Source organism: Punica granatum, chromosome 3 (assembly GCF_007655135.1).
Source record: "Punica granatum isolate Tunisia-2019 chromosome 3, ASM765513v2, whole genome shotgun sequence".
In the NCBI taxonomy this organism is placed as follows: Eukaryota; Viridiplantae; Streptophyta; class Magnoliopsida; order Myrtales; family Lythraceae; genus Punica; species Punica granatum.
Window position 1 is genome coordinate 29,662,410 of NC_045129.1, and position 60,948 is coordinate 29,723,357.

Here is a 60,948-nt window from a genome sequence, read left to right on the forward strand (position 1 = left end):
ATTTATAAGATAGCATATTCCGCATCATCTTGCAGAAAAGCAAGGATTCTGATTTTGTTATTACCACCTTTCTAACATAGGAAAGAGTAAGAGTGGTACATGGGTTGGGATGCAAATCCTAGATTAAGGGCAATCCGCGTAAGCTTAAGCAGCGGAAATCAGTGATGTGCAATCTTAGAAGGCTAGTTGAGGTGCATGCTTCAACTGCACCCACTGGAGCATATGATCGACTTAGTTGTTTTAAGTATATTCAGTTCTGAGATACTAATGAAAATGCAAGGAAATTTTTTGGTTATGGGTGAGAAACAGTAATAGTTAAGAAGACTGAATTGATATTCTAGTTTCTGGTTGAAGAGCCCTTCCCTGTAGGTTGGTGTAATTGTCTACTGCTCCATAGATTTGTGGCCCCTCTACAGTAGTGGACTACCTGTTGGTGGATATGATATGGTTATAATCAGAAAGAGCAGAAGGTTCTCCATTTACTTACTCTTAAGATATCTTTGTTTGGATTGGAGATCTTTGTGCATGTTAACCTGTTCTTGGGAGTGGAGAGAGGAGAATTTTTCATTGGATGATGAAATTTAGAGCTAGTTCTCACTCTAGACAGGAAGGAATAGATCTGATGCAACTTTTTAGCTTTTGCCATTTTAGGGCAAGTGACCATTTATACAGTTTTAGTAGCCCTTAATAAAGCAGAATACGCAGACTGCTTAGCCCTTCTGGGTCAAAGATTGTATGATAATTCCATTCAAATAGTTAGTTACCTTTGCATCCTTTCTGCAGAATAATATGGCAGGAAGAAATCGTGTCAGTCGCCATCCCGAAAATTTCAGAGATTTTCGAGATGGGCTGCCTCCACCTCTTCTTACACGACGCCTTGGACCACTTCCTCCTCTTCATCCTGCAGCTTTGGAAGAAGAACTTGAAATTAAACATAGAGAGATGCAGAGGATCGTTGCTGAGAATCGTGCTATTATAGATGACAATACGCATCTGCAGCGAGAACTAAGGGCTGCTAAGGATGAGATCCATAGATTAGGGCAGGGTATACTGAAACTTCGGGCGGAAAAAGAGGCGCAGAAAAGGGAATTAATTGATAATAAACTGAAACTAGAAGCCCTGCTGCGCGCTGCTGAACCTGTGAGAAAGGAGGTTGTGCAGCTTAGAAATGAAGTTCAGAAACTGAACGCTATAAGGCAGGATTTGTCTGCCCAGGTACAGGGTCTCACTAAGGATGCCACTAGATTACAAGCTGAGAACCAGCAGCTAATTCCCATGAGGGCTGATTTCGATGTTCTCCGCAAAGAGCTTTATGAGGCCAGGTTCGAAGTTAGATTCTTTAGCTAATAGATTCTTCCGCTCTTGGTTCTAACTTATGTTTTACTGAAGTTCAGGCAGAGGTGCACTTATATAGTGATTAGAAATTGATAAATTCTTCTCTGCAACATTTTCTTCGTAAAATCAATAGGCGAGCTTTAGAATTCGAGAAGAAAGCCCATGAGGAACAAGCTGAACAAAAGGATGCAATGGAAAAGAATCTTGTTTCCATGGCTCGTGAGATTGAGAAGCTGCGGGCAGAGCAGCTCAACGCAGAGAGGAGAGTACAGGGACTCGGTAAAGTCATCTTGCTTGCTAGTGTTAGACAAATAAATTGCTTTTTCAATATCTGCAATAATTTTGAAATATCAAGCCATTTCTACGGGTCTTCTGTATAGGTATTGGTGGTTACGGGATGATGAATGGAAGCCCTGAAATGAGATATCAGGGCAGCAGATATGGAGATGGGTATGGCAGTGCTTGGGGACATTATGATAATAAGCGTCAAAGGCGCTGACATATGTTCTCAAACATGAATGTCAGAGAGTAAGTGAGAGATTCTCCAGATGGTTTAACTGCCAATTTAGCTGTCTTCTTGGGTGGAGAAATGATTGCGAAGCCTGAGTTCCATTTCAGCTCATCTTCTGAGCCTTGGCCTCTGTTGCAGCTGGGAATTGTAGCTCCATTCATCCTAGCAGTCATCATCCAACCATATAGTACATTTTTAAGGGGCGATCCTTTCAATTTTCCTTATAATCTCCCCTGTCCACCATAAAATTGTAATATCAAGCAGCCCCTTCTCGGACATGGTCTTCCTGTAGAATCTTTGCCTTTCCATGTTTATAATTGTCGAGCTGCGCTACTTTGGAGCCATTGTAGGTTTGTCTGTATAAAAAGATTGAGTTAAGCTTCTCATTTAATCGTCTTGCACAGATTTTCTATGTTTTACTTAAAGTAATGCAAAACACTGCACCTTGCCGTTGTTGTTTTGGGATCTGTCGGAAGACTATCAAAGAAACGGGGCTCCCTCGAGCGATGTGGTCAAAAAGAGGAGAGTGAACATTTTCAGCTACTCTTATGCTTTGTTTTGGTACGTTGTTTGGATACGAGGGAAATGGAGGAAAAGGGATGGGAGGAAAGGAAAACTATACGAGGGAATGGAGGAAATGGGACGGAGGAAGGAAAACTTGTACGGGATTTGAAGAAAAATTCCGTACTATATATCCTCTTATCTATCTTTCCTTTTCCGCAGTTATTTTCTATCCAGACGGAGAGTTGGTTGATGAATCTCATCTTAAGAAGGAAATTGCTATGGATTAGATAAATTTGGAAGCTTTTGAGTTTGTTTACTTAAACAGTTAGGAGGGGAAGAGGAGATCGTTATTTCATTGTAATAGGCCATTGGGCCTTTCTTGTAACCGAAAAAAAGGAGATCGTGAGCCCTTGGCTGGTAAGCGCCCTGTTAAGCGAGGTTGTCGGAGGCATCGAGGGCCTCCCAGATTTGCTTTCTTATGCTTTCAAATTCGTATGATATGGACTAATTTGGACTCCAATAATATCTGGCATTCATTCAATATCTATGAAGTATTAACCGTTGTAATTAATCTGTTATCTATTATATTCAACATTCTACACCAATTGATTTAATTGGCTATTTCCTAGGACACCGCCCTCTATGCTTTTGAACCCCACATTCTATTTTATATAATCATCTTAAAAGCATGGTAACCTGATCACTATTTAGAGGATCAGATCCAGCCCCTTTTTAGTGCAATCCGTGTGCTTGTCCTAGTCGCTGCTCTGAACAGACGAAAGTTCAAGCACCTTTCGTTTACACGATTATGACATACTTGGTCCTCCAATTGTCTAACATTAGGTGTTCGAAATCAAGTGTTTAGAAATAACGAGTGCAATCAACACTTTGGTGCAAGACAATAATACGAGGTTGTGGATAAATAATCTTAACCAGCATGCCAGCCCGGCCTAGGTGGCCTGTTTAAATTTGCCCGGGAAGGGCTTAGGTTTGCAGCCTCAGCATGAAGGAAAATAACCTAAAATAAGATCTCCCTGTTCGGAAATCTAATTTAGGTTGTTAAAGTTCTGAATTTACGGGTTTAAATACTATGAATGAAGAAAAATCCACGATTAGAAAGTTCCATCCTTTAAACATCCAATCAGTAGGTGGTGCACATCAAAAAAAAAAACAGAGAGAGAGAATATCCTTCTAGAGTAACCATCTCATCAAAATCCTGGCACAACACATAGAGGCACAGTTAACAACATTGGAAGGAAAAGACTACAATTTGACTCGGAAAAAGAAGAAGAAAAAAGGAAAAGGAAGAAAAACATGAGAACAGAACACAGATATGTCAGATACACACAATCATGAGACTTGTTTAAAGGATTGCAACTTTTGGAACATCGATAGGGTATCGGTCAATGCAATCACTCCAAGGACTATTGGTTATTGTTGTCTTGATCCTTCGATTGCACTTCCAGACCGCACTGTTACACTTAAACCCGCTCCCGAAAGCGATCTGCCACACCCTGTCTCCTTTCTTCATCCTCCCCTTGGCCTCGATGTAGCTCAGCTCATACCAGAGGGATGATGAGGACGTGTTCCCAAACCTGTGAAGAGTCATTCTCGATGCCTCCACGTGCTCGTCAGACAGGTCCAGCCTCTTCTGCAGTACGTCGATGACTGCCCTCCCACCTGCGTGAATACAGAAGTGCTCGAATGCCCTCTTGAAGTTGGGCATATAAGCGTTCCATTGCCTTTTAAGGAATTTCCTACCGATCATGTTGAGGACAAACATCACTTGCTCGGACACTGGAAGAACGAGAGGCCCGAGGGTGGTTATATTTCTCTCCAGGGCTGAACCCGCTATCTTCATGAGATCTTTCGATAACGAGATGCCCACCTTGCCTTCTCCGTCTTGCTCCTCGAAGACACACTTATATGCTTCATTGTCTGAGCCCCTGTGGGTGCGAACCACGTGGACCAACCTATACTTGGCTCGCCAGCGGTCAGACCACCGGTTCGACAATAAGATTGCAGCCCCGCCCATGCGAAACAGGCAATTAGGGAGGAGCTTGTCTTTGTCTTTCCCTTGGTAGTAATTCGGTGTGATTATCTCAGTGCTCACAACAACCGCATTCGAGTTGGAATGTACCTCAAGGAGGTCTTGGGCAAGACTGATGGATATCAACCCCGCACTGCACCCCATACCCGATAGGTTGAAGCTCTTAATGTTGCTTCTAAGCTTGTATTTGTTGACCACCATAGCCGACAAGGAGGGAGTCGGCGAGAAAAGGCTACAGTTGACAATGAGGATGTCGATGTCTTTAGCCTTTAAGCCTGTCTGCTTGAAGAGCGAGTCAAGGGCTGAGGAGATAACCATCTCAGCCTCGCGCCTGGCAGCTTCCAAGGTCGGAGTTGGAGGAATATAGTGAATGGCAGGGGGCAGGCAGGTCTCTTCTCCGAGGCCTGAACGACCAAGAAGCCTCATCTGGAACTCAACGCTATCGGGTGCTTCTCTCAGGATGAGTCTAGAGTGCTCCATGAAGGTAGAGAAGGGGACGCGGCACGTGAAGGGCGGCTTGAAGCATGCGTGGTCAACTAGGTATATCGTTCTCGGTCTTGACATGAGGTATATGGTGGCAATGAGAAATAACACGAGACATATGCTTAGGATTTGAATAGGATCAGTAATAAGGAGTGAGGTCCACAGGGCTAATATCTCGTCGGTGCTAAAACGTAGAGCCCCTACGTTAATACTCAAGATGAGCACAAGCATTACGAAGTGTCTCTCGACGTATTGGACAACAAGCTTCAGGTGCTTAATCATTTTTTTTCATGCAACTGCTGCACTTAGATTTGTGGTGAAGCTGCATATATATAGAGAGAGAACGATTCGTACATAGAAGGAAATGAGAGTCAAGGACATATAGAAGGGTACAGCCCAAAAACCACTAAAAATTAATTAACGTACTGCTTGAAATATTGAACCAGCACACCAGTCAGGACACTTGGTGTATCCTTCACCTTTTCTTCTTTTGGCTAATCTTGCGTTTGGTGTATCTAATTGATCAACATTAGCTTTTTCCACAAGGATCTTGTGTTTTCAAGTTGCGAAAAAAAAAATGTTCATCTTCGGAAATGTTTCCATTGTGTTCATTTGATGAGCCGAAAGCAGGGCCCGGGTTCAAGCTAAATCAAAGTTGAGTTACCATCAGACCACTAGATCGAGGTCTTGAATTAACTAAAGTTTTCCTAAAATTTAAGTATGAATGGTCACACTGATGAGGGAAACTGTTTATCCAATTATGACCTTTAATATATTGCATCATATACCCATGCCAGGGGAAATTTTTGATGAAAATATAATGAACCTTCTGTGGAAGCAAATAGACCATTTTTTTTTTAATTTGTTCAGTTCTCTGTTTTTTTGTTTGTTTTTTTTGGTATACGGCTTCAACTGTTCTGATATCTAAATGACACTTCCAAAGTATAAGAAAATGTTACTTTACTGTGATAATTGCTTATACTGAAGAAGAAACACTGGTTATTATTTTATATGCAGCCAATAAAATAAAATTAAGTTAAATCAAAGGTAGGTTGTGAGGCCTACCAGATCAAAGAATCTTACGAAGTTACGAGGAAAGAAGCTCGCATACCTGAACCAAGGTTACTCACTCAAGTAAACTTTCTTTCTTTTTGGAAAAATTACACCACATAGCGTGGTGTTTTTATTTTCTTTTTTTTTTTGGATGAACTCCAGCAGTCTCTTCATTGATGAACAACTTCAGATTACAAGACCAAAATTCCCAATATCAATACAGTAGAACAGTTCATCCAAAACAAAACCATCACAAACCATACACATAGGCTCATCCACAAAGCAACAGAAATTCCTGCAAATAGGAAAACAAGACAACCAACAGAACAACTAATATTTCATCAGAACAGTGTGTTGTCCTGCAGATTGTTTCTTCCCTTCCTGAGGAGATCTTTGCAGCCCAACATTACATAGCGTGGTTTTTATACATTTTTCACGCCCTAGTACAGTATTTACACTTTTAAACTTGACACATCGTAGCACGGAACTAAATTTCACTGAAAAATCTAACGTGCCATTAGGTGCCCGATAAAAATGGAGATGGAAAGCTGAACTAGCCTTCACGGTAGCCCAACCCTGCACCTGTGGCGACAATATTAAAGTTAAAAAATTAAAATAAAGGGGGAAAAAAATGCCACAAAGGCGTAGAGGAGGGGCGCACTAAGACGAGGTTATCACCGGAGAACTTTCGGGTCCCCTCTATATGGGTGCAATTTTCCCTTCTTTCTTTCTTTTTTTTTTTTTCCCTACTTGTGTACTCAAAATTCTCACAACTTAAGTTAAATAATAGAGAAGAAGTGAAAAAGAAAATAATAACCTTCAGCAAAAAAGAAATGGTAAAAGAAAAAAGAATGTAATTTCAGGGGTCGTTTGGCTGAAGAATTGTTAGATTACTTAAAATGATAAAAATGATGGGAATATTAGCCGATTCATGAAAATTCTTGGAAAGTATCTTGGATTACGAAAAATTATTGTGTTTGGCAAATATATTTAATTATTACGAATATAATTGTAATATATTACTATAGTTTTTTTTTTGTGTACACCATGATACTCAGAAATTCAATGGACTCCGACTAATCCATTTCGAACATGTTCAGCCACTAAAAAGTAAAATTCTATCTAATTATTGATTTTTTTTCATTCATAAAACTCAAACCATAGACCTTATTTTAAGGAACAAAAGTTGAAACGCTTAAATCAACTCGTGTTGATTAATATTGCAGTGTTAGCTATTAAATATTGTAGTGTCTTCTGGGAGGAGAAGAAAGAATTTGAAAAACCACATGGCTATTAGGGAAAGTGAAGCCCACACCCCCTGGGACAAGATTTCCATCGAGAACCCATTAATTCATTTTGATAGGAAATGAGAATCTATCAAAAGCAAACTAGCCCGTTTTCTTCATCTTATAAGATAGTGGATTGATTTAACCGATTTGACACTTGTTTCGCTTAAGTAAGATTTGGGATTCAAATTCTTGTGAATGCAGAAAATTCATACTGTGAGAGTTTTACCCCTTAATGGGTCGACTTAACTCGATTGGATTAGTTAAGACCCAATTGAACTTTTGGATACCAAGATTTACGCCCAAAAATATACACAGATTCTGTAGCTGATCTGAACAATTCTGAAACTTCATTCAGTCTCTCCTCGGACAATTAGGAACTAAGTAAGAAAGTAGTATAAATGAGTTATACATAAAACAATGCATGCATGCATGGTGGGCATGTATATATAAAGTTAAGCAGCTCATCCACTTCGGATATCCTCTCCATGACAGTTCAACAATTAACATAAGTACTATGCATGCTTCTGGTGGAAAATTAATTTAAATATCTTTCCTAAGATCAGAATAGTTTTTGGGCAACAATTTATTTGAATCTTTCCTAAGATCAGAATAGCTTTTGGGCAACATGTTCAATTATATATATTTCCTTTTCTGCCTTGTCTATTATCTATATATATCTTGTGGGAGGTACAGGTCAACTCCATGGACAAGATCTCTATGCTGCAGCTTATGCTCTTTTATCAGCTTCGTGCTTGAAAATATAGATTTTCCACAAATCCTGCTTGTCACGTAACACCTTTTCGAGATCGGTGCCCGAACTTTTTGGAGTTCAATTTGGCATATAACCATTTAGAGTAAGATGCGACGGTCTCATTCAGAGAATTGATACTCAACTTCATTTATTATGGACTTAGCCTCAATTGACTACTTGGATCAAACATTTATATTTTAAGAAAAATATCAATTCATGCACCATTTTTCTTCTTGTAAGATTATACATTTATTTTTTACCGAATAAGGCCATTACATTACATAAAAATTCATATAAGGCCCTTCAATTTTTTAAAGTATTTTCCTCAATTTGATGAACAAAAAAAATAAAAAAGAAACGAAAGAAAGTTGAAACTTTCGAACAAGGAAGCAAAATAGAGAGGAAAAAAAAAAGGGGGCAGCAGTGACGCATCGCAACCACCTTTGCCTCAGGCGATGTTATTGGAGGCTACCGAAAGCCTTATCTGCGATGGCGGTAATCGACGGAGGCCACCACCGCCCCTTTCCTTTCTCTTTTATTTATTTGAAAAGATAGGGGAATATAAAAAGGAAGAGCGGTGTGGCTCACATTTGCCCACCATCGCCCTAACCGAGGCCGCCAATCGCCTTAGAAGCCGCTGAAGATTTTGTCTCGGGCAGTGATGGTCGACAGTGGGCTACCCCTACTCTCTCTTCCATCGACTTCTTTCCTTTGGTTTGATTTTTCAATGTTTTAAATTCTTAAATTAAAAAAGAATATTTTAAAAATAAAATATGTCTTACAGGAATAATTTATGTAATGTGAGTTTTATTTAGTAAAAAACAAATGTATGGCCTGAAAAAGAAAAACGACAAAAGTTATGGCATGAATTGGTATTTTTCCAAAAATATAAGGGGTTGGTCAAAGTACTCAATTGGGTTGGCCAAAAGAAAAGGCATAGCCAACTGGGGATAAGTGCATATTTTTTCAACAAATAAGGTTCAATGTCATTTCTCCAAACCTCAATGGAAACCTAGAATGAGAATTTCATGAATGTGAAGCCGCAAGGTGACACCGTGAATAAAGAAGTCTTTCAACGTTTCCGACTCACCGTGTGTTCAAGTCCACATGGTACATATAGAAAAGCGTCACAACCAACACTTTGCCACGTAATAGCGAGTGTTGAGAGTTATTGTGTCTTACAACAGAAAACCAAAATAAAAATCTCGGATATATAAGATGGTTAGTCCACCAACCTATCAATTTGAACTTTTAAATTAGAAATGGAGCTAATATAAATCTAGTGAAAATTTATGATCATGTAACATGAGAAAACACTAAAATAAACGCAATAGAAACAATCACAGTTGCTATAAATGGAAAAATCTTATTTTTTAGCGGTCTTTCTCTGTTTGTATTTTTTCAGTGCGCCCTTTTTTTGCCACATTATTGCTCGCTCAAAGCCAAAAGTCAATTGACATAAAAAATTAAGTCCAAAATTACGATGTGATTCAAAATACCCCCAATAATTACAAAGGATTAAGATTACGTAATGCAAGGGAGTGACATGGAATGATTATCATTCTACTTTATCTCCTTATTTAGTGTCACTTTGGTATATTGAAAAGAGCATTTCACTTTCATAACATTTTTTCATCAACTAATCTTTATACAAGTGACGTACTTTTTCCTTGAACTAGGAATCTACCTGCGCTATGCGGCGGGTGGAAAAATTTCTCTTCCATTTTTTGGTTCATGAAAGTAGTTTGCGTAGTAACCAATATAGATTATAACACAAATTAATGATAAAAGTACTTATGTGTAAAAATTACGAACTCTCTATTAATAGTAGATGATTTAGATTTTTCCAAAGAACTATATTGATTTTTTTGTTTTCATACTGTATAAAAATAAAAATTTCTCCAAAGTAATCTTAATTAAAATTTTCAATGTATCTCATTGGAAAATCATTATCACTATATAATAGGACTTAAGTGACCCACTAATTTTAAATGGACAAAATTTACTCGAAGTTCGATTTCAAATTTCATTAAAACCATCTAGTGGTCATAGTCATACCCCAAGCAAAAATTAGTCTTACTCAATAGGCTAATATAATTTTTTTTCGTTGAAAATAATTAGGACATTTCTAATGCCACAGATAAAAAGAAATTACTTAAATTAATAACAAATTGAATAGACTTTTTACTAATATGATTTGATGTTAGGTAATTCAACACTTGTTTCACTTAAGCAAAATATTACATGTGAGTCTTGTGATTAGGAGAAATTCACAATCAGGTGAGATTTATCATTTCGTGTACTAACTCCGTTCCAATCGAGGTTTAATCGAATTCATTTAGTGGACTGACTCCACTCCAATCTAGATTTAATCAAATTCGTTGGACTTCCGAATATGAGGTGGTGCACATCAGAAAAAGTTTATATAATTAGACAAATTAAGAAACAAAATTAAAAGGAAAAATTAAATGTAATTAAAAAAAAAAGGAGAACGGTAGATCCCTGCAAATATAGAAAATCACCTTACTCTCCCCAATGAAAGGAAGGACAAGAAATTAGTGTTTAATAATACCATATATATAGAGTGAGATGTAATTATTAGTAAATAATTCTAATGTTTTAAATTACTCATTCATATTCAATAAAAAAATTTTTACATATTTCGTCTCAATATCATTATTTTTTCTAGACAATTCATTTCTTTTCATTCAATTCCATTCCTCCGTGACAAATATGACCTAAGTTCCGACTAACACAATCTAAAACTATGAACTTTTACAAGCTAGCAAGAATGACACCTAAGTCACAAGTCAATTTGTACACATAATGCCTTCCCGATAAGCAGATTTTCCTAAATCCACAAAAGATCTAAATGCATTATATAGTTTTATATCCAGGACACAAATATATCGTGTTCTTCAATCTATGATTATGTTTCAATCAAGAATTTATTAAATCTTGGGTAGGGGTTAAGCAGCTAGTAAAAATTAAGTAGCATCAGATTAATTGATTTAATAGTGTCTACATATAATGCGTAATACATATGAGGGTATTCATAACGAGAAATTCATGGGAGATCCTATCTTATTACATGGTATGAAAATAGAGGAATTGGTATTAATCAATTAAATAATTATAATAATTACATTCATTGAAGAAAAATTTCTTCATCACGTGAATGTGAGGTAAGATAATTTAATATTTTATCATAGCATGGCGGCTTGAAAAACGGGGATTTGACAAACACTAATGGTATTATTGTATCACTAGTAACAAGCAAATTCCCCCGGTTTATTTTCCTTAATTAACTAAATTAATTTATTAGTTTTTCGGTGAACTAGCTCCTGGTTTGGCGTGCAAAGTTGGTTATAATTAACTTTTCGTGCCTGACTAGGGAAAAGGAGAAACGAGGAGACCATCCATGGATTTTGCCAATTTCGTAATTATTTATCGGACGCTGATGGAAGGACAGAAGTTGTACACATATAAAATATGATCTGGAAAAGATATCGACGGAAGTCAATTGTTTGCTCAACCGCGTACTTAATTTCGGGAAAGAGACCGGCAAAATTCTCGGACTTACATCTCCGGTCTTTGAAATCCAAAGCTCAAATAAGCAAGTTTGTTTTGGTCGTGTACGTTCTGGGCTTATTACAATTTCTTGAGGGCGTAGTTTTGCCTCTTATATTACTCAATAAGAAAGAGAATAGTGGAGATTTAAGAATCCATTCCATTAAACAAACTCAAAACTCTTGTGTAATTGGAGACATGTCAAGCTATTATATTTTGGGTAAATTACACAATATATATATATATATATAAATTTTCACTTTTGTCTCAATTTTGATACGAATTTTCACTTTTGACATAAAAAAAATGCTAATGTTTAAATTCAGTCTCAAATTTGGCACACCGCGCGTCGGCTGTGACATATTTCATTTAATTGCTTATACAGAGCATAACGGCGTTAAGAGGACTCCATCCAGTCAACGAAAACATGACGCATGGACGATTATATTTTTAAAAATGAAAAGTAAACCCTATATTTTTTGTTTTCACAAAATTGCCTCCCCTTTCCTCATCCTCCTCAGCCCACACCGCAACTCTCTCTCTCTCTCTCTCTCTCCCTTCTCCCTCGTCAGCCTCCGTCCACCGCCACAACTCCACCACCGCCGTCTCTCTATCACCATCAACGTCGGTGTATCCACAGCTAAACTGAAATGGTGAATTGAAATCTTGATTTTGTTCAATTTTCGGTATTTTCGGTGATTCTAATTGGCAATTCAATAATGTGGTCAGATTATGTCAATTCAGTCCCTTGGGGATAGTTGTTAGTGTGAAATTGATGCGTTCCCTCTGAAAATCGGTGTAATTTAGGGTTTTTTTTTTTTGTTGAACTAACGTATAATATTTGAGTTGAGCATGGGGAAACAATGGAGAAGGGGACCTAGTCCAGCCGCAGAGGCAGAGAAACCGCTTACCATCTCATTTCTCAAATGGAGGGATTGGCTTAGATATGATTTTTGTTGTTCGTTTCTGGAAATTTTCCAACTTGAAAGTACTGAATCATCTTTGGGTAGGTGATAATTGCTTTATGCTCGTGTTGTAGAGCAGACCTGCCATTGTATGTTTTCTATTGGTATATACGGTTTCAGTACTGGAAGAGTTCTTCACATAATTTTCATTGATGGTGATGGAGAGACGGCGGTGGTGGAGTTGTGGACGTGGGGGGAGGTTGATGGGGAAGAAGGGAGAGGGAAGAGAGAGAGAGAGAGAGAGTTGCAGCATGGACTGAGGAGGATGAGATGAAGGGTGAGGTAATTTTGTAAAAATGAAAAATATTGGTTTATTTTTCAATTTTTAAAATATAATTGTCCATGTGTTGCGTTTTCATTGACTGTATGGGGTCCACTTAACATCATTATGCTCTACGTAAACAATTAAACGAAATCCATCACAGCTGATTTACTGCATGTCAAATTTGAGATTAAACATGACGTTGGGATTTTTTTATATCAAAAGTGAAAATTCGTATTAAAATTAAGATAAAAGTGAAAATTTATTATTATTATTATTTTTTTTTTATAAATTACCCTTATAACTTATTTTGATTAGCTCATTGAAAGGTGCATGTCCATTGCAAGGAGAGGAAGCCAAGTGTCCCGTTACCCAAAAAGCCATTTGTCCCCATTTTCTTCTTCTTCTTTTTTACCTTCATTTTAACTCTTCTCTTTTCCAATTTTTAAGATTTCTCCAGAATTTTTTTATTATTTTCATCTTGATCCTTTATTTTGATTTCTTCTCACGTCCTTAAAAAAATTTCGAATTTAGCATATATTAGCTATCTATGCAAGGGCAGGAAGCTAACTCTCTATTTTTTTTTTATCATTTTGATATTTATGTGCATATTCGTTACCGCAAAATGATTTTATCTGCAACTTTTTGCTTATATAAAATTAATGGAGAGTGATGATGAAATGGGTATTATTATAATGTTAAAATATTTATTTTTCTTAATTCTTTCTTCTTCTTTTCTTTTTTCCGTAACAATTATTATAATTAAATCTTTATCTATATAAGTAGTTTAAAATAACTAATAATAAATCTCAATTAATTAATTCTAAAAAATACATATAATATATTAAATGCATTAATTATGTTAAATTTATTGATAAACTCAAGTATATATATGTTTCAAACTAATAGCGCCAAACTAAATTTTGATTTTAGGGGATATATTTGGTACTTTATATGATAAAGTACGTGTTTAGCAAGAACATTTCGTAAAGTATTGTAATTCTCAAAGGAACAATACAAATATAAAAATATATACATAATATAAATTATATGCTATTGGAGGCTAAATTAAGAATTGTGAGATCGTAACAATACTACCATATGATAAGGTTAAAACAAATACAAACACATAGTTTATTTTATTTATTTAAAATTTTCTACCTCTTTATTTTATATTTTTAAACATAACACAACTAATATAATTATAACTTTTATAAAATTAAACCATTGATTCAAGCAATATAACGAGAGGGACTGGAAATTTTCATAGTCCGGAAATATAGTCAAGTGCATTTCCTTTTGTAAAAAAAAAAATTAGAAAGAATGTTGTAAAATAATCTAATGAAGAATACAAGTTGGAGGGAGATAATGAGGGAAGAGACACACAAAAAAAAAAAAGAGCAGAAAGAGTAACAATAAGAGAAAAACGGGAAAATAATTGTCGTTTTCCCTTTTCTCACAGATTGAGTTTTAAATATGATTTGAATGTACTTAAATGGTAAGTACACAAATTTTATTCTATTAAAATTTTAATAATGAGCTTCTTATATATATAAAAATTAGGGGTGTTTAGGTCCGGGTACCTTATTTTTTTTCACGATACCCGGACTTTACCCTATAAGGAATATGTTTCAAGATTTTAAAACCGAATCCTTCCTTATTGAGTCATGAAACCTGAACTTACTCGGAACCTGTATTATACCACAAGTTCCCGGTATCCTGTTAAAACCTGTAAATATTTTTGTCTCGCTAAATAAAACTGAAAATGTTTCATCCATAATTAGTAATCACGCAAAATAAAATATCAACATAGATTTAGATTAATTCACAATACATCTATAACAAACAGTAATATGTCTCATCAATTCATCCACAAAATTAAACATCTGTAATACGATCAGCCTCACCGAGAACACACCTATCGCCGTTGAACCAAAACTACCGACGATAAGGAATGCGAAACTTCCACCGAGAGAAAGAGAGAGCGACATAGAGTAGAAGAGGGTAAAGTAAAAGAAAGAAATATATCTAAATATAACATGGAAAAATTATTATCAAGTCTGGATATCGGTTCTGATTTTGGTTCTGAATACTCTATATATAGGAATCGAAACCGAAATCAATTTTCACCGATTCCTAATTTTAATATCCGGATTCTACCATATTTTCAATACGAGTTATTCAGACTCTATCCTAATGGATAAGTTCCGATCGATTTCGGATATATCCGATATCCTTGCACACCCTTAATGCCAGCCATATTTATTAGTCTCTATCACTGATCTATCATCACTCTATCAATATTCGCTTAAAATTGATGAGCATATCACATTATTTTGTATTGTAATAAATTTCTTGAATGAAATCAAAATTTCCATTATTTAGCAAAAAGAGCAAAAGTCTCATTTCATATTACTCGTTAAATAATTTTCTTGGACCCACGGCATTGTCGCAGGCATTTTCCTATTTTAAATGAAAGTGGTGAGCTCCTTCACTGGTATTAGCTTAACAAAAAAATATATATTTTATTTAATTTCAAGTCTGCTAGTATGACCTAATATTTTAAGATCCTTTTTGAGAGAGAAGATCATAATAAACGAGAAAATTGAATGACGAAAGTGAGCAAGCTCATCTATGTCATCTTGTGCAAAAACATGACTCACCCCATTTAAGCTTTTGGATTGGTGATGCTCTAAAATATACTTTACCAGACTGTTTTGGCATGATTGCAGGGGTACCCCTTTCCCCGATGAAAGGGTAATCATTCCAGGCTCGAAACCTGCGTAGAGGCGTATTGCATAGCTTTGAAAGGGTAGTTTTGTCATTAAGTTCATTATCGCCTTGATGAAGCTCAGAGTCTACCAATTCTTGCCGGGATCGGAAAGGAGTATCTCGACCGTCCAATCGATTTAGGGCTTCGAAGACAACAACTGAGCTGAAGGCCCAACAGGTGTCTGGATAAAAGAAAACGAAAGAATGAGTTAAATTCATTTATTATTACTTTAGATATAATTTTGTTAGTAAGTACATATTTAATTTTAAGCGACAATTACGAGTTAATTCTGGTCCGCTGGGGGCTAAGGATGCCCGGTCGATTAACTTTATAATCAAAGTGAGGGAAATCCTTCTGGAGGAAAAGAAGAAGACATTAGAGAAGGTAAAGTGAGTTGGTCCAGTTTTATTTGGTTTTCTACAATATGTAATCCTAGGGTTGTCGATAAGTCAGAAAAACGATGATTGTGCCTTGAGATGAAAAATGTATTTTGTGAAAATAAATCGAGATTGTGTAATGCAAATTGTCAAGATCCGTAGCCGGCGTCAATCTATCCCTTGAACCCACTAAGGTCGTGAAGACCCTAAAGGAGCCGAGTGACCGATCGATATTCCGAAAGTGGTCCAAGAAAAACTTTCACATTCCGATTCGAGCCGCCTCAAATCAGGCCCAGACTCGAATAAGGCCACGCGAGTCCTTGGATATTCATGCTATGCGGATCACATATGTCGATTTTTTTATTAAAACTTGTGGGTTTGGAAAATTACACGGTTATCAATTTGTGATTTATCGACTTGATTATAAATTATTAGTGAGTTCATGCGATTTATTTAAATATCATGTGAATTAATTAGCAGAGTGGATCGTCACAATTAATACGCGTGTGAGTTGATTAAATTAAGTGGATTGGCAAATGCTTTGATTTTGCTGGTTTCGAGCCATCGGGCTAGCCATTGATGGTGCTTTTGTGGGGAGAAACCACGTGAGCTTCGGAAAATCGCTTGAAACGAGCTTGTTACGGGCTGTCCAAGGGCACTTTAGCGGCAGCGAAGACGCGGCAGCGAAGACACGGCAGCGGCGTAGGTGTTTGCAGAGGAGCAATGACCTGCAAGAGGAACAAAGAAGCAGCTAGGAGAGAGGTAAGAGATGTAAGAATACATTATGTATAATTAAGGAAATAATTTTTTAATTAGATAGTCTTCATGTCACAATATATTCCATGATTTGAGTGAGATATTTTATATCTTATGGATTGCAGAGAATATCCTTTTGATGAGATGATATATAAGGAAATATTATTCTGAAATGTCTCTAATTTTACCTATTTAAAAGGGCATGTGTCTCTATCTAGATGTCTTATACAGAGAGATTAGGAGCTAGAAGTCACTATCAATCTTATTTGTAAATCTATCATGATACACGTGAAAAATTATCTATATTATCAAGGCAATGGCTGAAGTATAATTTATTTCGCTGTATAATTTATTATTATTATATTAAAAATTAATCTTACAAGAGATGCTTAGCAACATTGTAGCTCCGGGAAGCCGAGGATGGGGAGTCAGAACGTCTTCAGTAGCAGCTGACGTAGAGTTGATGGTTGCGTGAATGTGAGGAGGAGATGGGGTGTACTGCTGCGTTCTTTACTGTTGTGTCCTCTTTTTGGACCCAGAGAGAGAGAGAGAGAGAGAGGGAGAGAGATTGCATGAGAGAGAGAGGAGCAGAGGACGGAGGAGATAGGCGTAGCAGGTGATGAAGGTCAGAAGGAGCAGAGCAGAAGGAGAAAAAAGAAAGAAAGAAAGAGAGAGAGAAAAATAAAAAAAGGGAAAGAAAGAAGGAGGAGAAGGGAGAAGGGGCAGGAAGGTCGGCCAACTTCCCACGTGGGGCTGACCCCGCTGCCACTTGTTTTTTTTCATCATTTTCTTTTCTTTTTTTAAAATTATTTCTTCGTACAGGTGTATTTCGGGTTAAATTTAATTTCTCGGGGATAAATTGGCATTTTCCGAGTGAATGTTTCGAGATTGAGAAACTCAAAAAATGATCGACTCTATGAAAATTCCAATTTGCATTGATAAAGATCGAATTTCGATAAAAATCGATATTGAGCCCCCAACACCCGTTGATAATAATTACTCATTTTTTTATTAAATTCTCGTCTTTTCAATTGAATATTCGAAAAATATTCTAGAACCACTATTGCATTCAAAAAAATTTGAGGATCGTCATTATGTAAAAAAAAAAAATTTTCAATCTTGAGTATCATCCTGAATTTTTGAAATCAAAGTTAATGTACATAAATCCTGAAAATGTCCCGTTTGAGTTTCTTTCTTTCTTTCTCTCTTCTTTTTTTTTTCTAAAAAATCAAAATTGAAGTTAAATTAAAGAAATTTCCATGTTTCAAAAGCAGTGCACCTATCAAGGGAAATCTTGTTGATCCTCCTTGAAGGTCCTCGAGAGTTGATGGACCAAAACATGATGCTAACACATAGGAAGCAAAAATTCATTATTTTGCATCATTAATTTTATTCATGATAATTTTTCGACACTCTAAATCTCTCAATTTTCGCTACACCAATGGATATTATGATATATGTGTTCTTCTATAATAGCGTTGTTCAGATTTTACCTAACTAATCATCGCAACCCATAAAGAATTCCTTGCAAAACACATGGGATAAGTCCTCTAACCACACATGTCAATCATTGGGTTCATATTATAGAATCATTGACTCATACATATGATATCACATATAATCATACGGCTATGGTACATATTAGTATAATAACATTTAATTCTTTTCGCATTTTGTTGTATTGATTATGTCTATTTGATAAATGTATGATTTTTAACAAATAATTTATATATATATATATATCTATTTGTACATTATATATGTTAATTATTTAATTTTTGTCAGATAAAAATTTACCACAATATGCGGGTGCTAACTAGTTATATCTAATTTTACATTGATACCTGTCTTTTACAGTGTGATATATGATATTTTGTCTTATCCTTTTCTCAATGAGGTTTATAAGAAATATCGCACTACAAAAATGTATACATACGGGGTCATGCTTGGTCCACGCTGCATTTTGTAATACCATTAGTTATATGAATTATAATAGTTCTTTATCACCCGCGTTGCACGAGTTGTTTCATATATCGATTATCATATTATTTGAATTAATCACATTTAAAAAGATCGATTTCTTATCTAGAGTACTAACTTTCTCATTATTAAATGCAAATTGAAGCAATAATTTTCAATAAAATAGAAACTTATTTTTATGTAAAAGTCCAAATAATTTTTAATTACAACTAGAATAAAATTTACGATTCAATAATAATTTTACAATTAATCGTCTCATGAAATGCACGATTTTATTTTATTCGTATTCTATTTAATATTAAATGCAATAGGTTATATATTATTAATTTCATTATTGCAACAACCACGACCACCTGTTAGTGAGGTCATTGGGCCTTACATATAAATTTCAGATCTCCCCTTTACACAACCGATATGGGATTTCGGGCATGATAAAATCCTCCCCCCTTTAGCCTCAGCGTCGTTGCTGGGCTTTTGGCCTTGGGTTTGGAGCATAACTCCCATAGTCGGGCTCGTGGATAGCCCCCAAAAAAGCTACTCGCAGTCCTGCATGGTTGTGGGCTAGGATCGGCTTTAATACTATATGTAATAACCACAGACTTATTACTCAAAAGTACTAACTGCTAGTGAGATTATTGGACCTTACATATAAATCTCAGATCTCCCCCTGCATAACCGAGGTGGGATTCGAGGCTTAACAATTTTTCTAACATGATTATCAATTTTTTTATATATAAAATGCATGTAATAATCTAATAAAATTAAAAGTGTCTAATATAGTTTTTATTCATATAGTTCATTACCTGATATTATAAGTTTTTTGGTAAATTTTAGAACTTTCGTTGAATTTAGTAATTCATTTTTGCTTATTTTTATTTAAAAAAGGTTTTTTTTTTAGTATTTTTATTGTTTTCAGGTATATCATTTTTACTCAATATTTACAAGTTATATGATTTTTATAATTTTAAATAATATTATTTTTAATACTTTTTTCAATGAATTAATTGAGGGCATTTACTGCGCTTGCAGTTAATTTCACTAATATATAGATAGATTCTCTAATATGTAAAATTAATAATTTAATAAGTAATTCACCATTGTAATTTTCAAAAATGTGAAGCACATTGCATTTTTTGAAAAAAAAAAGACATTATACTATAGAAATATTATTATTTTTTAAATTGTTAATTATTAAGATAATAATAATGAAGAAAAATGTCTCGTGGCCGCGGAGCAGAGAGAGAGATGACAGGGGAAAGTTAGGAGCGGTGAGATTGGGAAAGTGGAGAGAGAAATACGAATTCAAATGGGCAGTCATTCAAGTGAAATGAAAATTATGGCCTTAATCTATTTATTATTATTAGTTCAATCCATTTTGCTAATGGTATTTTAAGAAAGCGAAAATGAGACGAAATGGGTCTTTAGGATTTACAATATTAGAGATAAATATCTTTACTTTAAATATTATTTTAATTAAAACATTAAACATTATATGTTTAATTTAATGTCACAAAATTTATATATTAAGAACACCATTATTGAAAATTACTTTTGGTTCTTTCACCAAGTGATTTTTCCAATGAATATACAATATTTCCGAATAAAAATCAAATTTATTCTTATAAATAAAGCAATTATCATATAAATTATTTATTTTAGTTTTTATATAAATATCTCAAAAATATATATTGAATTTTTCAGAAAGGAACCTCTTCCAATCAATATTTATATTACAATAATTTTTATAAAGAAAATTACATTCATTTTATATGTAAATTTCTATTGAAAAATTAACAGTATTTCCATGTTTTCAATAATTAATTATAAATGTAAATTAACTTAATTATCATACATATGAATTTCTTCGTTATTACATTATTGATGAAAATCCATATATATACACTATTCAATTGTTGCAATATTATTAAGAGAAGAAAACTACAAAAACATCCCTTTAAAATATTTCAGAGTATAAATTTCTATTAATTTTTTACAGAGATTTCAAGATTTTTTTAAAATATCATTTCAAAATGAACAAAATTAAACTTGATTAAAAATTTATAAAAGATAAATTAATGTGTACAATGATACATTAAAACATAATAAATGCTCCAATTTATTTTTACAATATGTTCTATCTCGTACATTGCACGGTTCGTTATCATATACCCATTATCATTTTTATGGGAAGTACTCACATTTTTAACAAAATATTTCTTATTAATAAAAATAAATGATTAATTTTAATTCAAAATAATAATTTTCAATAACATTAGACTAAGTAATCCAATAATAATATTGCAACTAATTGTCTTATTCAATATGAATTATATAACTATTAAATCATTAATATATTACAAAGATTTATCGTGGATAATCTATTTATGCATTTACTAAATTACTAATTTATTTTCGCTCTAAAAATATTGTTTTGTGGGCTTTTAATTTTCAAATGTTAGTTTTATGTTTTTGTTTTTTATAACATAAGTTCATGAAATTAGTGGTTTGTGATTAAATTTAAACTTTTCAATGACCATAATATAATTAAATTTGTGGCTTGCAATAATATTTTTTCTATAAAAATTATATATATATAATCAATTAATTGTTTCTCATTGTAATTCCCCAAATCGTTATCACAAAGTTATACAATTTATTTAGATCTTTGAAAAGAAAAAATTGCTTTTGAGTGATTTAGTTAGTTACTTATTTTATTATTAATTTGAACAATATTAACTAAGGTTTCTGTATTTATGAAAATTTGCATTGTCATTTATATAAACCAATTTTGAGCTGAATAATATATATATATACAAATTAGATTGTATTTAGAAACCGGTTTCTACATTCATTATCACTTTTTATTGATTTTCTAAGATATATTATTAGTTGTAGGGAGCTTACTCTTATATACATTAAATAGTGTATTTTATTGTGGATATATGGATACTATAATTAAAATATAAGTTTGTAATTATATAAGTAATTTAATTTTTTTATCTCGGACCTTTATTATTTAAAATATAGTGGTTAGACTGCTAGAGAGATATATAAACTTTTCCTTTTCCTTATTCAAATTTTATAATAACGTAAGAAATTTTTGCAAAAACTATTTATCGATAAAGCAAATTGATCACCTTATAAAATATAACCCTAGTAATTGGTTTTGGGAGTCAGTTTTACATATATACTGGACATTTCGCATGTGCATTGCATGGGATTATTTTTATTCAAGATAAAATTAACAAATTTTATTATAAAATATGTAATATGATTTATACTATTAATCATAATTAATTTGGTCTTTACAATAAGCTTTTTTTTTTATCATCATAGAATTTAATCTTAAATAATCTTTGAGTTATCTCTACGTGAAAGTAATCCTAAATTGATAAGTGGTTAAGGAGGAGCTCCAGTATCCATCCGATCACGTGTTTGAAACCCCTTGGAGCCACCAGAGCTCCGTTAGTGTGATTACCTACTTCGTGCGTCGCCGGGGGTTCACGAAACCCCGAGAATTAGTCGGGCGAAACTTGGACACCCCGGGTTAGCAAAAAAAAAAACACCAAATTGGTAAAGAACTTTGTAATATTTAAAATACTTTTACGAATAAGAGTAGCAAAATCAAGTCAGTAAAGTTATTTTAACTAAAATTAAAAACATTTCGATATTTTGAATTGAATTAAAAGGTGCCATCTAAACAAGCAACAAGATGCTATTCATATTTTTCAGGGATGACATAATACTATTTCAATCCATTTAAAAATGTTTTTTGAAGGTCTAGCAATTTATAGCATGATGCTTTCAACACAATATTTCATTTTAAATGTACAAAACTAATACAGAACTCCAGAAGGGCTAGCAAGACTTCCAAACTAATTTATGGTTAAAAAAATGACAACGTACAATCAAAGTGGGATTGATGATCACAAGAAGTGAATCCACGCGCATCATATTACCGTTCACGGAATAAAAGGAAGCAAAGAAGCCCCAGTGGTATATCACGAATAGATGACAATTACCTTCTTTGATTTTGGAATTGAATTGAGTTGAGTTTTGATTTTAATTAATTTGTAATGATTATATTATTAAATTAAGAGAAAAAGTATGAAAAAATAATTAATGGTCGAGAGAAAGTAATGAATTGTGAAAAAAGAAATAAATATTTGAGACAATTTAATATTAAAAATTAAATTGAATGGTTAAAAGATTGAAGAAAAAAAAGTAATAATTGTGTTATTGAATTGAAGATAAGTGAAATTAAGTAGAGTAAAGTTAAAAATGAATTATAAAATCAAAGAGGCTTGACAGCGCAAGACATGGCGTTGGTTGTTTTTTATTGCCCAAAATTCTCCAGTGGGGTCCGCATCTCTTTCGCCTTAATTGTCTTCCATCGCACAAGATTCTCCACTAGGGTTCGCACGGAGTGAACGTACTTGCTCCTCATGCACCAAGCTTATTCATTAGAACCGAGAGCAGCGAACTCATTGCCTATTAGGTGCATTAAATGGGGCATGTTCTTCTGATTTCTATGATGAATAATTGAATCGCATCTGGACCACCTCCTTGTTGCTTGTTCTCAAATCATCAAAACTGATTTCAACAATGAAATTGTCGTCAAGGCTTTTCACCTTATCACCTGATTAGATCTTCCATCAAATTCGGGATCGTCATCCTTGATGCAGTTATGGCCCCATGGATTAAAGGCTGGTTAACTGGACTGATTACAGTTTCTCCACCGCCTTTCAACTTGTTTTCCTCTTCGACGCTCTCTGAGAAATGAGGACTCGTACCAAGCGCCTCATTAACTACAATGATCCTTAGAATGATTGTTTGACTTCCTGCAAAGAAGAGATACCACATACATAAGGACATAGTGATGAAGAACTAATAAAATTTCTTTAATGAATAATAATTATGATAATTATTCGAGTGATTAGTACTAAATTTCTAATTTCATTCAATATGATTGGTGTTCCCTCACATAATGGGGCAAGGTAAAATCGCCCATTAACTTTTCCACACACAGTATGGAAAGGCTATGGACTGGTGGAGTAATATTTCATAATTTGACTAGTACTTTCCTTCTCGAAATATAACTATCAGTTTCCTAAGCTGGCTAAATAATTAATGACGATGACGACGACGACGATATTAATATTATTATTAATTTTATATGTTATTGCCACAGAGGTACTTAATCAATTGCCTAACGAGGCTACAACGAGGGGTGCTCTTAAGTACCATCCAAGATGCAAAGGAATTACAATTACTTACTTGATATTTGCATATGGTTTGTTGGTATTCGCTAAATGTTCAGCTAACTCAGTTTCCGCTCCCTGTGAGGTTCTAGAGAAGTTCTATCTCATGTCTGGGTTGAGGCTTAAGCCTGACAAGTTTGAACGTTTTAGCTCCGGAGTAGGTGAGAATACTTTAGCTGAGATACTGAAGATTTCTGGTTTTAAGCCGGGATTGGGCGTTCCCCTTCTTTCCAGCGTGCTATCTTGATTCTTGACTAACTAGACTACAAGAAGGATCCGGAGTTGGACTGTTCAAACTCTATCTTTTGCAGGGAGGCTCAACTGTTTATTTGTATCATGATGAATTACTAGTGTTTCCATTTCTTGCTGCTTAAAATAGTGGCTAAGATGCTACAACAAAAAATGTAGTTCATTCTTATGGAAGGGTGAGATCAGCAGTGCAAGGGGAGCAAAAATTAGGTGAGATGCCTTGCGTTATCCCAAAAACGAAGGCCGGCTTGGAGTAAAGGATATAGCTATATGGAACAAGGTGTGCATGTTGAAGAATCTCTGGTTGTTGTTAACGAGCTGGGTCTCTTTAAATGGCTTGGGTTCACTGGTATCTTTTTAAAAATAGGTCCCTGTGGACGATTCAAACCAGTTAATCGTTCCTTGTAACAGAGGAAGTTGCTCAGCCTAAGAGGTTTGGCTCAGTCATATATTACTTGCCGTGTGGGAGATGGTACATCAATTTCTTTCTGGCATGACATTGGTCTAATGAAAGAGGTTTATGTCAGAGGGGATATGAATGCTTCCCTACTTGGTCAGTTTATGCTACTCTTGCTAGCGTTTACAGGAATGGTGAATGGTATTGGCCTCGAAAGTACCGATAGTCAGGCTGCTACTCTGGGTTGGCAAAGGAAAGTTGAATTTTCTATAGCTGCTGCTAGGAGGGACCTAACATTGAGAAGGCCGAAATTGATGTGGCACAGATTGGTGAGGTTTGAGAGGGATATCCCCAAAGTGTCATTTGTTGTATGGTTGGCAATTAAGGATAGGTTAGCTACAAAAGCCAGATTAGCTAATTGGGGTTGTGCTTCCACTTCGACAAGCTGTGAGTTCTGTGAAGAATCAGTGGAAGCAAGAGACCATTTGTTCTTCTCTTGTCCGGTGTATCGCACAAACTTATCTTAATCATATATATATATATATATATATTTCATATTGTATTTAAGCATTTATAATGTTAATTATAATAAATTATTTATCTTATACTAATTTCAATACTCCAACATGATCATCGATTTTCTATATAAAATGCAAACGTCATTCTAACAAAACTGAAAGTGTCAAATACAGTTTTATTGATAGATTTTATTTCTTAATATTTATGCTTTTTTGGTAAAATTTCAAAATTTTCATTGACTTTAATCATTCATTTGTTCATATTTTTGATAAAAAGGTATTGCAATTTTTGTTAGTATTTCAATTTTTTCAAATTGTGGCAAAACAAAAATTGACCTCAAGTTATATAATTTTTATAATTTTAAAATGGAAATTTTTTTAAAATTTTATTAACTTTAATCATTTTTGCTTACTTTCGATTAAAAAAAAAGAGTATTGGACTTTTCGTTAGTATTTCATTACTTTATAATTTTAAAATAGTATTTATCTTTAATATTTTTTTCAAATGCATAATATTTCATTTACTTTAATGATTCATTGTTACTTACTTTTGATTAAAATAAAAGTACTGTATTTTTGTTAGTATTTCATTGTTTTCAAATTACATTATTTTTATAACTTTGAAATAGTTTTTATTTCTTTATAATTTTTCTAATGCATTAATTGAAATGCATCTATTACTTTTCAAGTAAATTTTACTATATATAAATAAAAATATAGATATAGATATAAATATTTCTACCAAAAGAAATTAATAAATATTTACATATTTTTGTTAATTAAAACATTTTTTTGTGGAAAATCGATTTTTCTGAAAAAAAAAATAAAGGGGACAATAGCATCATTTAACACAGTTTTGATATTATTTTCAATTCCTAACATGCTTTTTAAGCTTAGCATGTCATAGCACAAACCAATTTCTTTTGTCAAATACAATACATCGTTACAAAATGCAGAGGGAAAGTTGAGGTGGCCAGATCAATTGGCCATCCTTACACACATGGGTCGGAACTATCAATTTGGTCCTTAACGTTTCAAGCAGTCGATAATTTCATCCTCAACCTTTTATTGAGATCAATCACGCTTGCAATGTTACACGTCCGTCTATCAATCTTGTCCTTGTCGTCCGCCCACCGTTAAACAGTACTGACGGTGTCAATTAAAATAAAAAGAATAAAAAATAAAAAACCAAAAACGAGGGGAGCAAGGGGGGGGGCAGCCATTTAAAATTTTCACATAAGTAGATAATTACACGTGGCACCAAGATTGCTGCCAAATCATCATTATTTTAACAGTTTAATTGTCAAAAGGATTAAGTAACACATTTATTATAACATAAAGGATAAAGTTGAATAAAAAAATGAAAAGAATAAAATTGAACATCGCACCAAGTGTAGAAAATAAATGTGTACCCATCGGATTTTTAAAAAAAAAAAAAAAAAAGGAAGCTTCAACTCAAAACCCGAAGTTACTCGTGGTCGTCGATCAGCTCAATAATATCACGAATTAATGCCTTTATCAGGATGAGCCTGATATGGGTCTAGGATTGGGGGCCTATAATATACCAAATGGACCAAAAATGAGCCCATAATTTGAAAAGGCATGTCCGCAGAAGAAACTGTTATGGGGAGGCAAATATTCAAACTCAATGGCCATGAAAGAGGCAGAGTATAAAAAGAACCCTAGCTCTGTCCCACTGCTCACCATAGTACTGTTTGGTGGGTTCCTAAGGAAGGGATTTAGTGTAGTAACACAAGTTACCGACTCGAAAAACAAGCGGTCCTGAGCTCAACTGTCAGAGTTGGACTTCCTGTGTTTTTTTTTTTATTTCATTTTATCTTTTCTTATACTGATTCTTGAGTTTCTCATATAAATTTTTCTTGACATCCCTTAAAACTTAAAAGGAAGATAATCTCGTATCTCAACCAAAAGGAAAAGAACACTTACGCAAGACCAGCAGAAAGATTGGGCCATTTCAAGTTTGCTTCCTCATAATCATCACAGCTCATCCCAACCATCCTCTTCGATGTTCTCGAACCTCATCCTTTTAGGCGGTCTTTTCTCCTGAGAAGAGCCATATCCACTGCCATCCTCTTCCTCGGCATAGCAAATGACTCCATCAGAATTTGGTTCAGCCTGATGGCTCCCACTCTCGGAGATATCAGCTTCTTGTTGAATCATTTCTTCACAAGGAACTTGATTAAGCGTCCCAACTTCCATGTTGCCCAAGGTCCATGAAGCATTGTTCAGATCAATATGCTCTCTCAAGTGAATCCCTACCCTCTTCACCCTCACCCCGCCAGCTGATACTGTAACCACCTCAATCTCAATATCCCCACCGCTGCCTCCACCGCTGAATGTACGAGTTTCTTGATATGCCCATATGTAATCTTCAGATGGGGCTGGAATATCGAAATAGGCAGAACTACTCAAGGGCAGATGCGAGTTTTTGGTTCTTGCATTGATATAAAGTATTATAAACCGTGGATATGCGTTGATCTCCCTGTTAGCTTCATAGACAAGACATACAGTGACTGGACCCTTAAGCTGCTTCATAGATACAAAGTTTTTGTGGAAATTATTGAAATCGTCCATGGCCCTTCTCATCATCGTCGGATCACTATGGGCTCATTATGATACAATTGCCATGAGAGATCACGGATGGTTTAATTATTGGTGGGGATTATTTCCACACCTTTAATTTTACTAATACACGCCATTTACAAGTTTTTGGACAAGAATACCCTTGTCTCATAAGATGCAAATTTCCTTTCTTCTCTCTCCCTAATTTCTCTCCCGAATTATTGCCCCTTTATTGCAACCATACTCCTGAAACAGTAAAAGAAAAAGAAATGCAAATCAATATATAATAAATAATGGTTGGAACGCTATGCCAAGTTTCGCCATGTGACATTTAAGCATTCTACTATGCTTGATAAGTGACATTCGAGGTTCTTATATGCATGACACATCGCTCCGCCAAATTTTGCCATGTGTCAACTACATATCATCCATGACTTCTAATATTCTCGACAAATTGATATATTAATAAATTATAAAGACATATTAATAAGTTACAAATAAATTACTACATTATTATTTTATAAAAATAATAATTTATTAATATTTTTAAAAAATTATATATAATTGTGGAAAACTATTCTTTTGACACATGGATATAATATATTAAAAATTTGCAAATGAATTACAAATTAAACTCTTGACACATTGACATTTTAATGTGTAAGGATAAAAAATAATAAATTGCTACTTTATTTAAAAAATAATATATAATTTTTAAAATTTATAGATGAATTACAAATTAAACTTTTGACACATTGATATTTTAATGAGTAATGATAAACTACATAATGTTAAAATGATAAACTACATAATGTTAGCGACCAAGTAATCTAAAACTCTTCTATATAATTAATATATGTCTCCTATTAAATTGAATTTTATTGCATTGTAATGAAGACACATGAAAATTGGTAAATGACACCTATTCAATGCCTACTAAATTAGTCAATTAAATGGTTGTGAAACGTTTTTCTTTATTTACCAATTGATGTGTTTTAATGAACCAAAAAGACTTTATATTGCATGTCTATATATAAAGCACCAAATTGACATTTTAATGTGTAAGGTAATAAATTACATAACATTAGTGGCCAGCCAAATAATCTGAAACTCTTCTATAAAATTTAAATATTTGTAATAGTAAATAAATTTTTATTGCATTGCAATAAAAACACTTGAAAATTAGTAAGATCAATGCCTTCTAAATTATCCAATTAAATGATTGTGAAATTTTTTTATTATTATTTACCAATTGACGTGTTTTAATGTACCAAAAGGACTTGATAATGCATGCCTATATATAAAGGACCAAATTGCTAAAGCCTTTAGCCCATTCATTGGCGAAAGCAAATTATCTCTTCCCTTGTCTTTCTGTTGCACTTCTTATAACTAATGTCTCATGTCAAATTCCGTTGGTATTTCCCCAAAAAAAAAAGATATCCTTTGGGGTATATTACAAGAATTTAATCATGGTGGATTTCACAATTCACTCCTCTTTCACAATTCTTCAAAGGAATGGCTTTCCGTTTTTTTTTCTTTTCTGGAAGTCATAATTTGTGAGAAAAAAAGCTCATATGAATGAAATGGAGGGAGTGAGACCTGTAAGAGGAAACGTCTGACCTTGGCCGACAAGCTCTCGCACCCTTGCAAGCAAATGTCTACAACTGCTAACTTATCTAACCCGGAAATCTCTGTTAGCCTGGGACAGTCTAGGAGATTCAAGCTACGAATATTCGAGCCGGATATTATCCTTTCCAACCTCCGGCAATTTGCTGCGGACAGAGTATGCAATTCAGGGGGCATCTTTGGAAGGGTCTTGAGCATGACACAATCTTCCAAAAGAAGGTAAAAAAGCTCGGGAAGACGACTTATTGAATCTGGTAAGTGACTGAAATTATTTTTGCTGAGGTCCAGCTCTACTAAGGACGGTAGGCTTCCTATGTCCACAGGAATAGCGCCATCTGATAAGTTGCAATCTCTTAGTTTCAGGGATTGCAGTGAGGTTAAACCATCTAATGAAGATATCAGCATGTTATTGCTTCTAGGGACTGTCATCGTCGGCACCAATGACCAAATGAGTGAATAAATGGAGCTCAAGTTTGCCACCTTGCAGCCACATAGAGATAAATCCGTCAGATTCTGCAGACGCGTGATAGAAGAAGGAACTTGAATTATAGCAGTCCCTTCCACAAGGAGCTTCTCCAAGGACGCCATCTCCCCAGTGTCCTCCCGTAGTTTGCCCACCTTTGAACAGCCAGAGATATTCAGAATCCTAAGCGAGCTTATTCTGCAGATGCTACCAGGAAGCCTCTTGAGCTTTTTGCAGTTGCTGAGATCCACTAGCAGAAGCCTCTCCAGATTTCCAATGGACTGATGAATATCTACCAACTCCGTACAATCATTTAGAATCAGTTCCTCGAGTTTCGGGACTTTCATGAAGTTTAGGGCCCCGGTGAGGAAGTGCGAGTGGCTGAGGTTAAGGACCTTCAAGTTCCCGAGCAACTGCAACCAGAGAGATGATGAAGCAGCATTTTTCTTGGAGACTATATATGTACTCTTAAAGACGTGAAAAAAAGAAAAAAAGAAACTCACCCTGTCATCTTTCCATACTTCCCTTAGGTTGCTGTGTTGCATCTCGAGGATGACCAAGTTTCCCATATAGAAGTCATTCGGCATAAAGTTCAAGGAGAATCTGTACCAGTGAAGCCATCTTAGCTCTTTAGAAATAAGTCCATAATTTCCGTGAACATTAACGCCATTGAGCTTTAGTAGTCTGAGTCTACTCATTCTCGCAAAAGCTTCTGCATTCACAATCAACTCATCTAATGCCGATGAATCGTATACAATTCCTTCCACTTCTTCTATTCCCTACATAAGATAACAATATTTCTGCATCAGTATGCATTCCAGGATTTACATAATAATCAATCATTTATAGACTCCAGAGCCGAAGTTTTTTCTTTTCGTAGAAACTTGGCAGTATCTTGGATCAATGAAAGTACAGTTGTAGTGCGGTTAGAAGTTATATCCACCTTCTGGTCCCTCAACGTGGAGAGTATGTCCTCATAAAACCACAATCTGCTTCGCTTTCCAGGATAGTAAGGAGACTCTTCGCGAGCAATTGCTCTACCCATGTCTCGAACCAAGTCGTGCATCATCAGCCTCCCTGCATTTTCTTCCAAAAGACACCTCTCCTTGAGGACAATGATTCCGATTTCTGCAAATAATCCAGATGCATTTAATACCTTAACGGGCATCCTCTGTACAACAACCATCAAAGAAGCAAGCAATATCCAGGAACAAGGCCTTCTCAGTATCATCTCTGAGTGAATCGTAGCTTATTCTAAGTTGAGCCTGTATATCGTTGTCTGGGATTCTTTTCAATTTGTCCAGAGTATGCTCCCATTCTACCAAACTCCTGTCACGAAGAAAAGAGCCCAAAACTTTGACAGCTAAAGGTAACCCCTTCGAGTAAGTTATGATTGCTTCTGATAGATTAAGATACTCTTCCTTGGGACGATGATTTCTGAAGGCATACCAGCTGAAAAGCTGAAGAGACTCTTCCTCATCCAGCCCACGAGCCATAGAGAGATCCGCTCCAACTTCCTTCAGCAAATCTAGATGCCGAGTTGTCATAATGATTGTACTGCCGGAACCAAACCATTTGGGATCTCCTGCTAGTGTTCTTCGTTGGTCCAAGTGGTTTAGATCATTGAGGACTATAAGAACCCTCCTGCTCCAGAGTCTTTGCTTTATGATATTCATTCCCTGGTGAATGTTGGCCAGTTTTATCTTCTCTAACTCAAGAGTATCAAGAAGAAGCTGCTCTTGTAACTGAAGCAGACCGTCAGGGTGTCCGCTTTTCTCTCTTACATTTGCAAGAAAGCTTTTGCCTTCAAAAGTATGATAAAATTGGTTATAGGCCTCTTTAGCGAGTGCCGTTTTTCCAATCCCTCCAATCCCACAAATTCCAACAAATCGAACATCATAAGAGGCGCAACTTATCCGTTCATTCAGATCCTTGAAACGAGAAGCTAGTCCAACTGGGTGTTCTGCGTCATGAAGATGGTTATGCTTCAATTCGTTCCATATACTGCGGACAATTTCCTTGACTATCTTTGCTTCGTGCCTGGCATTCATTCATGTCAGCAGAAATGAAACAGGACAACAATATATATGTCAGCACAATTATATATGCATCTAACAGCGATTCTGAAATTTAAGTGGAAGAGTATCAAATTAAAAAGAAAGTTACGCCCGGCCATTGCAACAATGCGGAAGCAGGAATTTTTAATAAGGTCTAAACGCAATGATATCAAATTTCTTCTCCCTTTTAAAGCACGGTGGACCAGAGTCTTAAAATGCTTGAACCTGTGACATGATTTCCTCAATCGAAAATTTTCAATTTTGAAATCATGTACGCACGTCAGGCAGTCACCTTTTGCAAGTTGAGGAGTGTATCGACCCAAACAAAGTGGGTAAGATTCGAATTAATAAAGTTACGTACCCATCAGCAACAATTTTCGAGTCCCAGCCTGCCAAACTTGCCGCCTGCGTTAGAGCTTCTCTCCACCGAGGAACAGCAACCGCTCCCTCCTTCTCATGTCGAACAAATGCCTTCGCATAACTGCCCCTCTGGTTCCTCACGTCTGAGAGATCAACTCCGTAAAATATTGGAAAAACCTTTTGTCCTGTGTTTTTCCTGCAATCTATGATCTCAGCAAGTTCCTCGAGACACCATCTCGAATTAGCGTAATTCTCTGAGAATACAATCACCGAGATCCTAGAGCTTCGGATTGCTTGGATGAGTGTAGATGAGATGTCTTCCCCTCTGAGAAGCTCATTATCATCTCTGAAAGCATTGACCCCGGCACCTCTTAGGCCATGGTAGAGGTGGTCGGTGAACTGCTTGCGAGTGTCCTCTCTTCTGAAACTCAAGAACACATCGTATCTCCACTTATTAGCCGTGGAAATCAAGACAGTACTCAATTTGTGCTCGGGAGATCCGAGGAAGGAATGACACTTCACTCCACAAATTCTACCATGTGTCAGCTGCATGGCATCTGTGACTTCTCATATTTTCGACAAATTAGTATATTAATAAATTATACTTTAAACTTGAATCATCGCATATTAATAAATTATAAAGAGATATTAATAAGTTACAATTAAATTAGTGAAATATTATTTTATAAAAATGATAAATTATAAAAAGATTATATATAATTGTGGAAAACTATTCTTTTGACACATGGATATAATATATTAAAAAATTTGCAAATGAATTACAGATTAAACTCTTGACACATTGACATTTTAATGTGTAAGTATAAAAAATAAAAAATTACCACTTTATTTAAAAAATAATATATAATTTTTAAAATTTACAAATGAATTACAAATTAAACTTTTGACACATTGACATTTTAATGAGTAATGATAAACTACATAATGTTAGTGGCCAAATAATCTAAAACTCTTCTATATAATTAATATATGTCTACTATTAAATTTAATTTTATTGCATTGCAATGAAGACACATGAAAATTGGTAAATGGCACCTATTCAATGCCTACTAAATTAGTCAATTAAATGGTTGTGAAACGTTTTTCTTTATTTACCAATTGATGTGTTTTAATGAACCAAAAAGACTTACTATTGCATGTCTATATATAAACCACCAAATTGACATTTTAATGTGTTACATAACATTAGTAGCCAAATAATATCTTCTATAAAATTAATATATTTGTAATAATAATAGATTTTTCTTGCATTGCACTTACTCAATGCCTACTAAATTATCCAATTAAATGATTGTGAAATGTTTTTTTTTAATTATTTACCAATTCACGTGTTTTAATGTATCAAAAAGACTTAATAATGCATGTCTATATTTAAAGGACCAAATTGTTAAAACCTTTCGTCCATTTATTGGCGAAAGTAAATTCTCTTTTCCCCTGTCTTTTTGTGGCACTTCTTATAAACTAATGTCTCAGGTCAAATTCTATTGGTATTTCACAAAAAAAAAAAAAGATATCCTTTGGGGTATATTACAAGAATTTAATCATGGTGGATTTCTAATGTTCAAGTGACGATGATCTACATTTACCTTGATCAAGATGATGGATCGGTAGGTGCACTTACATGGCCAATTGTACAGACTTTAAGCATTCTGAGAGAAAAGAAAAGGGAGAAAAAAAGAAGTTCACTTCTTATTCTTCTATATGTCTTCTCTTGTTGTTCATGGCTTTCCTTTTTATATTGTAACAAATATTTCTTTTCAGCAAAATCTCAGTAAGATTTTTCATAATTTTCAAAAAATTAGGAATGCATGCAGTTAGAGTACTAACATTATATTAAAAACAATTATTATTCTATTAATCAGGCATTACTTACGAAACATTTTCGTTAAATATTCTTTGAGCGAGATACCTAAAATACGTTTGTGCATAAAATATTACTCATACTTGGATGACACTTGATTCTCTATTAGCATTAGAAAAATAAATTTTCTATAAGCATTTACTTTTATCATTCCTCTTTTATTAAGAAAAAAGGGATAAAGATTGCGAAAATCAGGCGTTTTGAAATTTGTAATAAATCATTTTTGTGAGTGACTATCACTATAATTTAATAAATCATTTTATGAATGAAAGATAAAAACCAGAGACTTTCAAAAAGTAATCGTAGAAATATAAGTATGACTCAAGTTAGAAATGTTTTGATTATACATTTCTTATCCAATTTTAGCTTAGTTTAGATTATAATTAATGCTCACTAAATTCAAGTGGAAACAGTTTATTCTGTAAAATGTATATTTAGAAAGATTATATTGTTGATGAAATTTAAAAATTGCATCATAAGCTTTAATTAATTGTCATTTACAACTAACTTTTCTTAATAAATAATTTATTTCTTTTACATGGCACTCTAATAATTTTGTTCAGTACACCAATGAATTACACACTACTATGAAGAATTATTAAGTTTTAGTGAATCAATGAAAATACTATTTAACTTATGTACGAAACATATACTTTTGAGAAGTCGTTTTGAAATTCATATTCAAAACCTGAAAATTTATTCACTAAGATTTTGGAAAAAAAAAAAGCATAAAATTGCTCGTGCAATGTACAACTACGAGAACTAGTTACATATAAAATGATAAAATCATTCTCACATATGCAATTTGTTTACAAAATTTTTTTTTCATGGGATAGGACTTGCTTTTATGGAACTAAGATTGAAAAAATTGAAAAAAAAAATTCAATCATTCACAATCATTGATGAAGGAATTTTTCGAAAAGTTAAGGACGAGTAATCTTTTACTGATCGAACATCAGACTTATGTGTGCATGAGGAAGGTAAAGTAATGAAAAATATTAATATTGAAAAAATAAAGTATTAATCATCTCCATCTTTTCTAGTAAACGATAATTTGATGAAGAAACTCTATGAAATATGTTCTGAGAAGGCATTGTATATGTACTAAATTTGTTGGAAAAATATATAATTTTATACTTATTTGTACTTTTTTAAGGGAAAAGAATTTCCTATGTTAAAATTATATGTATATATATGTCCATCACCGCGCAAGAGGAAAGGGCCTGAGGTATACCAATTTTGGTAAGAGAGCACGAAAAGGAAAAGAAGAACGGGAGGAGGGGAAAGAAAATTTATGCTTTATCAAATTTAGGGGTCAAAATAACAAAACGTGGATAAGTTTAAATAGTTCGGCATTTATTCTGTTTAAGTAAGGTTTCGAATTCGAATCTTTGTGAATACAGAAAATCTACACTGGGAGAGTTTTACCCCTCAGTGGACCTGCACGGATTAATTAGATTAGCCGACGTCCAATTAGACTTCCGGATATCAAGGTTCAAACCTAAAAAATTTAGGGTGTCAAAGTAGCCTGACCCTTAATAATGATTGAACCGAAGAAATTTTTGTAAGATTCTCATGTTACTGTTGATGATTCCTTTCCAATTATTAGTCATTTATCATCCATTCACGCAGCTACGGGCCCCCAAGGACCAATTGCCACTGCTTTCAAAGAAAGACACGCTTGCCTTTTTATCGCGGGCGAAGAAAACATCTTCATTCAGTCTTGTTGATAGGCGGCTTAAGCTCTAAGGACTTGATTGAGTTAGATTAGTCCGAGGCTTGGGATTGGATTAGAGTCGTCACAACACCGTTTGAGTTGGCCGGTGAGTTACATAAGTCTCAAATCGAGGTCAAGACCTAACTACCTAGGGGCTTTATTTTGACTCGGTCTTGAACCAGAAATCTAAATTCGGGGATTCTATTATAACACCAACGCCCGCAAGCGAGAGTATTGCTCGAATTTGTACTCTTTTGGGCCTTTGTACTTAACATTTGTTTTAGTTATAGTCCAATATTCTAGGAATCAAGGTCTTAATCGGGCATATATACATGTATAAATTACAATTACAACATATATACATCACACGTGTACCCATGCATCCATTATACATGATACATGCAACTGTACATTCATTTACATTCACATCTCATTCATTCATCACAATCGGGCCAAAATGGACCTTGGTAGGCCCGATCCATTGTCATGGGCCAAGTGGCTCATAAAAATGGGCTTGTAGCCCAAAATTACAAAATGGGCCTAATGCCCCATCTAAAGAAAATCTAAGTCCATTTTCCTAAGCGATCTATTTTATTCACAATTTTTCTCAATTTCAATTTCATCCAATTTTATCAAATTAGTCAAGTTTATGTGATTATCCAATTAATCCCCAAAATTCTTGAAAAATCCTAAGTCCCTCAAGGCTAAAGTAGCCTTTCTCGATTAATTCCTAGGACACTTTAGAATGAACCGATTATCCCAAAAATCATGAATTAAGTGTCGAATTTAAATAATTACCCAATTTTATTCTTGATTAACCGAGCATCACTAAATCAATTAATCTCATTTTTTAGCCAAATGAAGGATTTAACCAATTTTGACACTGGACTCTAAGAGTCACTTGAACCCTTTTGAATTAAATCTAAAACTCTTATCTAAGTGGGTAATTTTGGTTTCTTCCCATGGATTAAGTGTTGGGTGCACGTGATTAACCAAATTGGAATCCAATTGACCAAATATACATCCAACTGACAGTCGAAGAGCGAAATTCAACTCGGCCAAGCGTGCATATACATTCACAGATTCAAACATTCCATTTCTTAGTCCAAATTGCATTCAATTAATCAATTTTGACTTTTAATCCTAAGTGGCCGAGACCTAATCAACATCACAGAGTCGGGTTTTTCATTTGTTAGCCAAATGGAACTCAATTAATTAATTTTCCCCTTAATTCCCTAAATGGCCGCGTCCAAGACATCCAATTCAAGTGAATTTGATTCAATTTTAGCTCAATCAATCATTTAAGCCATTAGACCATGAAGACCCGAGAGCTCATCCATCAAGTTGAAGCCAATTTTGATTCAATTAAACAAATAAATCATTCGGCCACCCCCTAGACCCAGGCTAAATTAGCCAATTAAACTTAATCCTAGCCAATCTAACTCTAGTTAATATTTATGCTTTTTTGGTAAAATTTTAAAGTTTTCATTGATTTAAAGCATTCATTTGTTCTTATGTTTGATAAAAAGGTATATTTTTTTGTTAGTATTTCAATTTTTTCAAATTGTGGCAAAACAAAATATTGTCTCAAAGCATATAATCTTTATAATTTTAAAATGGTAAATTTTTAAAATTTTATTAACTTTAATCATTTTTGCTTACTCTTGATAAAAAAAAGAGTATTGAATTTTTCGTTAATATTTCATTATTTTTATAATTTTAAAATAGTATTTATCTTTTAATATATTTTCAAATGCATAATATTTCATTTACTTTAATGATTTATTTTTACTTAATTTTTATTAAAAAAAAGTATTGTATTTTTGTTAGTATTTCATTGTTTTCAAATTATATTATTTTTATTACTTTGAAATAGTTTTTATTTCCTTATAATTTTTCTAATGCATTAATTGAAAAGCATCTAAGTAAATTTTATTATATATAAATATAGATATAGGTATAAATATTTCCATTAAAAGAAATTAATAAATATTTGCATATTTTTGTTAATTAAAAGTTTTTCCATGATAGATTAAAACATTTTTTTTGATGGAAAATCGATTTTTCTGAAAAAATAAAGGAAACAATAGCATCATTTAGCACAATTTTGACATTATTTTCATCTCCTAGCATGCTTTTTAAGTTTAACATGTCATAACACAAGCCAATTTCTTTTGTCAAACACAACACGCCGTTAAAAAATGTAGAGGGGAAGCTGAGGTGGCTAGAACAGTGGGCCATCCCTGTACACATGGGCCGGAACCATCAATTTGGTCCTTAACGTTTCAAGGGGTCGACAATTTCATCCTCAACCTTTTATTATGGGCTCACTAGTCCAAGCCCACCAAAGAATTTGAAAAGGCATGTCCGTAGAAGGAACTATTAAGGGGAGGGAAATATTCAAACTCAACGACCATAAAAGAGGCAAGGTATAAAAAGAACCCTAGCTCAGTCCCACTGCTCACCAGTCACCATAGTATTGTTCGGTGGATTCCTAAGGGACTTAGTATAGTAACACAAATTACTATTTCAATGTACTAACACAAGTTACTAACTCGGAAAACAAGCGGTCCTAAGCTCAATTGTCAGCAATGAGATTTCCCGTATTTTTTATTTCACTTTCTCTATTCTTATACTAGATTTGGTAGTTTCTCATATAAGTTTTTCTTGGCGTCCCTTACAACTTATAAAGAAAATGATCACATAGCTCAACTGAAAGGAAAAGAACACTTACGCAAGACCAGCAAAAAGATTGGGCCATTTCAAGTTTGCTTCCTCGTAATCATCACAGCTCATCCCAACCATCCTCTTCGATGTTCTCGAACCTCATCCTTTTAGGCGGTCGTTTCTCCTGAGAAGAGCCATATCCACTGCCATTCTCTTCCTCAGCATAGCAAATGTCTCCATCAGAATTTGGTTCAGCCTGATGGCTCCCATTCTCGGTGATATCGGTTTCTAGCTGAATCATTTCTTCACTAGGAAATTGATTACTCGTCCCAACTTCCATGTTGCCCAAGGTCCATGAAGCATTGTCCAGACCAATATGCTTTCCCAAGTGAATCCCTACCCTCTTCACCCTCACCCCACCAGCTGATTCCGTAACCACCTCAATCTCAATATCCTCACCGCTGACTTCATCGCCGACTACAAGAGTTTCTTGATACGCCCATATGTGATCTTCAGATGTGGCTGAAATATATGCATAGGTACAACCAGTGCAGGACAGATGCGAGTTTTTGGTTCTTGCATTGATATAAAGTGTTATAAACCGTGGATATGCATTGATCTCCCTGTTAGCTTCATAGACAAGGCATACAGTGACTGGATCCTTTAGTTTACTAAACTGAGTCTGGGGCAGTCTGACTGTTAGTGAAGGGCCCGCTCTTTGATAGCTGAACCAACCGGGAATTTCACTTCCAGGAAACCAAATCTGCGACCGTTGATTGCCGAACTGATTCTGTTTACAGATAGAACACAGAGAAGCATTAGCTTTGCAGTGGAAGATAATGGATATATCTCAAAAACCAATAACCACGCATGAATATTTTGACAGGTTTTAGAGAATTTATTTTCGTTCTGCTAAGCATGCATATGCTTGTTTTCATCCTCTTTTAGAGATCCGACGTCCAGATGGAGTTTCACAATTCACTCCTCTTTCACAATTCTTCAAAGGAATGGCTTGCTGTTCTTTCTTTTTTTTTCCACTGAAAGTCATATATTGTGAGAAAAAAAAGCTCATATGAATGAAATGGAGGGGAGTGAGACCTGTAAGAGGAAACTTCTGAGCTTGGCCGACAAGCTCTTGCACCCTTGCAATCTTATGTCTACAACTGCTAACTTATCTAACCCGGAAATCTCTGTTAGCCTGGGACAGTCTTCGAGTTCCAAGGTATGAATATTCGAGACGGATATTATCCTTTCCAACCTCCGGCAATTTGCTGTGGACAGAGTATACAATCTAGGAGGCATCTTTGGAAGGGTCTTGAGCATGACACAATCTTCCAAAAGAAGTTTACGAAGCTTGGGAAGATGACTTATTGAATCTGGTAAGTGACTGAAATTATTGTTGCTGAGGTCCAAATTTAGTAAGGATGGTAGGCTTCCGATTTTCACAGGAATAGTGCCATCTGATAAGTTGCAGTCTCTTAGGCTCAGGGATTGCAGTGAGGTTAAACCATCTAATGAAGATATCAGCATGTTATTGCTTCTAGGGACTGTCATCGTCGGCACCAATAACCAAATGAGTGAATAAATGGAGGTCAAGTTTGCTGCCTTGCAGCCACATAGAGATAACTCCGTCAGATTCTGCAGACGCGTGATAGAAGAAGGAACTTGTGTTATAGCAGTCCTGTCTGCAAGGAGCTTCTCCAAGGACGCCATCTCCCCAATGTCCGCCGGTAGTTTGCCCACCTTTGAGCAGCCAGAGATATTCAGAATCCTAAGCGAGCCTACCCTGCAGATGCTACCAGGAAGCCTCTTGAGCTTTTTGCATTTGCTGAGATCCACTAGCAGAAGCCCCTCCAGATTTCCAATGGACTGATGAATCTCTACCAACTCGGTACAATCATTTAGAATCAGTTCCTCGAGTTTCGGGAGTTTCATGAAGTTTGGGGTCCTGGTGAGGAAGTATGAGTGGCTGAGGTTAAGGACCTTCAAGTTCCCAAGCAACTGCAACAATAGAGATGATGAAGCAGCATTTTTCTTGGAGACTATATATATGTACTCTTAAAGACGTGAAAAAAAAAGAAAAAAAAGGAAAAAAGAAACTCACCCTGTCATCTTTCCATACTTCCCTTAGGTTGCTGTGTGGCATCTCGAGGATGACCAAGTTTAACATATAGAAGTCATTTGGCATACAGTTCAAGGAGAATCTGTCCCAGTGAAGCCATCTTAGCTCTTTAGAAATAAGTCCATAATTTCCGCAAACATTAACGCCATTGAGCTTTAGTAGTCTGACTCCACTCATTCTCACAAAAGCTTCTGCACTCACAGTCAACTCATCTGATGCCGGTGAATCGTATACAATTCCTTTCACTTCCTCTGTTCCCTACATAAGATAACAATATTTTTGCATGAGTATGCATTCCAGGATTTACATACTAATCAATCATTTATAGACTCCAGAGCAGAAGTTTTTCTTTTCGTAGAAACTTGGCTATATCTTGGATCAATGAAAGAACAGTTGTAATGCGGTTTGAAGTTATATCCACCTTCTGGTCTCTCAATGTGGAGAGTATGTCCTCGTAAAACCACAATCTGCTTCGCTTTCCTGGAGAGTGAGAAGACTCCTCGCGAACAATTTCCCTACCCATGTCTCGAACCAAGTCGTGCATAGTAAGCGTCACGTCTGCTTTCAGAAGACACCTCTCACTGAGGACGGTGATTCCGATATCTGCAAATAGTCCACATGCGTTTAATATCTTAACGACATCCTTTGTATACCAACCATCAAAGAAGCAAGCAATATCCAGGAACAAGGCCTTCTCAGTATCATCTCTGAGAGAATCGTAGCTTATTCTAAGTTGAGCCTGTATATCGTTGTCTGGAATTCTTTTCAATTTGTCCAGAGTATGCTCCCATTTTACCAAACTCTTGTCACGAAGAAAAGAGCCCAAAACTTTGAGAGCTAAAGGTAACCCATCCGAGTAATTTACAATCGCTTCTGATAGATTAAGATACTCTTCCTTAGGATGATAATTTCTGAAGGCATGCCAGCTGAAAAGCTGAAGAGACTCTTCCTCATCCAGCCCACGAGCCATGTACAGATCCGCTCCAACTTCCTTCAGCAAATCTAGATGCCGAGTTGTCATAATGATTATACTGCCGGGACCAAACCATTCGGGATCTCCTGCTAGTGTTCTCAGTTGGTCCAAGTGGTTTAGATCATCGAGGACTATAAGAACCCTCCTGCTGCATAGTCTTTGCTTTATGACATTCATACCCCTGTGAGTGTTGCCCAGTTTTATCTTCTTTAACTTGAAAATATCGCAAAGAAGCTGCTCTTGTAGCTGAAGCAGACCGTCAGGGTGTCCGCTTTTCTCTCTTACATTTGCAAGAAAGCTTTTGCCTTCGAAAGTATGATAAAATTGGTTATAGGCCTCTTTAGCTAGTGTTGTTTTTCCAATCCCTCCAATCCCACAAATTCCAACAAATCGAACATCATAAGAGGAGGAACTTATCCGTTCATTCAAAACCTCGAAACGAGAAGCTAGTCCAACTGGGTGTTCTGCGACATGAAGATGGTTATGCTTCAATTCGTTCCATATCCTGCGGACAATTTTCTTGACTATCTTTGCTTCATGCCTGGCATTCATTCATGTCAGCAGAAATGAAACAGGACAACAATATATATCCCAGCGCAATTATATATGTATCTAACAGCGATTCTGAAATTTAAGTGGAAGAGTGTCAAATTAAAAAGAAAGTTACCCCCGGCCATTGCAACGATGCGGAAGCAGGAATTTTTAATAAGGTCTAAAACCAATGATATCAAATTTCTTCTTCCTTATAGAGTACGGTGGACCAGAGTCTTAAAATGCTTGAACCTATGACATGATTTCCTAAATCGAAAATTTCCAATTTTGATCTCATGTACACATGAAGGGCAGTCACCTTTTGCAAGTTGGGGAGCGTATCGACCCAAATAAAGTGTAAGATTCGAATTGATAAAGTTACGTACCCATCAGCAACATTATTCAAGTCCCAGCCTGACAAACTTGCCGCCTGCGTTAGAGCTTCTCTCCACCGAGCAAGAGCAACCGCTCCCTCCTCTGACAGGAAACGTTTCTCATGTCGAACAAATGCCTTCGCATAACTGCCCCTCTGGTTCCTCACGTCTGAGGGATCAACTCCGTAAAATATTGGAAGAACCATCTGTCCTGAGTTTTTCCTGCAATCTATGATCTCAGCAAGTTCCTCGAGACACCATCTCGAATTAGCGTAGTTCTCTGAGAATACAATCACCGAGATCCTGGAGCTTCGGATTGCTTGGATGAGTGCAGATGAGATGTCTTCCCCTCTGGGAAGCTCATTATCATCTCTGAAAGCATTGACCCCGGCATCTCTTAGGCCATGGTAGAGGTGGTCGGTGAACTGCTTGCGAGTGTCCTCTCCTCTGAAACTCAAGAACACATCGTATCTCCACTTATTAGCCATGGAAATCAAGACAGTACTCAATTTGTGTGTATCAAGAAAGGAATGATAGCCTTTTGCATTGTTTATATGCCTCGACCCTCACCCAGACATTACTCATATTACGGGATTGAAATTATCCATGGCCCCTCTCATCATTGTTGGATCAATATGGGCTCATTATGATCCAACAGCCATGAGAGGTCATGGATGGTTCAATTATTGGTGAGGGCTATCTCCACATTTTTAATTTTACGAATACACACCATTTACAAGTTTTTGGACAAGAATACCCTTGACTAATAAGATGCAAATTTCCTTTTTTCTCTCTCCCTAATTTCTCCCCCGAATTATTGCCCCTTTCCCATCTCTTGGTGATTGCAGCCATACTCCTGAAACAGAAAAGGAAAAAGAAATAGAAATGCAAATGAATATATCATATATAATGGCTAGAACACTTCGTTAGGTTCCGCCATGTGGCATTTAAGCCTTCTCTTATACTTGACACGTGGCATTCGAGACTCTCATATGCATGACACATCGCTCCGCTAGGTTCTGCCATGTGTCAGTTGTATGGCATCTGTGACTTCTCATGTTATCGACAAATTGGCATATTAATAAGTTACACATTAAACTTGAATCATCGTATATTAATAAATTATAAGGACATATCTATAAATTACAAATAAATTACTAAACTATTATAAGGACAAAAATTATAAATTATTAATATTTTAACAAGATTATATATAATTGTGGAAAACTATTATTTTGACACATTGATAAAATATATTAAAAATTTGCAAATGAATTACAAATTAAACTCTTGACACATTGACATTTTAATTTGTAAGTATAAAAAATAATAAATTGCCACTTTATTTAAAAAATAATATATAATTTTTAAAATTTACAAATGAATTACAAATTAAACTTTTGACATATTGACATTTTAATGAGTAAGGTGATAAACTACATAACGTTAGAGGCCAAATAATTTGAAACACTTCTATATATTAATATATATCTACTTTTAAATTGAATTTTATTGCATTGCAATAAAGACACATGAAAATTGATAAATGCCACCTATTCAATGCCTACTAAATTAGCCAATTAAATGGTTGTGAAACTTTTTTCTTTATTACCAATTGATGTGTTTTAGTGAACCAAAAAGACTTAATATTGCATGTCTATATATAAAGCATCAAATTGACATTTTAATGTATAAGTTAAATTACATAACATTAATAGCCAAATAATCTGAAACTCTTCTATAAAATTAATATACTTGTAACAGTAAATAGATTTTTATTGCATTACAATAAAAACACATGAAAATTAGTAAATGACACCTATTCAATGCCTACTAAATTATCCAATTAAATGATTGTGAAATGTTTTTTATTATTTACCAATTGAGGTGTTTTAATGTACCAAAAGGACTTAATAATGTATGTCTATTTTTAAAGGGCCAAATTATTAAAGTCTTTCATCCATTCATTGGTGAAAGTAAATTCTCTCTTCCCTGTCTTTTTGTTGCACTTCTTATAACTGATGTCTCAAGTCAAATTTCGTTGGTATTTCACCAAAAAAAAAGAAAAAGAAAGATATCCTTTGGGGTATATTACAAGAATTTGATCATGGTGGATTTCTAATATTCGAGTGCCGATGATCTACATTTACCTTGATCAAGATGATAGATTGGTAGGTGCACTTACATCAACCGATTGTACAGACTTTGAGCGTTGCGAGAGAAAAGAAAAGGGGAAAAATTTTTCATTTCTTATTTTTCTATGTCTTCTCTTGTCGTTCATGGCTTTCCTTTTTATGTTGCATCAAATATTTCTTTTCATCAAAATCTCACTAAGATTGTTCATAATGTTTAAAAAATTAGAAATGCATGCAATTAGATTACTAAGATTATATTAAAAACTATTACTATTCTATTAATCAAGCATTACTTAAGAAACGTTTTCGTTAAATATTCTTTGAGCAAGATACCTAAAACACATTTTTGTAGAAAATATTACTTATACTTGGATGTTAGTTGATTCTCTATTAGCATTAGAAAAATAAATTTTCTATAAGCATTTACTTTTATCATTCCTCTTTCTTTAAGAAAAAAGGGGATAAAGATGGCAAAAATCACGCATTTTGAAATTTGTAACAAATTATTTTTGTGATTCACTATCACTAGAATTTAATAAATCATTTTTATGTACGAAAGGTAAAAACAATAGACTTTCAAAAAGTAATCATAGAAACATAATTATGACTCAAGCTAAAAACGTTCTGATTTTACATTTCTTATCCGATTTTAGTGTAGTTTAGATTATAATTAATGCCCACTAAATTCAAGTGGAAACAGTTTATTCTGTAAAATGTATATTTAGAAAGATTATATTGTTGATGAAATTTAAAAATTGCATCAGAAGCTTTAATTAATTGTCATTTGCAACTTACTTTTCTTAATAAATAATTTATCTCTTTTACATGGCACTCTAATAATTTTGTTTAGTACAACAATGAATTACACACTACTGTGAAGAATTATTAAGTTTTAGTGAATCAATGAAAATATTATTTAACTTAGGCACGAAAGATATACTTTTGAGAAGTCATTTTGAAATTCTTGTCCAAAACCTGAAACTATATTAGATTTTGGAAAAAAAAAACATAAAATTGCTCTTGCAAAGCACGAGCACGAGAACTAGTTACATATAAAATGATAAAATCGTTCTCACATATGCAATTTGCTTACAAAAAATTCTTTTCATGGGATACGACTTGCTTTTATGGAACTAAGATTGAAAAAAAAATCAATCATTCACAACCATTGATGAAGGAATTTTTCGAAAAGTTAAGGACGAGTAATCTTTTACTGATCGAACATCTGACTTATGTGTGCATGAGGAAGGTAATGTAATGAAAAATATTAATATTAATCATCTCCATCTTTTCTAGTAAAAGATAATTTGATGAAGAAACTCTATGAAATACGTCCTGAGAAGGCGTTGTAAATGTACTAAATTTGTTGTAAAAAAATATAATTATATACTTATTTGTACTTTTTTAAAGGAAAACAAATGTCTTGTGTTATATATATGTCCATCACCGTGCAAGAGGAGGGGGCCTGAGGTACCAATTTTGGTAAGAGAGCAAGAAAAGGAAAAGAACAATGGGACGAGGGGGAAAGAAAATTAATGCTTTATCAAATTTAAGGGGTCAAAATAACCAACGTGGATTGACTCAACAGGTTCGACGCTTGTTCTATTTAAACAAGGTCTCGGTTTCGAGTACTTGTGAATGTAAAAAATTTACGCTGAGAAAGATTTTGTATAAGGATTTACAAAATAACTGCTTGTGACCGTTGCTTTTAGAAGTTGGACTATCAATGCTAAGCGAGCTTTTCAATGGGCTTCTATGCTTTTGGGTTTGATCCAACAGCCTTTTTCTAGGGCCCTTATTGGGAGGTCTATTACTTCCCTCCACTCTCAGCCGTTTGGAACAATGGCTGGGAGTAAATTGCTTGAGCATGGTTGATCTCGTGACTCCGGGCGCAAAGGAGCAACTGGAAGGAGACTGCAAAGGTCAAGTGAAAGAGATGACATCTCGGCCATGAAGGCTGTCCCCCAAGCCGCGGAAGCAAAGGTGTCATGTTCGGATGAAGAGGTTGATAATTTGCCATTGTGAGTCTTGATGTAAAAGATGATCGTGAAAGCACATGACTTTGCTCCATTGCCTATTCAGGGATTTCATTGTGTTACTGGTGTGATTGCAGGCCAAGCGGTCAATGTAACTCCGGTGGCAACGGAGACGCACTACCTGTAGCTCCTGACTTGCAAGAGGTTCCTCCTCCTGTAAGGTCATTGTCCAATGAGAACCTCGAAGATGTAATGTTGCGATGGTTTCTTTGCCAATACATAGGCCCTGCAATGTTGCTGCAGTGAACTAGCAATATCAGTGCTTTTAGTACTGTTTATTATCATTATTTAAGGCATCAAACAGGTAAGGAAACTTAAAATGTGTAATATCAACAAGTATCCAAATGTAAACTTAAAATGGCTGATATGCCTTAATCGGCCCTCGTACTATGTTTGAAAAGTAATTCATCAAACAGCTTGTATGACTACACCTTCCTTGCATCATGTTTAGTCGATAACCGAGCCAGATTATTTTATTTGCAAGGGCTCCCTTCAGGGAGTCTTTTAATAACTGAGCGAGTTTACTTTTCTCGCAAGAGCTCCTTTTTGGGAGTTTTCAATCATTCTGACGAGTTTACTTTCTCGTATGGCTCCTTTTTAGGAGTTTTTTTATAATCCTAACGAGTTCACTTTCTTGTGAGAGCTACTTTTTGGGAGTCTTTTGATAATTATGACGAATTTACTTTCTCCTAAGGTTCCTTTTTGGGGGTCTTTGGATAATCCTAACGAGTTCACTTTCTCATATTGCTCTTTTTAAGGAATCTTTTGATAATCCTGACAAGTTTACTTTCTCATAAGGACTCCACTATTTTGGAGAGTCTTCCGATAACCGAGCAAGTTCATTCCTCTCGCAGGGGCTCCCTTAGAGGACCCTTGTTTTTGGTGTGGCTTATTTGTCGCTCTTCGACTTGTCGTCTCGCGCTTTGCTTCACTAAAGTTACTAGAATTTGATAAAATATCATATACTAAAAATGTGAATATGATTTTCGTAATGTGTACATGAATAGTGCTTAGCACTTTACACGATTATAAGCATCTAACAAGGCTTGTTTAACACACAGCAAATTAGATCTATATAGGCTTGTATAGTGATTGTGCACTATTATTGCATGCAAGCATGACATACATATATATTTATATATATATATATATATATATGTATGTATGACATAAGTTGGGCCATCAATGCTAACCGGGCCTTTCAATGGGCTTCTGTCCTTTCGGGTTTGATCCAACAGTCTTTTTTTAAGGTCCCTATTGGGAGGTTCATTAATTATATACATGTATATATACATACATATTACCGAATAACTTTCTCGCAACACGCCGACCTCTTTCCCTTGCCGAATCACGGCATCAAGGGTCTCACCGGGAGCGTATTAGCCTATTTATCATTGATCATCATCAGTTAACCAAAAGTTAACTTGAAATGTAAAGAAATGAAAGTAAAATGCGATTTTTCACTATATAATTATATAGAAGCAGCTAAGGAAATGAAGGAAAGAAGTGTAAATCGACCTCAACTCGAGCTAGAGAGCTCGAATGTGGGCCGACCAGAATCTTTAAATTAGATTTCTACCTTTTTCTGCCCCAGTTCAGGCAACTCGACCTCCAAAATAGGTCGTCGGGATTCCTACGGGGTCTCCTTAATATCTTGGCTAGAATATAGGTATAATGTGGGCATTTTGGGTCAATTTCAGCAACAATTTTCAACACATGAGATTGCTAAAAGTCCTTTAACTCTAAAAATGACCTATTTATAGAGGAAGCAGAGTCGGGGATCGTTTTGTAATTATCGAGAGCACAGGGGTCGTTCTAAAAATAAGTTTTGAAATTCTGTGGTCCAGGACGACTAGTTGGCTGGCTCACATGGATACCATCCATGCGACTGTACACGCGGCGTTCTTCCCTCCCACGCGAGTCATCCTTATTTTTTTAAATGATGGAACTGAGTTCAACTAGTTCGACCTAAACTAGTTCGGTCTGATTTAATCTTGCCTTAGTCCCTAAATTTCATAAGAAACTTCATTCTCACCCCCTTTTAAAGATACTAGGCATATTTTTGTAGAAAAAATTTACCAAAAAATATTTTCATAATTGGAAAATAATTATTTAGCTAAAAATGTTGAATATTTCTAGCGACGAGAGAATATCGATTTCTCCATCTTGAACTCCTCTTCTATTGAATAAAAATGTTGTAATCAAAAGATTCAAGTTTTTATCAATCAAGGTAATTTTGGTGTCGATTTTTTTATGAAAAAATACATATGGTAAGATTTTAAAAATAAAATCTATGGGAATTACACGTTATTTTGAAAAGCTGTTTTTCTCTTGTACAAACCCTAAAAAAATGATTCCAACCATACCATATTATTCTTGAAATAGGCACAAAAAATGGAAAAAAAAAATGGAGAATAACTTTAGAAAGGAACTCGAGGAGTTATCTTGGTGTCTTGAAAATGGTCTTCTGAGGATGGCCTCCAGCAAATTCTTCCGCTTGAGTCCAACCTTCGACTAATGATATGCATGGGGGCTCATTTCTGATCTTTCACCAAGTTAGGGTCAAAACGAGGTGCTTACAAGTCTTAATCAATTATGTGAAAAATTCAATTTTGACCCTTCGAAACTTATCGTGTTACGTTTTTATTTTCCATGATGAGTCAACTAGCAATAGAAACTTAAATTTAGTAGACTCGCGTACAAATACGAGTTTGTTCAGTAAAATTGGTAAAAACTCAATTTTACCGAGTCAAATATTTTACTAAATTATTAATTTCATTCCAATTTAAGGGGATTGATTGACTTTTTAACTCTTATAACTTAGAAAAATGAAGAACTAATTTATAATTTATTGTATCCTCACTTTTTTTTTGTTCAAGATCGACATTCAGAATTATAACAAGAGTAAAATATTTGGTTTGATTCATAGAATATTATTAGGAATATAAAATATCCAATTTTACCTCAAATAAGGTTATAATTCTCGAAAAAAATGTATGGAATTATTTTTGAAACACTATATTCAGTATCCATAGAAACTTACGATTTCACAATTCGATTTTACGTTTCGATTTTGTGGACCTTCCATCGTTTCTACTTAGAAACTCAATTTCGACTGCCTCGGTATCAACCATCGTCCAGAGTACTCGAATCTGGTAATATGTTTATTGAAATGATTTTTCTCGAGATTTACGTTGATCAAAGGAGGTTATGAACATGAGGGGTCCGGGGGGGAAAAAAGAAAAAAACGGATGTTTACGAGCTGAACATCGTCTTGTCTTTAGGCATCAAAACCAGGGCTTGGAAACCAAACCCATATGTAGACACAGTTTGAGCTTGCTGCACCTGTGTCGAAATGCACAGGCGCACTAAAAATTGAATGAGGTGACGTGGTGATTTTGTATTTCTCAATTAGTTACCGATATTGTCTTTCGATTAAAATTGTTTATAGAAATTGGTTTAAAGCCTCAAGTCACTCGGAAAAGGATGCACGAGAAAGTCATCTATGATGTGGATACACTCGTCTAAGCCAAGATCTAGCTGATTTCAGCAACATTTGGCCGAATCTGGGCACGTCAGCCCAGGTGCCGGCTTCAATAGGTCGGATTCAGACAAATCCGGCCAGATCTTGGCAAGATCAGGCCCAAATCTCGACTAGGTCGAGAGAAATAGCAGTCCTGCCATTATCCAATCTTTCTCGACGTGATCGCGGCCCCAACCGCTTGAGGGGGCAACATCGGCTTGGTCCACCATCGTCCAACTTTGATCCGGTGACTCTGGTGTGGCACAACCTTGTGCCCGAGAACCAAAAAGACTCCTCTTTTGCTGCCGTGTAGATAGTTGAAAATGGAGATGTCTGAGAGCTGCGTGATTTTGCTTAAGACCCTCAATACCCAATTTTCATTGGGCTAATACTTTGCTTCACTAATCAAGTGAGTCTCCATTTCATTTTGCTATTATCATGAATACCAAAATTAATTTCCTTAATTTACCCATATTTGTACGGTGTGACACTGAACTTTCTCTAATAACCACTACTAGAATTTTCGGCATTTACAAGGGATTTCTAAGGGAAATTTCCTTGGAAGGGAGAATCCCTGAGAAATTATCTTTTAAATTTTTGACAAAATCCCTTGGAAATTCCCTCAAATAAAAAAATTAAATCGGAAATTAATGAAATTAAAACAATTATAGTAACTCTAAAAATCACGTATGCTAAAGCGGGTGCATTAGTATTTTGTCTTTGGATCAATTTAGTGGTCTTGAATTCATTTCTCCTCATCCAAGTTTAATACTTCTATGATTTTTTTTTCATTCTCTTTTTTCTCATTAAAATCAAATATTTTAAAAATTCTGCCTGCGCAATTTAAATATTTTTATTTTTATTTGTTGAAATTTCATATAATTTTACTCTAAACTAAAATACTAATTATAGAATATCTTTTAAAATATTAGAAAATCAAATTCTAATAAATTCTAATTTTAAAATTGATAAATACTAAATGAAAAATAATTTTAATTTATTAGAAATTTAAATTACATTAAATACTAATTTAATTTAGTGTAAATACAAATTTAATTTCATTTTAAAATTAAAATAATAAATTATTTCATTTAACAAGTATTAGAAAATTAAACCGGGCACGCTTTCAAAAGAAAAATATATGATAGCTAGAAATATGATTCTATATAAAAATCTAATGCAATCCATGAAACAAAAATATTCACCTGTAAATGTACTAAAATGCTGCGAAAAGAAAATAATTGCCACTAATAAAATGTGATTGTCTGCTCATGCTCAGTTGAGATCATTGAGTAATAATGAATGTACCTCAAAGAATGCTCAGTTTTTCAAGATACCTTTTTGTGTAAAGTTAAAATAAAGTTTGTCAAAAGTGTTAAAAAGTTTTTTGTTGAAAGAGACAATAAATTAAATACTAATTAAAAAATAAAAACTTCAGTTGATACAATAAATATAATTATAATTAATGGTACAAAAGAATAGATAGCCTCTAAACCAGTAGGAAAACAGACGACTCGGGGGTTGAACTTAAGAGCCCTGTGGGAGAATAATCAACAATTGTTACAGTGAATAAATTCAGAATAAAATTTAGTCCTGATGTCGTATCCCAAGCGCGCGCTAAAGGAGGGAACCAGCTAACTTTACCCGGTCCTGCAATACCAAAACAATGTACCTTAGTTGAATCAATGGACATATAAAATGTACTAAGCATGGTATTTAAGGCCAATATTTAGACAAATTAAATCAATCGAGAATTTAGACTCACTAAAAAATACACTATATTACTCACTGTTATCTTCAGCGCCATCTCCAGCCTTCTTCAAGAGGCAGCCCGGATTTTTTTTTTTTTTACACAGCCTGCCATTGTCAAGGACAGTCTTTATTTTTCACATCGTCGCTCAGAAACGGCACAACCTATTCAGAATACATAACAGGAAAGCATAGTCAATCGAGAGAATTCTCATTCCCCTTCCCTTGTATTACAGAACTGCTGGGGGTGGTGTGCCTGAGACGCTCTAAAAATAAGGAAAAATCAAGAGATTTATAATAATTATTGGAGAAAGATAATTTGGCAATACAACATAGGCAGTAATAAAACACACTAAAACGGGCAGGTCAACTTTAATGTTCCACAACTATATTTTAATGATGATTTACTAATACAAGGCAGGCTAGGCCAACCTTTTCACTGACTGAAACTTATCTCGACAAATGGACTTAAACCAATTCTTAGACGTGAGTCCTTAACTCTTTGCTGCACTCCGAATGAGCATTTAAGACATGCAAATATAATATGATGGGTTGCATGTTCATGCCTTTTTCTAATGCAATTTAAGGGCATTTTCGAATGAAAATTGAGGATAAAGGGGAAATCTAATTTGAAACTTGAAGCATAAGGAAGGCAGCTGTGGAGATAAAGTGAAGAGGTGAGCACAAATTCATGGTAAATTCAATCTTAAATAAGAGTGACGAAACTCAGGGATCTGGGATTCAAGAGAGAGAAAAGAAGAATAATAACTTTGGTCTAAGGCATGTACAATTATAGCTATAATAGTCAACCATACTATCGTTATTCATAATGGATGAGACATTTACCTATTCACTAATATATCGTATGGTAGGCCACAAGAGAGAAAGGGGGAAAAAAACAAAAAAAACAAAAGGCTTCTAGTTTCATTGACAGATTCTAGCTAAATGAAAGGATCTTTTCATCAATCTAGATCCCCTTTTTTGATGTCTCCCTGCCCTTCCTGCATGGCGTCATGGGGGCGAAAAAAGGAAAGATAGCAGCATGAATAAGAGAGGGAATAGGAGTAAGGCCTTCCATGGCATCAGGTAAACATACATGAAGGGGCATGAAATCGGACATATTCCATCTATATACCATATGATTATATAGAAATATTTTATTTAGAAATACCATATATAGATATCGAACAAGAATTCTATAATATAGCTTAAAGCAATAATAATAATAATAATAATAGAACATAAACATACCAACAACAGTAACAAAATACACGAACTCTATTCGCCTTCCTCTAATATACTATTTACAAATACATACTTCTTTGAATGAAGAAGCAAGAGTGAAAGCACTGAAACTCTAGAGATGTGTTTTAAGCAGATTATTGGTTCCAGAAGAAGCAATTTTACCTTTCTCATCCTCATCCTTTCAAGAAAATATCGAATATGGTGATAAGCTTTCACTACGGAAGATGAGTTAAAAATAAATTTGTATTGAAACTTGCTATTCTCAAAGAAACAAAGAGTAGATTTTAAGTGTAATCTTAATGTAAGTAAACTGGAACCAACAGCCAAAAAGTAGGTGCACAATACATAAGAGAAACCACAAAGCATGAGATCTTTTTCATCACATAGAGGTTCAGTTGTTTTCGGTAAGCAAATGACTTGATTAAATGATCTGCAACTTTGATGTCGTGAAGGCTATTTATGAGACAATTACCTTGTAATCATTAACATCTCCAGTAGTGGAGACAGCAACAAGAGACAGTGCTGGATCGAACACATGATGTTCTGTTTGAGTAGTTTCAACCTGAAATCCCTTTCTCCATTCATCATTTACTCATGCAAAGTAGTGGCCAAGTAATGGCTGCAATATGCCAAAGTAGGAGACCTGAAGAAACTACTCAGCACGTAAATTTTCTGGACCAAGATTGCACTTTAGGAAGCAAAAGAGTGCACTGATGTGAGCTTGATAGCAGTCAAAACTGTTCACACAGCTGACATCCTAAGATGTGGATGAAAAACAGCAGCTTAGCAACATATCCACTCATAGAACGGCCGTCCAATATATCACTTGTTGGCAAACTCCCAACAGACACAGCACCTTCCTTTGCTCTTTATATCAATCCAAAATCTGCAACCAAAGAGATATATGTTTATAAATATTAAAGTATATTCAAAAGCCTTCAAAAAAATATCTGAGTCCTATCAATGATCGTCAAATTAAGTTCACCAAATTTGTTCCAGACACAGTTTGACCCTGTCATAAACCATATATACAACCACCATGACTCACTGATGCTAATAGCATTGCAAAAGATGGAAAATTTTTGCAAACTGCCGGAGACTTGCATGTGATAGGATTCATATGCAAGAAAATTGAATAAGAGAGAACTTTTGAGGCTCCAATAAGGGCTCAAGATGTTTTATTAGCTTTTTCCTTGTCCATGTTTTCCATTCTCTATTTTCAAATATGTAATGAACAATCTTACAAAGAACTCATTAATATGATGGGGGAAAAAATCAGCAATCACAAAATTGCATTTCATAAATGTTTTACAAATTTCCTTTTGTTATTAGTAGAAAGGTATTTTGCACTTCTTAGGTAGAAGGTGGGAGCTCCTAACTGCTCATAATAGGTCATTCAATTATGAAATTAAAGAAATAAAAATTTAGTTACTTGTTCAGTTCTCAATGAAGATAGAGAACTAATGGAGGATTCACAATAGCATAATCACCAAGACACTAAGAAGTGAAAACCATAAATACTAATATTATTAAAGTATAATGCATGCTAAAGTCAACCATTATTGTTGGTCGATTGTCTATGAGCCATAGATAGTATCCTGAGCACAATTTAATACTTAAAATCATGTTCTCAAAATTTCACAACTCAATAACGTGCAAAATACTGGAAACAGTATCCTTTTAGCTGGCAAAAATATTAATAATTATTGTGCGCTCATGGGGGATCAATCTTACAAAATAAATCTTATAATTTGTGGACAATAACAGAAAAATTGACATAAATGATACCCTGTGAATGGCATAGACAACATATTCAGTATGCTATTCAAGTATCCAACCATCCATTACCAAATGTTCACATTCAAGATCCACGGTAAACCAATCCAGCCTCCGAAAATATTGATTGGACAAGTGTATGCCTCACAAAACCTGCATCCATCTCCAATCCTCCCCCTTCAGTAGTTGGTGAAGCATCCTGATAATACAAACGTCCAAGTGGGCCTCCTTGATTTGCCCTATCAGAATCTGCTGCCCGAGATCACACCCGTCATGATGCAGAAGGTTTAGTGCTTCAGGAAGGGGATACAATATGTGAGCAACTACTACCTTATCAGAATCTGCTGCCCGAGATCGCACCTGTAAGTAAAGTATCAGAAAGCAGGCAAGAGATACCAATTCAACATTAATACAACATGAAAAATATTATAGTAAAAATGCAATCTTGAAACCTTTTAGCAAGAGGGAGCAAGAGGGTACCTGTTTATAACTGCCCCCATCTCCCAAAACAAAAAGAACATGAACACCATTGAGCTTCATAAGGTGCTCATCAAAGTCGATCTTCTTCCACCAGTCATGATGTAGAAGGGAGTGCTTCATGAAAGGGATGCAATATGTGAGCAACTACACCTTATCACCCACGAGATACACTTCCCTACAGGTTCCCGATAACGAACTCTAAAAGTTTTGCAAACTTTGGGACTCCTTTAGTCCACCCTCTTGAATTTGCTCGATTAAGAATTTCTCGGGTAACCTCATTAGGCTCACATCCTTCCAGGTTCATTTGCTTTAACAAAGCTATAAAATCCCAGAACTTCCCTCTCCGAAAAAGGGCCTCCAATAATGTGTTGTAGATTGCAATGCCTGGCCCTAGCCCATTTTTTAGCATCTGTAATCTCAGTTGCAGAGCAGCTGTTATCTCCCCCCTTCTGCAGAGATCACTAATGACAGATCCATACGTGACAATGTCTGGCCGGAGATTTTGGCTATAAATTTCCCGAAAAATATGACCAACCAGTAAAAAATTTCCTTCCCTTAAGGAAGCATTCATAAGAATGTTATACGAAGTAATATATGGGGCAATCCCATAACTTCTAGCAAAGTCTAGAACTTGGCGAGCTTTTCCCAGCATCCCGTTCATGCAAAGGTGGTGAAGGAGCACATTAATGGTAACAGTTGAGGGGCTAGGACCATTGCTCATCATCAATTCTAATAGCTTGAAACATTCTGTAAATTTCCCAACATTACAGAAATACTGCATCAAACATGTTGAACTTACAACATCAAGCTTGACACCTTGATACTCCATACGGTATAAAGCCCTTCTAATCATTGAAGAGTTACCCTGTTTACATGCTGCTGACAGAATTGTATTAAAAGAAACCACATCAGGTCCACTGGCAGCCCATTCTAACTGGTCCAATGTCTGTAAGGCCTCATCAAGTCTGTTCTCCTTGCAAAGCCCATTCAAGATGATGTTGTAGGAAACATCAGTTGGCATGCAACCTTTATCAGTCATAAACTTCAACAGAGATAAAGCTTCCTCGGTTTTATTCTCTTGGCACAGTTGGTGCAGAATTATATTGTACACAACAACATCCACAGGGCATTCGTTAGAAATCAAATCATGGAATAGGCAGTAAGCAATTTCTACCTTGTCAAGTTTTAACAGTCCATCGAGCAAAGCAGAAAATGTGTAGGAATCAGGCACAAACCCCTTTTGATTGAGAATCTGAAACACTTCAGAAAGGTCAGCAAATCTGTCTTTAAGACATAGTTCCCGAATAATAATGTTGTAAACATAGAGATCAGCATCACAGCCTTCCTTATCCATCAGCGCCAAAAGGGAAAGTGCTTCATCAACTTTTCCTTCGTCACAAAGAAACTTCACAATCACTGTGTATGTTCGCACATTGGGCTGTTTTCCATCAGCCCTCATATCATCCAAACATTGAAATGCTTCCTTACGTAAGCCTTCCTTGATAAAACCATAAATTAAAGCAGTGTAAGAGCGAACGTCCAGAAAAATGCCTTTCTTCTTCATCAAGCAAAATATCTCCAGAACTGAATAACTGCATCCCGATTTACATAAGACCCACAAAAGTAGATTAAAGCTATTGGCGGAGCAGAAATAGCCCCTGGCGAACAGAACAGAGAGAATGTTATAAGCCTGCTGAAACCTTCCCTCACTGATCATCAAAGAAATCAAGGAATGCACAGAGTTCTTAGTAGGCATGAAGTTCAGTCCCAACATTAGCTCGAGTGCATCAATCGAATTGACTAAGCACCCTTTCTTGAGTGACATATTAAGCGCTCTGGTTAGAGACCTAAAAGACGGTACAAAACCAGCTGTGCGCATCTCACGGAGCATGGAAATTGCCTCTTTGAGATACCGAAAAGATAGCATCCCATTGAAAAGCATAGTGAAGGTCAAGGCATTGGGAGAAGGCCCGAATCTCTTCATACCCGCGTACACTTCAGCTAAACCATCCATACTTCCACTTCTCGATTTCAGATAGGAAGATATGATAACATTATAATCGTGAACAGTTGCGGTCCCCAACTCATATCTCATCAAATAAAAGGTCTGTATTGCCCCGCTTAAATCACCAGAAGAAGCGAAACTGCGCATCCGTTGGCGCAGCTCTAGGTAGTTACCCTTGTCCAAGCTGTTGTTGCTTTCTTCAACCAAGTCTATAGATTTAACAAGAGCACAGGAAGTGGAGAAATCCCGACATAAAGAGAAGTATCCGCAAACTCTCCGTGACAAGCAATTGACCCCAGGAATCGCAGAAAGATGCATCTGAGGATGCATATACCTGAGACAAAGCAAATTTACTCAGGAGTTGTCAGTTTGGAGAGGTTAGAACTTACATCGGAATTACTTCCCGATCCTCAGATCTTCCAATCAACAAAAAGAAACGAGCAGGATGTTCATAATGAGCTAATCTATTCATAATCAGCCAGCCACAGCACCAACTTATCAATCATCAAGAGCAAAAATAGAGTGAATAAATTACACCATCAAAGACAGTTTGGGCGTCAGTATTGGTGGTAATAGAGGAAATAATGATTCCAAATCCTAGATTTCCTTGTATAGGTGCTGTATTATAATCATGTAATTATTTTGCATTTATTTCCTTCCTTAAACATGTCATGTACAGCTTTATATATTTCAATACAATATAACTCTAACGTTAAGTTGAGGTTTCAGCCAAAATCCTCTAGTCTTTGATGGTATCAGAGCATACGGTCGAGTGATACAGTCGACCTTAACAAGGCTAACCTATCTCTCTTATTTCTTTCCCAATCCTGTCAGTTCTCATTCTTCCTTCCTGTACCTTCTATGGCTGATCTAACTTCAACCCTCAACCTTCCCTCCTCAATTCCCACTATTGAAGTCAAACTGAATGGTCTAAATTATATGTTTTGGAGGGGTAACATGAGCCCTTTACTCGAGACCTACGGGCTTCTTCCCTACCCCAAGAGTCGAGTACCAGAACCTGACAAAACAGTCAAAGGACCAGACGGCAGCATCACACAAAACCCAGAGCACTTACAGTGGGTGTCTAGAGACAGGTTTATCCTTACCTGCATTATTCTAGCTGTGACCGAAGAAATTGGGTTTACCATCCTTTCTGCCAAGACATCTAATGAAGCATGGCGTTCTCTGGAAACGGCATTTCTCAGTCAGACGGCTGCCCAGGAAGATCTTCTGGAACAACAGTGGGGTGACCTACGCAAAGGATCACAAACAATGCTGGGATTTATCAACGATTTCAAGAAGAAAGCTCTCAGCTTTGCATAAATTGGAAAACCCAAAACTCCCACAGAGGTAAATCGACGAATTTACACTGGATTAGGACCTGAATGGGAGCCGCTTATCCTAGCTAAGTCGGATACAATGGCAACAATGAGCATTGATGAACTCACCTCACTGCTCATGGGGCCTGAAGAACGGCGGTCGTATGCTGTTACCCACAGCAGTCACAACAATTGGCTCCGGCTCCCTCTCCGGAATCCTTGGATCACCTCCGGCTGAAGTGCATTACACTGACAGTCGCGGAAAGAATGACAATCGCAGCTACGGTGGAAAAGGGAAGAACAGAGGTAAAGGCAAGGGCAACGGAGGGAACGGAGGCAATAGTGGCTTCTACGGTGGCTACGAGCATGGACAAGGGGGAGGCAACAATCGGAATCTCGGCTATGGCAGTATGAGAGGACAAGGAGTGCAGGGACGCTGGCAGGGGCGCTCTCTGTCTTCTTCTTCGAACCCTAACTTTGCAGGGCAGATGCGAGGAGAAGGGAGACAAGGCTATCCGACCGGCCATGGTTACAATTTCAACCCGATCCGAGACACGCTAGCTATCCGACCCGGCCTCTTTAATCAGCCCGGCAGCTTTAATTCTCGGATCCCATCAGCCCGGCCCAGCAATTGCCTCCAGCCCGACTGCCACATCTATTTTATGCCAGAGTTGCAACCGACCCGACCACACTGCCCCGTTTTGTCAGTCCAGTTATTTTTCTGAGATTCAAGCTAACATTGCTGAAGCATCCCCTCAGGGACTTCATGACCTTGATTGATACATGGACTCAAGTGCAACACATCATGTCACTTCCAGTCTTTCCTACCTAAACATTCATGATGAGATACCGAATTCTAATCACGTCTATGTTGGAGATGCTAAATCTCTTCCCATATTTGTTTCTGGTTTTTCCACTATCAAACTTTTTTCCCGTCCTTTACACTTAAATCATATTCTATATGCTCTTAATATATCCAAAAATCTCATATCTATCTCCAAATTTGCTCAAGATAATATTTACTTTTTTGAACTTCATCCTGACTATTTTTGAGAATTTTCATGGTTCAATTAATGTGGTTGTTGCATTAATATGATGAATGTCAACCATGTAAAAATTAAAATGCTTAATTAATGTCATGGGGTAAGTGAAGAATTGAGTCATGAGGAGATGAGGGTTTAAAAATTGGAGCAGCGACATTGATCTTCTCCCCATTTTGCAATTATATATTAGGGTTAATAACAAAAAAAGTACAAATTTTTTATATTTTAACAATTCTAACACGAATTTTTTCCTTTACCTAAAAATACACAAACTTTCAATTTGATAATAATTCTAGTACGGCGTCAAATTTTCATTAATTTCAAGGTCACAGAGGGCACCGGCAACCCCAATCAAGGGTGATGGCCGGGGTCGTAGTTCCAACTGCTAGAATCTGAAGAATGATTTGAGGGTTCTCCCGATTCCAAGGGGTAGGGGCTTCGATTTCGGCCACCACCCCCCAGATGGAGTTGTCGGTACCCTCTGTGGTCTCGATTTGATTCAAGTCAACGGAAAATTTGATGGCATACTAGAATTGTCATCAAATCGAAAGTTTATACATTTTTAGGCTAAGGAAAAAAGTCCATACTAAAATGTTAAAATGTGAAAATTTTATACTATTTTTTGTTAGTAAACCTATATATTATATACAATATATAGATTGCTCACTTCCATGCTCTCACATTTCATCTTTCCTTTATTAAATTCATAATTCAATAATAGTATTAATAAAACCTTCTACTAATTTGTGCTAATCTATTATATATATATATATATATATATATAAAGTCGAAAAACACTTATAAGACGCCTCCGTTTGTAAACGTTCAGCTCGTGGTTATTTGCCTCTTCACATGCTCCGAATATTGTATCAATCCATCTCTACCAATTAATTTCGCTTTCAAGTACATTGTATTCCCACCACTTAATTCGCTCTTCCCCCTACCAACAACACCTAACACGAGCTTTCCCAATTTTTGCCGAGCATCCTTCTTCCCACAACGTCCAAGGTTTGGTGTGCTCCATCCCACAAAGCCCAAAGTGTGGTTAGCTCCATGCCTCGCGAATTCGAAGAGAAAGGAAGTTGAAGAAGGAACATTAGCTTTTTTGTAATATCCTGAACTTGTGATTGAGTATTTTTCAACTGCTCAACCATAATTATTATAATTGTTATATTGAAAAATGAAATAAATTTCTCGA

The 60,948-nt window shown here is 35.4% G+C and overlaps 6 protein-coding genes across 11 annotated transcripts in view; 1 reads left to right on the forward strand and 5 right to left on the reverse strand.

The window, feature by feature from the left end:
• LOC116200985 (protein FLX-like 3) overlaps positions 1-2,306 on the forward strand; it is a 3,520-nt gene extending 1,214 nt beyond the window's left edge. The window contains exons 2-4 of the mRNA XM_031532020.1: positions 784-1,322; positions 1,469-1,614; positions 1,716-2,306. Of these exons, the coding sequence (XP_031387880.1) occupies positions 790-1,322; positions 1,469-1,614; positions 1,716-1,834 (798 nt within the window). The 5' untranslated portion in view covers positions 784-789 and the 3' untranslated portion in view covers positions 1,835-2,306. The remainder of the gene's footprint in view (positions 1-783; positions 1,323-1,468; positions 1,615-1,715) is intronic.
• Positions 2,307-3,558: 1,252 nt separating this feature from the next.
• Positions 3,559-5,211, reverse strand: LOC116200984 (3-ketoacyl-CoA synthase 6-like). Its single transcript, XM_031532019.1, has one exon. It carries the CDS (start codon positions 5,163-5,165, stop codon positions 3,714-3,716), a length of 1,452 nt encoding a protein of 483 aa, XP_031387879.1. The 5' UTR covers positions 5,166-5,211; the 3' UTR covers positions 3,559-3,713.
• Positions 5,212-27,082: 21,871 nt separating this feature from the next.
• LOC116200513 (TMV resistance protein N-like) lies at positions 27,083-30,801 on the reverse strand. Its single transcript, XM_031531361.1, has 4 exons — positions 30,670-30,801; positions 30,260-30,535; positions 29,288-30,169; positions 27,083-27,631 (listed from the first exon to the last, which is right to left on the reverse strand). Exons 1-4 carry the CDS (start codon positions 30,799-30,801, stop codon positions 27,083-27,085), a joined length of 1,839 nt encoding a protein of 612 aa, XP_031387221.1.
• Positions 30,706-32,725, reverse strand: LOC116200514 (TMV resistance protein N-like). The gene is made up of 2 exons (XM_031531362.1): positions 32,175-32,725; positions 30,706-31,796 (listed from the first exon to the last, which is right to left on the reverse strand). Exons 1-2 carry the CDS (start codon positions 32,723-32,725, stop codon positions 30,914-30,916), a joined length of 1,434 nt encoding a protein of 477 aa, XP_031387222.1. The 3' UTR covers positions 30,706-30,913.
• Positions 32,726-38,169: 5,444 nt separating this feature from the next.
• On the reverse strand, positions 38,170-43,089 carry LOC116200245 (TMV resistance protein N-like). Its single transcript, XM_031531056.1, has 5 exons — positions 42,452-43,089; positions 40,983-42,075; positions 40,544-40,819; positions 39,538-40,440; positions 38,170-39,229 (listed from the first exon to the last, which is right to left on the reverse strand). Exons 1-5 carry the CDS (start codon positions 42,925-42,927, stop codon positions 38,558-38,560), a joined length of 3,420 nt encoding a protein of 1,139 aa, XP_031386916.1. The 5' UTR covers positions 42,928-43,089; the 3' UTR covers positions 38,170-38,557.
• Positions 43,090-51,548: 8,459 nt separating this feature from the next.
• LOC116200012 (pentatricopeptide repeat-containing protein At1g09900-like) lies at positions 51,549-59,183 on the reverse strand. Of its 6 annotated transcripts, none has more exons than XM_031530661.1 (7): positions 58,837-59,183; positions 58,495-58,639; positions 55,384-57,722; positions 54,976-55,263; positions 53,600-54,013; positions 51,923-51,990; positions 51,552-51,783 (listed from the first exon to the last, which is right to left on the reverse strand). In XM_031530661.1, exon 3 carries the CDS (start codon positions 57,716-57,718, stop codon positions 55,559-55,561), a length of 2,160 nt encoding a protein of 719 aa, XP_031386521.1. In that variant the 5' UTR covers positions 57,719-57,722; positions 58,495-58,639; positions 58,837-59,183; the 3' UTR covers positions 51,552-51,783; positions 51,923-51,990; positions 53,600-54,013; positions 54,976-55,263; positions 55,384-55,558. The 6 variants fall into 6 exon arrangements, with proteins under 6 accessions (XP_031386518.1, XP_031386521.1, XP_031386522.1 ...); XM_031530662.1 differs by having other exon boundaries at positions 51,899-51,990; XM_031530657.1 differs by having other exon boundaries at positions 51,923-52,047.
• Positions 59,184-60,948: the final 1,765 nt, after the last annotated feature.

Excerpts from the sequence above, each read along its gene's own strand:
- LOC116200513 (XM_031531361.1), bottom strand. The coding sequence starts at position 30,801 with ATGGGTAGAGCAATTGCTCGCGAAGAGTCTCCTTACTATCCTGGAAAG. Across the intron at positions 30,536-30,669 it reads CTTCTAACCGCACTACAACT|GGAATAGAAGAAGTGGAAGG; the intron begins GTACTTTCATTG and ends TATCTTATGTAG. Across the intron at positions 27,632-29,287 it reads GCGAGAGCTTGTCGGCCAAG|CTTAAGGGTCCAGTCACTGT; the intron begins GTCAGACGTTTC and ends TCTATGAAGCAG.
- LOC116200012 (XM_031530658.1), bottom strand. The coding sequence starts at position 57,718 with ATGCATCCTCAGATGCATCTTTCTGCGATTCCTGGGGTCAATTGCTTG.
- LOC116200245 (XM_031531056.1), bottom strand. The coding sequence starts at position 42,927 with ATGGCTAATAAGTGGAGATACGATGTGTTCTTGAGTTTCAGAGGAGAG. Across the intron at positions 40,820-40,982 it reads CCACATTGAGAGACCAGAAG|GGAACAGAGGAAGTGAAAGG; the intron begins GTGGATATAACT and ends TATCTTATGTAG. Across the intron at positions 40,441-40,543 it reads AAGTATGGAAAGATGACAGG|TTGCTTGGGAACTTGAAGGT; the intron begins GTGAGTTTCTTT and ends CTATTGTTGCAG.
- LOC116200514 (XM_031531362.1), bottom strand. The coding sequence starts at position 32,725 with ATGCAGCTGACACATGGTAGAATTTGTGGAGTGAAGTGTCATTCCTTC. Across the intron at positions 31,797-32,174 it reads TCGAAAATTGTTGCTGATGG|GCACGAAGCAAAGATAGTCA; the intron begins GTACGTAACTTT and ends AATGAATGCCAG.
- LOC116200984 (XM_031532019.1), bottom strand. The coding sequence starts at position 5,165 with ATGATTAAGCACCTGAAGCTTGTTGTCCAATACGTCGAGAGACACTTC.